This window comes from Crotalus tigris, unplaced genomic scaffold (genome assembly GCF_016545835.1).
Source record: "Crotalus tigris isolate CLP2741 ecotype Arizona unplaced genomic scaffold, ASM1654583v1 scf7180000017628.32516253702:7417878, whole genome shotgun sequence".
NCBI lineage: Eukaryota > Metazoa > Chordata > Lepidosauria > Squamata > Viperidae > Crotalus > Crotalus tigris.
Window position 1 is genome coordinate 2,591,526 of NW_024096523.1, and position 69,139 is coordinate 2,660,664.

The 69,139-nt window shown below is 42.0% G+C and overlaps 1 protein-coding gene and 1 long non-coding RNA gene across 3 annotated transcripts in view; one reads left to right on the forward strand and one right to left on the reverse strand.

Annotated features, from left to right (window-relative positions):
* LOC120304075 overlaps nt 1-725 on the forward strand; it is a 10,297-nt gene extending 9,572 nt beyond the window's left edge. The window contains exon 2 of the long non-coding RNA XR_005555604.1: nt 1-725. This exon is cut by the window's left edge and continues 328 nt beyond it. This is a non-coding gene — a long non-coding RNA (uncharacterized LOC120304075).
* A 6,144-nt stretch (nt 726-6,869) lies between these two features.
* On the reverse strand, nt 6,870-60,025 carry CRYBG2 (crystallin beta-gamma domain containing 2). 2 transcript variants are annotated; one of them, XM_039334204.1, is made up of 20 exons: nt 59,779-60,025; nt 30,842-34,283; nt 28,315-28,359; nt 28,075-28,193; nt 27,682-27,838; nt 27,288-27,427; nt 25,331-25,457; nt 22,661-22,696; nt 20,720-20,856; nt 19,642-19,768; nt 18,216-18,358; nt 17,322-17,448; nt 16,672-16,704; nt 15,407-15,519; nt 14,334-14,463; nt 12,840-12,979; nt 11,318-11,441; nt 10,572-10,730; nt 9,454-9,613; nt 6,870-7,334 (listed from the first exon to the last, which is right to left on the reverse strand). In XM_039334204.1, exons 2-20 carry the CDS (start codon nt 34,178-34,180, stop codon nt 7,246-7,248), a joined length of 5,445 nt encoding a protein of 1,814 aa, XP_039190138.1. In that variant the 5' UTR covers nt 34,181-34,283; nt 59,779-60,025; the 3' UTR covers nt 6,870-7,245. The 2 variants fall into 2 exon arrangements, with proteins under 2 accessions (XP_039190138.1, XP_039190137.1); XM_039334203.1 differs by lacking the exon at nt 59,779-60,025 and adding an exon at nt 39,211-39,312.
* Nucleotides 60,026-69,139: the final 9,114 nt, after the last annotated feature.

The following is a 69,139-nucleotide window of genomic DNA, read 5'->3' on the forward strand; positions in this document are numbered from 1 at the left end:
GTCCTAAAGTGCATGCATTTGTATGCAGTGTTATATATGACTGTCATTGTTCAGAGGAAATCTGTGGAAGAAGAGTTATGAAATATCTCAGATGCATCTTCTGTGGCCTGAGAGATAATCCAGATCCTACTTTCCTACAAAAGACACAAGATTCTTTTGCAGAGGCTGTCTTGGAATGGACATAAGCCACATACGCAGATACGGCAATCATGCCTCACCCATTATGGTGTCCCATCCTACTGATACTCTTTTTATATTTGGTCTCCCAAGCAACTATGATGTTACCTCTGGAGAAATGTTTACATCTTTTTCTGTGAATCTGCCTTGTGAGAATCCTTCTCTTGTCTCAAAGAAAGAAGGAACTCCTCTATCCAGGAGGCTTCATCTTCATCTTCAGCATTTCAAGACCAGAATACCAGTATTTGTGCAGTAAAGCAACATCTAGCGTGGTGGATCCACCAGATCATCCTTTTTTGAACAGGACAGGAGAGGACAATTGTTCATCAGATTGGAAGTAACCAAACTGCCAGAATGTCATTGATTGTAATTGCATCTACGTTTATGTGAAATGTAATCAAAATTTTTGCATTTGCTCCTTTGCAGAAAACAGCCCAAAGTGAAAATACTGATGCAAGATAAAAATTTGGTTTATAAATTGGTTGCTGTTACCTTCTGTAATATATGTGCAGATTGATTCAAATAAAAGCTTCTTGCTAGCTGGCAAAGCTGTCTTTTTTTTATTTGTCTGGGTTATTTAAGAAAACCCTTCAAGGCAAGGCTGCTTAGTAGCACCACAGAAGTGCAAAATAACTGAATTCTTTGAAGAAAGTAAGGCAAAGAGAGGAGAAACCCTGGATGATGGAGTTCATTGCATATATATCAGTCTGATCTCACCTTATAAAACTCAATTTCTAACTTTTTTAGGCAACTCATAGGGACATAAAAAGATTGGGCTAAGTGGAAAGAGATTACTATATCCTATGAGTTGGACTTTATAATCCTCTATAGTATTTGCCTCATTTAGCAGCTGTGTCTCCATTGGCTCATATTAAGCCTGTAGTCTACTTTCTCAACCTTGGCAAGTTTAAGATGGCTGGCTCAGGAATTCTGGGAGTTAAAGTCCACGAGTCATAAAAGAGCCAAGATTGCCTACCCCTGGTATAGGGTCCCCTGCCTTAGCAGCGGGGGTTAACTAGAAGACCTCCAAGGGCCCTTCCAATTCTTGAGTTCTATTAGAACTCAAACAGGGATCAATATTTCTTCTCCTCCAGTCTTCGGAGACCACACCAGTTTCTGGTATGGTATCCTGATACATGTATGTTGTATATATGTCTCTGGAGGCGCCCCAATTAGCTACTTTATATTTTCAATAGACTGACGCCTCCCACTAACAATAAAAATGCAATCCCAAAATTAATGTTATTTCAGATTTAATCCTAAACTTGTGGCCATTGTTAAACACAAATATGCCTCCCCCTTTTTTCCCCCCTTATTTATTGACTGTGTTCCTTCTCAAACTGGCAAAAAACAGCGCTACTGGTTTTTTGTTTTTGTTTTTTGCAAACATTCTGCAGCTTCTGAGAATGTCAAGTTGCCAAAACACCTGCTCATTTTACAGAGCCTCCTCATTTCTGGTGACAGCCACAAAGCCTACAAAGCTGGTAATCTTACACACACTGGAGCCGAACAATGCACCATCCAGGAAGTGGGTAATTTTTCTATCTTCAACTCTTATCACCATCAATTCATGGAGACAGCGTTGGGAGGGGAAGGCAGTGCATTAAACCATTCATTTTGTGACTGTGTGTGTACATGTGTCTCTGGTGCTAATTTCTTAAGTTGGAGCAAAATCCCACAGTTGGAATTTTATATTGAGTTGCATATCAAAATGGGAAAGATTTAAGAAATTTAAGAAAAACCAAGAGGAGGATACATTAAGCCAGGGGTCTTCGAACTTGGCCCTTTTATGACTAGGCATGCTAGCTGAGGAATTCTGGAAGTTGAAGTCTACAAGTCATAAAAGGGCCAAGTTTGAAGACCCCTGCACTAAGCACTAGTATAATACCCTGGAGGTTTGTCTTTGGCATTTATTTTGTTTCAGTGTTCGAAAGAGGATGTGTGTGTCCCTCACCCACTCTGCTTTGATACATACATCATGCTCCATTGCCTATAAAACATGTGAACCTGATGTTTCAGATAAAGAAAGGAAACAGTTTCCTGTTATCTACCAGAGTATTTACTCAGTCTTACCTCTTCTTTCTGCTCAAAGACACAGAGGAAGAGGAAGTGCCACCTTTCAGTTATAGTACTTTGATTATCCCACCCCACCCTGTTGAACACACACACACACACACACACACACACACACACACACACACACAGGGGGGAGGGTATTAGGCAGCCTCATGAAACCCTAGAGCAGGGGTCTTCAAATTTGGCCCTTTTATGATTTGTGGACTTCAACTCCCAGAATTCCTCAGCTAGCATGCCTGGCTGAGGAATTCTGGGAGTTGAAGTCCACAAGCCATAAAGGGCCAAATTTGAAGACCCCTGCCCTGGAGAAAAACTGACAAACTCTACAGCTAGGACAGCTCCATCCATAGAGTCATTTCCCATTTGCACCTAGCCACAATATCAACATGCCCTGACAACATGACATTGCCTCCTTCTACTTCATAGCCTATGACAGGCATGTCAAACTTGCAACGTCACGTGACATCGCGCAATGTATTGGGCCGGTTTTGCCATTGCTGGCAATGGAATGGGCGCGGTTTCCATGTGATGCGTCCGGCCTGTGGGCCTGCAGTTTGACACCCCTAGCCTATGAGAAAGCCTTATGGACCCTTCGCTGCACTCTCACTCAATAAAGTTTGTCTCCTTGTTCCAGTACCATTCAAAATCAATGTCAACATGCTTGTCATTCATTAGCTAATGAGGAACTCATGAATATGCAGGGACCTAAAGCAGAGGCAATTAAAGCAGAGCAGGAACCAGGAACAACCCCTCTATAGCTGTGTTTCTGAAACTTGGCAACTTTAAGATGTCTAGACTTCAAATCCCAGAATTCCCTAGCCAGTATGCTGGCTAGAGAATTCTGGGAGTTGAAATCCACACTTCTTAAATTTGCTGAGAAAGACTGCTCTGCAGGATACTTCTACAGAAATGGAATTTTTCTACAGCAGGGGTCTTCAGACTTGGCCCGTTTATGACTTGTGGACTTCAACTCCCAGAATTCCTCAGCTAGCGTGCCTGGCTGAGGAATTCTGGGAGTTGAAGTCCACAAGTCATAAAAGGGCCAAGTTTGAAGACCCCTGCTCTACAGCACATTCTACAACTTTGTTGACTTCTGTTGGTTTAAGGACAAATGCAAAGGCTTCCATATTCCACCTGTTCAGCTGTTTGGTCCTTAAAGTACTCCAAAGACCTTGTCATAACCAGCTACGCATCAAGGAAAACTTTTCCCTCCCACATCTGATGTAATTTCTTCCCAGTATGTGGCTGGGATGCTGGCCAGAAGTAAACAAGAAAGGAACTAATGTAGCTTGCCGTGAAATGTCTTCTCCACTGCTTCTAAAGTGAAGATACTCTCTTGTTTTGGGACCTCAAGCCACTAAAGCAGGGGTTCTCAACCTTGGCCACTTTAAGACTTGTGGACTTCAACTCCCAAAATTCCATTGCTGGCTGAGGAATTCTGGGAGTTGAAGTCCACAAATCTTAAAGTTGCCATGGTTGAGAACTCCTGCACTAAAGTAATGGGAATTTCTCCTTTTCTTCTAAATGGAGCCCCTGAAAAATTATTCCAAAGAAAGGTGGGAATTTGATGGGTTTATGGGTCATTTTGAAGATATGTGACATCTGATTAGATACATTTTTCTCATTATTCCAGGGGTCCTCCACATAGCATTTATGGACACCAATAAGCCAAGCATTCCTCTGTGTGACTTCAGAATCGTTTCCAATATTGCTTGTAAGCTGCATAAGCATTTTTAGAAAAGAAAAGTGAAAAGACACTACTATCTTGTGCCCTTCTGGCCAGGAAAAGACAAAAGCAAGTTGAAGGGTTGATAGGACTCTGCAATGTTGAAGAGGAGGAAAGAAAATTATTTCATTACTTTGCTTTCTGCTAAATCGGGAATCTCAAAACTTGGCAACTTTAAGACTTGTGGACTTCAGCTCTCAGAATTCCCTAGCCAGCATGGCTGGTTGAGGAATTCTGGGAGTGGAAGTCCATAAGTCTTAAAGTTGTCAAGTTTGGAGAGCCCTGTACTAGATCAGTGTTTTGTGCCAAGCCCTCTATGGCAGCTACTTTACCGAAAGATAAGTTTAATAGTAGGAGAGAGGGGTGGTTTTGTTTTGAGTACCCAGGAAAAAGTATCCATTATTCTAAAAAGAATGGAAATCCCGCAGTTTTCTCCATAGCTTCTGACTTAAGTCGACCATCTGAGCACTGATTTGGTTCTCCTCTGAAAGTAAGGTCACTTATTATGTGCAGGAACATTTTAAAAGACTCATCAGGACAATAAATTTAAAAAAATGGCATAACTAACCTGTAAGGCAGATGCCACGTGCATTTGTTTTTGACATATTCCTTTTTTAAAATATACATATATAATTGTTACTAAAAACTTTTAAACAAGAAGATAAAAGCTAACACAGACTAATAGAAAGTAAAGAATGAAAAAAAGAAAAGGAACAGAGAAAAAGCTAAAATGTACAAGAATGGGGGGGGGAGAATTAAATTGAAAATAAAAGCAAATATAAAGAAATGGTTCCCAATATTCTTTATAGCAGTTCTATAGGATAGATCAGTGGTGGCGAACCTATGGCACGCGTGCCAAAGGCGGCGCTTAAAGACCTCTCTGTTGGCACACGTGCCACTGCCACCAGCACAGGCCCATCAGGCCGCCACCGACCCCCAGGAGCCCCCCCACCACCACAAAGGAGGCAAAGCGGCAGACTAGCAAGCTCGAGTAGAAGTGGTAGAGCAGAGGTCACCAACCATTGTCGATTGGTGGACTGGAAGAAAAGAGAGGGGGAAGCATTTTACATGTGTGCATGCGAGCACACGGCCGCAAACACGCACGTGCTGCAGATGGGGCAGGGCTAGTGCCTGCATGATACTCACCAGGCCTGCCCTGTTCTTGTATGGTGCAGCACTTTGTATCTGCATGCCACGGCACGGCGACGGCCGTTTTTGCCCCTTGCCGCATGGTGGCCCATTTTTGTGCCCCCGGCTTTTGCATGCCAAAGGTGGCACCAAGAGGTGCATTGCTGCCCCTCCCTGAGGGCACCACAATGCTGATGCGGCCCTGGCACTTTGCAATAAATAAGTGGGTTTTGGGTTGCGGCACTCGGTCTCTAAAAGGTTCGCCATCACTGGGATAGATGTCGCTTTAGAGAGGGTGGTCAAAATATATTTGTACCTAGTTTCTCACATATTCCTGTGAAAAAGCCCCCATCAGTTATGGCTCTGCTGAATGTGGCTCTGGGCAATGTCATATGAGAATCTCTCCTCCTTAATAGAAGACGTGAGAACTGATTTGCCATCAAAACTGCAACATACAATTCAAAGCAAACATTGCCCTCCCATGGCTGAAACTATGATGAGATGCAATTATTTTTGTAACTCAACTGTAATCTTCCACCAAGGCTTTGAAAAATCAAAGAGTCTGTCTAATGATTTGATAGAAAGAAATATAGATTATCAGTAGCTCAATGAGCCTTTTATTTATATTTGGATAATGTTTTGGATCCCAGCTAGTTACTAACTGTGTGGACTAGTTCTGTATATTTTATGTCCTTACAGGTGTGTGCCAGCTAACCGTCCTCAAATTTTAACATTACTGATACGCTGTGGGAAGATTTCAGATATACAGTGCATGCAATAAAGCAGGGGTGTCAAACTTGCCATGTCACGTGATGTGTTGCGACATATTGCGACTTTTTCCCCATTGCCAGAGCTGGGGTGGACGCAATTTCGGCATGAAGCATCCGGCCCACAGGCTGGCAGTTTGACACCCTTGCAATAAAGTGAAAGAATATTTCTGAGCAAAAAGAATTCTGCAAGAAAGAGTTGGAAAAAGAATTCTAAATGGAAAAGTACTGTAGAAAGACTTTAACCTTGCTACAGGAAACGTTTGTTACCCTTTATTTCTGCCAAGGCAGACGCTACAAAGTGCCTAACCATTTTCATAATCCTGTGTATTTACATAGCCATCATATCCCTGGAGCCTATTTCAGTGGGAAATAAGAGAATCAAGCAAATCCACCAGAGAAAGGTATGTTTATAAAAGCATCTTATAGTACATAGATACATAAATAGAATTTTTAAAGGTAGGAAAGCCTTTCCCTTAGGAAAAAAAGAGTAAAAGGCACAAGCATGATTGTGCATGCAGATATATGTGTGTGTATGTATGTATGTATGTATGTATGTATGTATGTATATATATGTTTTCTGAGGTTTTCACGGGTATATATATATCAGCTATGCAAGTAAAAATATGACTCTTGGGTACATTTTTAACTTTTGTATAATTTTATTCTCTTGGTGTTCAACTATTTATTGATTTTAATATATATATATATATATATATATATATATATATATATATATATATAGATGTTTTCTATCTTTTTGGTTCTTGTTATGCTTCCTTCTTGCCCTTTGGAAGTTTAGCTGACAAATGACGCATTCCGAAGTCGTTCGTCATCGTGTCATGGTGTTTTCACAGGCTCTTAGCTGGCAAAGCAGTCCTTAGCTACGTTGGAAAAAAACATAACCAAAGACCATAGACAAAATATATATATATATATATATATATATATATATATATATATATATATATATATATATATATATATATATATTAATGTATGTATAGGTTCTTATGCTAATTGAATTTCTTTTTAAATATCCAACCCAGCTGGGATACCTCTTCCTGCCTGAGTCCCAGCCCTGTCAACGGTGAATGACTTGTTCTTCGAATTGTACTTCGGAAAGCATCATTTTGGACAGCTAAAAAAAAAAAGGAGCATAGAAGGAAGCATATGCTCAGTGCAAAAAGACTGAGAAAATCAGTCTCAAATCTGTATCATTAAACAATTGTGCTTTTTTTCAGATTGTGAGCTTTGGGAAAGGACAGGTGGCTTAGGCTGACCAAAAACATGGTTAATTTTTTCCACCCCAAAGATGGATGACTTGCAAGGTGAGCTTCTGCTCTGCTCCTGATCCCCTTCCTGCCTTCTTCACAGCACTTGAATATCCCAAATCTGTGTGGGTCTCTCTTCAGATGACTCCCAGAGGACAGCGTGATCCCGGTCGTAGGTTCTGCCTCCTAGCAAGACAGGAGGAAAGGGTGAGTGTGCACTGGAAAGAAGCCATAGGAAGTTACACCTAAATAGCAGACACAACGCGGGAAATCAATTTCTTCCGATATCAATACCAGCTTCTTCCAATATAGGTAGTCTTCAACTTACGGCCACAATTGAGCCCAAAATTTATGTTGCTAACTGAGACATTTGTTAAGTGAGTGAAGTTGTTCGGAACACGGTCGTTAAGAGAATCTGGCTTCCCCATTGACTTTGCTCCTTAGAACAGGGGTCTTCAACCTTGGCAACTTTAAGACTTGTGGACTTCAACTCCCAGAATTCCTCAGCCAGCAAAGCTGGCTGAGGAATTCTGGGAGTTGAAGTCCACAAGTCTTAAAGTTGCCAAGGTTAAGAACCCCTGCCTTAGAAGGTCACCAAAGGTGATCACGTGACCTCTGGGACATTGCAACTGTCATAAATATGAACCAAGCGTCCAGATTTTAATCACGTGACCCTGGGGATGCTGCAACGGTCGTTAGTGTGAAAAACAGTTATATGTCACTTTTTTCAGTGATGTAACTTTATATGGCCAGGAGGAAAGCAGAAAGACACCAAGAGTAATCCTATTGACAGTATTAAGACATTCCATTTGAATGTTCATGAACCTTAATTTTAAATTAAGTTCGATGTATTTTGGGCCCTGGCTCTGCTCGTTTTTTTCAACGTGGCTGCTGGCACGTTGGTCCAAGAAGGAGAGCAGCTACCAGGAAGATTTGCTGTGAGAAAATGGCCTGAATTTGAAAGATTTTGCAAATTAAAGGACCATATTAAGTTAATATTATAAATTCTTATAATCACTGGGAATTAATGCATATCATGTGCTATGTTACTGCAATTAGCCATGCTATATATTATACTGTGTATGAAATATTACTATGAAAATGCAGATAAGCATTTTAAACATATAAGAGAACAATTATAGCATATTATATAGCGTATCTATATGCATTATCTATATATGCATTTTAAGCACAAAAATTATATTATTATAATGTATTCCATTTCACATAGCGTATCTATGCATTTTAAAGACTTTTACAACATGAAATGTTATATTGCTGTATTAGCTATTTGTGTAACTATACTGTATATGTTATCATGAGAAAATGTTTATAAATATTTTAAAATAGTTACATAATATAAAGTAATATATATTGCATATTTTACCATAATGCATATAAGCAATTTAAACAATGTCAACTATTAAATATTGCTGTAATATGTAAGATATTATCATACATATTTATAAATTACTGACATAATGCCTGTAATAAAAACAAGATCAAGAACTACTTGTTGTATATACTGTTGTAATATATATTAGGAATGTATTTAAACATTACTATAAAATATTCAATACATGCAATATCAAGTATTATATTACTATATTACAATATCTGCATATTTATGTATTACTATATTAATAAGAGATAGCGCATATATAGTAAGCATTTTAAACATGCATTCACCATTATGTAATGCAATAAATAGAAGATATTTCTAGGAACCGGGTCCTGGGAATGGAGGAAATTATAATGAGTGAAGACTGATCCAGCTATGGTTTGATAGCTCCTGCCAGAATAAACTATATGCTAATAAAATTCTAATTTCTATAATCTTCAACTGGGCAAAACGGTGCACCGTTTGAAATGGACTAACTTACAAAATACATCCAAAATCTAGGACCCATGTCTCCTGTGGAACTGGAATTTGGCAGATTTTATAAAATACTTTATGCTTTAAATATAAAATAGTTTATGACATAATACAAAATGCCACAAAATATTTCCTGTGCTGATGTTTGACTGTGCTATGCAGTTCAATGTGTGCTATTTTCAAGGCAGATACATCTCTAATGTATCCCAATTTTTCTAGGGAAGGCAGTATATTAGAAGTTCTGTTATTGTTGAAGACATTGAGGAATGATAAGCAACTATCTTAGAAACAATGGCCCAACACAGGTTGTTTAGTCTCTCCTAAATCCTGTCTTCTGAAACTGTTATTTGGAGCTAAGTCAGGATTATCATACACACACACACACACACACACACACACACACACACACAGAGAGAGCCGTTCTCTTACCTTTCAAATCTAGAACTTTATCTTCAAACATCTGGCTGCATATTCTTCCAAATGAATCAATTCTCCATGTCTGCCGGGGCATTCGACTGTCAGACCATAAAATCACTTTGGTGCCCTTTGCAGCTGCACCAATTACCTGGAGACTCATATTGGGTGCAATCTGAAAACCAAGAACAGGATAAGCATTTTTACGAATTCTGATAAAAAGCACCATTATTAATATTTTTTTTTATTTTCATCATCAAAGTAGCATTAAATTATGGGATCTTTCCTCAATCTGATCTGGTCTAGATATTTTGGAGGACAACCTCCATGATCACCAGATAGAATTGGATTGGTTGGCTGAGACTATAGGGATTATACTCCAACATATATGGAAGTTATTGGCTTGTGCAAGACTTTAATGGTGAAGGTCTTCAATCAGAAGATTTTAAACTCATGGATGATACACCTCCGTCAATGGTTTCTCATCATGATGGCTACTTATTAACTCCAGGATGAGAAGCAAATGAATTTTGGGGGGCAGAAATATCTGATTAACGATTCCAGGAAACAGTGTTGACTTTTGGACACTTTGGGCCTGAAAATCTCTTTTCTGACAGTTCTATGGATGAATGGACAATCTTGCCTGTCTTTGGAGGCAACAGTGTGATCTAAGGGATGGCCCAAGTGCCACTACAAAAAATATTTAAAAAATCTGTAGAGAGTTAGCGTTCTGCTAAAGCTAGTACAGGATCATAATTACTATATATTGATTATCTAGAAAAAACAGAATCTTCAGCTTGGAAAAACTGAAACAGCCAATATAGATGGGCAAGATGAATTGTTTACTTCACTCCAGGGATGGGGAGATTTTGAGCAAGTGGGATGGAAATCTAATGAGGAGATCAAATGGAGAAATGGTTGGAATTCTGAACTGATACACTCCATTCTGCAACTTTATGTTGCAAGTCCCACATCTAGGATATTACTCATCTTGCTTGTTTCTACACTATTTACCCTACTGGGAGACAAGCTCCCTGGACCTGGTATAAATGTTTGGGTATGTCTAGAACCAGATTGATACATTCTTGATTGCCTCCACCTCTATCTCTATCCAAGTGGATGAAGGCCCTTACTTGGTTCTTCATAAGTCCCTCTTCATAGTACCAGATGCAGCTGTTCTGGTCATTGATCTCTGAAACCATAACTCGTCCAGCTTTCATATCTTCAACATCATCAGGCACAGAAAGGAAGGTCTTCAACTCTTGATTTTTTATTCGAAAATAGATCCTTCTCTGCAAAAAGGGGAGGAGAGATGAATGTTAAAAATGATAACACTGTGAATTAGTTTGAATTGTCTGGGCTTGTAAACAAGTCCTGTACCATGGAATGACATTTCTATAGTGTCTACAAGATTGGGAATGGTTGGATGTTATAGGAACACCGAGCAACAAAAACACAGGCAGAAAATTCTGGTTGCAAAGAACTACAGCTGTCATAGAATTGAAAGATACCACAAAAGTCATCTCACCCAACTCCTGGCCCCAAGAAGAAATGCACCGTATAAAGAGAAAAACATCCTGCTTCCTTTTCAGGAGACAAGAGACCACTACTTTACAAACATTGTCTTTCCAAAAGAGCTAGACTCTTGAGATATTGTTCTTAATACAGACTTGCAATCTTTTCTTAGATGTAGAGCCAATATGTACTTATTTCTTAGTTATAACATACATAGAAATCTCATATCTATTTGTTCTGGTTTTTTTTTTCTAACATCCCTGCACAAGTAGCAAAGAGGAGAGTCTAGTAGTCACATGTATTCATTCAATTCCGTCTATGTTTATCCATCCATCCCAGATGATCAGAAAACTATGAGACCCACCTGCTTGATGGGATACAGGGAGCCAATTTGTTGAATCCCACTGTATTTCAGCCAGTTGGTGATCTCCGTGCATTCCAAAACCCACTGATGGCCTCGGAAGTCACTGTGTTCACATAGCACCCAGCTGTGAATTGGAATCAAACCGGTCATAGGAGGAAAAACATTAGCAAAAAGGTCATTGATCAGTATCAGTTGTCAAATGTTTTTTACCCAGATACTTTCATTATACCAAAAGAAGTGAATATTTGTAGCTCATGGTTGAACTATGAAATCCTTGTTGCTTGGTTGTTTTCTTGCAGACATCTCATTATCCAAAAAAGTAATAGTGATTACTATCCAGCTTTTCAACTATGCAGGTAATGGTGATTGCTACTCAACTAAGCACTGATGATGTTACCTAATTGGGTAATGAAATGCCTGCAAGAAAACAACTAAGCTCAGAGAGCACCAAGGACCCCATACACTGATCGCTTACACAATCAGTGTCAAGGATAAATGCATACTGCCTTGAAAAATGATAATTTTACAGCAACTGCCCCCAATTAGTGTTCTCTCAGGATGTGTTGGCTTTCAATCCACCCAATCCTTCAGTCAGTGAGAGTCAGTTTGGTGTAGTAGTCAAAGCATTAGCTAGAAACTGTGAGTTCTAGTCCTGCCTTAGGCACAAATCTGGTTGACCTTAAACCAGTCACTTTCTCTCAGTCCTAAGAAGGAGGTAATGGCAATCCACTTCTAAAAACTTTGCAAGAAAACTACAGGGACCATTCCAGGCAATTGCCAAGAGTCAATGCTGACTTGAAGGCAAAACCCAGAATCCTTCAGCATCACAGCAACAGGTTTGGAAAAGCTTAAGACCAAAGCCAGATCAACCAAATAAGAACAAATGCAAAACATGCACCTAAAGACATATATTACAAGAATACGCATATAAAAACGTTGCTCAGTGGCGGAAATGGCTGATACAACCTACACAAGGAGGAAACAATTTGAATAAGAATGTACAAGTAGTCCTTAACTTATGACCACAATGGAGCCCAAAATTTCTGTTGCTGAGTGAGACATTTGTTAAGTGAGTTTTGCCCCATTTTACCACCTTTCTTGCCACAGTTGTTAAGTGAGTCACTGCAGTTGGTAAATTAGTAACACCTTTGTTAAGTGAATCTGGTTTCCCCATTGACTTTGCTTGTCAGAAGATCGCAAAAGGGAATCACGTGACCCCAAGGACACTATCGTCGTAAACGTGAACCAATTGCCAAGCACCTAAATTTTGATCACATGACGACGTGGATGCTGCAAAAGGTCATAAGTATGAAAAACGGTCATAAGTCACTTTTTTCAGTGCCGTTGTAACTTCAAACGATCACGAAATGAACTGATGTAAGTGAAGGACTACCTGTATACACTACTGAAAGTGCATTCAAAAGTTCAGATAAATGAAGAAGCTGGGCTGAATCTGCGGTTTGGAAGGAGACAAATGCAACGCAAAGCGAACAGTCCATCCCCTTGTTTTTTCTTTACTTACATCCCACCCTTTACCCGGATGGAGAGCACGTGATTATTAAACCCTTCAGCTTTCAGGCTGCGTACTTCACTATTCAACTCAATCTCCTTCCCTTCAAAACACTCCAGTCCATGCAGGAAGATGGAAGGCTCAGAGAAGAACTGTAAAAAACAAACAAACCAGGAAGAGCAGAGAACAAGATGAAAACAGAGTGGGGGTTATTTGGTCAAACTACGTCAGTGGTTCTCAACCTTTTTAATGCCGCGACCCCCAACCGGTTGTAAGTCGGGACTACTCAACCGGTCATAAGTCGAGGACTACTCAACTGGTGCAGCACCGTTTGCAGAATGGGACTTTTGGCGGGCTCAGCAGGGCAGAGACAGCCTGGACAATTCCTATTGGCTTTTGAAAGCCAATAGAATTAGACTCTATTCAAGAGAGTCTATTCTATTGGCTTTCAAAAGCCAATAGAATAAAAGGGAGTAGCACAGCTACGGAAAAGGGGGAAAAAATGGCGGACTGCGTTGTTTGGCGACCCCCGTGAAATGGTCGTTCGACCCCAAATGGGGTCCCGACCCACAGGTTGAGAACCACTGAACTACGTCATGTAGGCAGCCTCAATGTATGATGGGAAAGCTCTTTGGTGAGAGATTGGCATGCAAGTTGGAAATTCCCTGAGCAGCTGCTACTCTAATTACAAGAATTTCAAGTGAATGAGAATTATTTTGGAAAAGATGAGGATGATCATTAACAGGTAACAATAACAATTATTCCAAAGGGTATAGATTTCATTTGATTTGGATTTTATCAAGGCTTCAGTGGGGAAAAACAGACCGATAATGGACAGTATAAGACAGCCCTTCCAAGAGGGGGTCTTCAGAAGTATGTTAGACTACAATTCCCATTATCATTGGTGTGCAGCCTATAATCAAGTTGCCTGAGGACGATGTGAATTGTAGTCCAATAAACAACACAACAAAGTGTAAAAGAAATACAAGATAAAAAAATATTGAATGAACACATAAGAGGAGCCTAAAAAGGAAAGTGCCACCTAGCCTGGCACTTTCCTTTCCACAGTGACCGAATGGCAGTGCCAGAAGCCCATGGACAGGAAGAATGCTCTTCTTGATGCCTCCAGCACTAATAAATTGCCCTGACTTTTCTAAATCAAATTGCTGCAGTTATTTTGACTAGCTGACCAGTAACTTCCATATCTTTTTTTTATTGAAATTTTTATAAACTTTTACAATAAAATCCCTCCCCCCATCCCCCCCTTTAACCCTTCCATATCTTGTACCAAGCAGTTTCTTAAGTTAATTGTTTCTAATGTGAAAAGGTATCCTCTTCCTATCTTGAACTTACACCTCCCAAAACTGGACAATCAAAAAGAGAAAGACTCTTTACTTGAGTCAAACTTGACTCTTGGACATGTCCATGTCCATGTAGTTTTCTCGGCAGCAGCTGAGTAATAAGAACGTCAGATAAAGGCTTAGGAGGATGATCGTCATGACTTACAATAGGGATTTTCTTCAGAGAGCAGATAGCTGTGGTGAAGGCACAACCCATGGAGCTCAGTGTTGGATACTCGCCTTCTGAGAGAACGTGCTGCTCACCATCAAAATGGTGGCCATCATAAAGAATCCAGCTAAGAAGAGACAATTTGAATGTGACTTGTGTGTGACTTTAGAGGCAGTGATCAAAGAAGCAATTATAGTTCATGGAAACTTGATCTCCCTTTGAAATTTACCTGAACACCATCTGAATAGCAATATATATATTATTTATTTTATTTATTTTATGAGACTTATATACCGCTTTAAGTGCAAGCACTCTCTAAGCGGTGTACACCAGTAAGCAATGTATATATATATATTTACATTGCCCCCAACAATCTGGGTCCTCATTTGACCTACCTCGGAAGGATGGAAGGCTGAGTCAACCTTGAGCCGGTGAGATTTGAACTGCTGACCTGCTGAACACAGTCAGCTAAAGTGGCCTGCAGTACTGCACTCTAACTGCTGCGCCACCTCGGCTCTTATATATATAAAATATACTCGTATTTTTACAACCATTAAGGACATATATAATATATATATATATATATAAGCCCAAAGGAGGCATAGGAATTCCTCTTTGCGTCTTATTAAGTTTCCTAGAAGCTCAAAAGGAAAATGTTGGTTTTATTCTCTCCGCCCACTTTTTCTTTCTACGTATGTTATGGTAATTTTTTTTCCTCTGTTATTTTTTCCCCATTGACATCAATGGCTCAGTTGACAGGAGTGTCTGGGGAAGCCCCACAAAATGACTCAGAGTTATATTTTAACTGCTTTGACGTTGCTGCTTTATATGAAAAATTATCAACCCACTGAGTCATTTCACTCTCTGAACTGTACTTTGGATAGACTTCCCTCCCCTTGAGAATTGCTCTAATTCCCTCCTGTAGAAACTTCTGGATCCTACCTCCTTTTCTATAAGCAAAAGGGAACCTGAGCACCATTTCTTTGGGATCTGGAACAGGAAACACTGGCAGAATGGCAAGAACCAAATGAGAATGAATGAGGGAGGTCCTGTTGACAAGAGATCATTACCTGCCTCCATTGACCCTACAGGAATGGGGGACTAAATTCTCTGGAAGAGTTGCTTGGTCCTCCTTAAAAGTCATGGAGTTTCCCGAGAAATTAGGTTCGGAGAAGAGTTGGATCTAGGGAGTCAAAAATATCTTGATGTGAACAAGAGATAGACCAGCGATGGCGAACCTTTTAGAGACCGAGTGCCCAAAAACTGGCCCCGCCCCTGCTTCCCCCCCACCCTGTCCCCCACCCTGCCTGCCCGCAGGGCCACTCACCGCCTACAGGGCCCACCGCAGGTCACCCAGGCAGCTCAGCAGCGCCAATGGTGGCCACGCCCTCTGCCCACACCCTGCAGCATCAACTCTGCATGATGGGGCATGAGGCAGAGTCTTGTCCACGCTGCCTGGCTGCCATGTCCTTGGCTGCTCTGCTCCGCGTGGGCCACACTCGGGGGCGACTCTCCTCCAGGGGGCTGCTGGTGAGGGGGTCATGGGGGGAGGCGAGCTGGGGCAACAGCAAGTGTGCCCACAGAGAGAGCTCTGAGTGCTGCCTCTGGCATGCGTGCCATAGGTTCACCACCACTGAGATAGACTGAAGTAGCTTGGAATAACTGTCCCACAGTTGTAACCATTTTGTTTTTAAAATGATGGTTTTCAGAATTTCTTAAGGAAAGGAAATTGTTTTGCCTTCCCCATACTGGCTGGGGAATTCTGGGGGTTGAAGTCCACCCATCTTAAAGTTGCCAAGGCCTGTGGGGAGGCATTCAAAGGAAGATGACTACCGTATTTTCATTGATGAATCTAACATATTGCTATAACAATATGATTCTTATCCATCCTTCTTCTCTGAAAATACTATATCTATAAAATATAAATAACCTCATCATCCAGTTACTACAGGAGAAAGCAATCTTTTTTTTTTAATCTGGGAGGAGAGGTGTGCGGCACTTTTAATTTTTATTTAGCTAATTGCCTGCAAGGAACACAGGAATTATGGCAATAAGGCTACCAGAATAAGCAGGGTAAAGATTACGAAATTTCAGGAAAGCTATATTAAATACAGCCTTTATTTATTATTGGGATAGGCGAGGGAAGCAAAATAGGATCAGTGGTCAAGTTTAGTAAAGGCTCAACAAGCATCATGTAAAGCCTATAAACAGCTTTGGGTTTGCCCACCTCTGAGCTAATGGACCAAATCAACTCAAATGTGGTAATCTTGCTAGAGTAGCATAATGTGACATAAGAACTACATTCATGCCTTACTTCTCAATACCAGTTGCTCACCTTAGAAATGAAGAACAGGCTGCGTTCCCCAACCTGGTAGAGGAAGAGGTGGGGAAATAAAAATAAATTATGATACTGTATTTGGATCAGGTTAGAGAAATGTACAGTTTATTCAGTGGTGGGATTCAAATAGGTGAACAACCGGTTCTCTGTGTGGATGCCACTTCCGGAAGTCCATTCTGGGCCTGGGCAACAAAAAATTAGCTACTGGTTCTGCCGAACTGGTGCAAAACAGCTGAATCCCACACTGAGTTTATTACTGATTGGATGATCTAGCTAGCACAAAATAAAAAAGAGGTGTAACTATGCTACAGAATTCACTATGTGAGTGAGATCATCTCAAATGGGGAAATGGCCAGTGCACTGCAACTTCTTTTCAGTTTTGGACTAAAAGAATTCTCTGAAAAACATTGTGTTCAGACAGATTGACCACACTGCTCGTTGCTTAGTTGTTAATCTCTGAAGAAGATAGGAGAGCATACAAGGCAAAACTTTAAGGCTTCTCCTTTTTTTAATGGAATGGAGTTCCTACTTCAGATCACCAGGAGGGCTATATGCAAATGCAGAAGGTTGCTTGGAGACTTGGAATGTGGGTTGAGGGACATCATATCTGAACTGGAAGGAAGTGAAGACAGACGTCTGGACCTTACCTGTAGGACAGGTTGCACGGAGGCAATCTGGCAATTGGTTGCTCCCCAGTCTTCACAGTTGCGATATACTCCTTTCTCCAAAATATATTGTTCCCCACTGAAATTCTTGCCTTCATAGGCTACCCACCTAGTCACAGCAAAGGGAATAAAATTATCCACAAGTCCATATTCATGTACTAGTCCAAAATAGTGTTCTGGTGAGGTATCAGTTCTATCCCTTCTGTTATCGTCTGAAAACAGTTAGAGTTACTGATTTAAAACTTTGGTCCCAGGAATGTTGAGGTTACAGCCTGGCCAAAATTGAGACAGGAAGTTTGAAAGCTAACATTGCTGGTTGGGAATTTAGAAAGTTGATATCCCAATATAGTACATGTGTAAGATGCACTGAGTAATGCTGATGGAGCGATATGAGACAACTTACAGCATAACAGAATAACACAATTGGAAGGGACCTTGGAGGTCTTCCAGTCCAACCCCCTGCTCAAAGAGGAGAGCCTATAGCATTTCAGATAAATGCCTGTCCAATCTCTTCTTAAAATCCTCCAGTGATGGAGCACCCTCAACTTCTGAAGGCAAGACGTGATACTGATTAATTGTTCTCACTGTCAAGAAATGTCTCCTTATTACTAAGTTTCTCTCCTTGAGACAGCAGTAAGCAACGATCTTTGCTGCATCTCTCTCTCTCTTTCTCTCTTAGTGACCATTTCACTTAACAACCTGATCGTTGAAAGGGTACTTGATCATTAAATGAGGAATGGGTGAATCAAGAAGGCCTCTGTACCATCCATTTTTGAACATCATCTTCTTGCCCAGAACAGAAAGAAAGTTTCAGGTAACAGATTTTGCCTGTTCCCATCAAGGTGGTCTCTCTACATTTCCTCAGCAAATACTCACACTCCATTCAGGACATGGATGGACTGTGTCATGATGCCATAGCTGGCCAGCTCAACATCTGGCAGAGCCTCACTGAGCTCAACAGAGGGGCCATCTTCAAAATCCATGGCTTCAAAAAGTACAATGGCTGGGTCCAAAAAGTCCTACTCAGAGAGATTTAAAAAAAAAAAGTGAATGTATCATAATGTAGCAATATTATTTACCCATGTTCTTGGTAGAGTGGCCTAGGATTGCCCTATGAAACTCAAATTATCCCGGGGTCATGTGGTCACCTTTTGCAACCTTCTGATAAGCAAAATCAATGGAGAAGCCAGATTCACTTAACAACTGTGTTACTAACTTAACAAGTGCAGTGATTCACTTAACTCTGGCAAGAAAGGTCATGAGAACTATCTTGCTCGACAATGGAAATTTTGGGCTCAGTTGTGGTTGTAAATCAAGGACCATGTGTACATGGTTATAATAAATCCACCTTTCTCAAAATACTACTTTCAAGTATTTGGTGGTAGAGGAGGCATCATGATACTATTTTCAAGTATCATGGTGGTAGAGAAGGCACAAAATTTGCTTTTTTATGTCTTTGTTAAGTCTAAACCACCTTCACTTGTGTGGTTGCCCCCTTGTGTTGGATATCCCACCGTTTCAATATTCCACTTTTTTATGAATATTTCACCTTTTTTTTTACGTCTACCCCACCACTATGACCACCAGTCTCATTGTATTGTTCTCATGGTTTATGTTCGTTTTGATATTTGGATTTTTTTAAGGGAGTTGGGTACATTAAGATTACATGAGAAATGTGATAGTGAAAAGTTTAGAAATCCATCCTCTAAAGCCATGTTCCCCAATCTTAGCAACTTTAAGATCAATGGATGTCCCTCCCAAAATTCTCCCGCCAGCAAGAATTCTGGGAGTTGAAAGTTGAGGTCCACACATTCTAAAGTAGCTGTGGTTGAGAAACATTATTTTAAAGGTTAAATATTTCCTTAGATCAGTGTTTCTCAACCTTTTTAAGGCTGCGACCCCAACCGGTCGTAAGTCGAGGACTATTCAACCGGTCGTAAGTCGAGGACTACTCAACTGGTGCAGCACCATTTGCAGAATGGGACTTTTGGCGGGCTCAGCAGGGCAGATACAGCCTGGACAATTCCTATTGGCTTTTGAAAGCCAATAGAATTAGACTCTATTCAAGAGAGTCTATTCTATTGGCTTTCAAAAGCCAATAGAATAAAAGGGAGTAGCACAGCTAAGGAAAAGGGGGAAAAAATGGCGGACTGCGTTGTTTGGCGACCCCCGTGAAATGGTCGTTCGACCCCAAATGGGGTCCCGACCCACAGGTTGAGAACCACTGCCTTAGATAATGCTGTAGGACCAAAGCACCATAGATCTCCTATTTTCAATTCAGTGAGCAAACAGGCAGACTTACTGTCCGGATCAGCCTCAGCGACAATAGCTCTTCATTATAGCCACCCCAGTCTGTCCAGTCACAGTATTCTCCTTCTTCCAATAGGTACTGATGGCCACGAAAACCTTCTTTCTCATAGCCAACCCAGCTGGAAATGACAATACACCAACAATAAAAGAGGGGAAAAGAAGCAACTACTCTATTCCTGAATATAAAAGTGCTTCTTTCTCTCAAGTCTAAAGAGATTCTCAATCATCCAGGTCTTGGTTGTCCCAAAGGTGCTTTTCCAAAAAGGCAATTGGACTTTCTTGGTTTTTTTCTTTGAAAACATTTTGCTTCTCACCCAAAAAGCTTCCTCAGTTCTGACTGAATGGCGACTGACCAATCAGTCAGAACTGAAGAAGCTTTTTGGATGAGAGACCAAACGTTTTCAAGGAAAAAAACCAAGAAAGTCCAGTTGCCTTTTTGGAAAAGCACCTTTGGGATTTTTCTTTCTCTCCTTTCCCAAATCAGCCTATTTAACAAAGGACAATATGATTCCTGCAGCGAAAATAGTCTTTTTGTATTTTTCTTTTTAAATTAATCTTTCTTTTAAAAAAATGTATGAGACAGAAAACAAGCAAGGGCAAAGGAAGGGAATTTTTTTGGTGGAAAGTGGAAACTTTAGTATTCGTTTCAGAAATTGAAAAAGATCTCTAAAATCCTTTTCCTTGTTATTAAAAATAACAATGTATTATGGTTATTTTTCATCAAGGATATACTGAGTACTAATTATACAGCTTTGTAATTCCTTTGTCCAGTTACTGATACAATATTTTTGCATCTTATTTATTGTATATATATATATATATACAATATATATATTCGGGTTTTCTCCTGCGTAAAATTCGGGTTTTCTCCCGCGTAAAATTGGAAGTGTCTTGGCGACGTTTCGACGAAGTCTCATTCGTCATCTTCAGGCTGGTATTTTCAGCTTCGTGCTTTGTGCTTTTTAAAGCCCAGTGTGGCTTGTCTTTGCCTTGCTTTTGCTTCCCTGAACTGCTATAGGCAAAGCAACATAATACAAACGGGGGAAATCACGTTATCAAAAATTGCTCACCAGCCTCCCATGATTCTGAGAGAACCAGCAGTCGACATCATAGAATCCTGGTTGTTTTCTGACTTCCTTAAGTTGTAAATATCTTGGCTTACTTCCCAGCTACGACCCTGGAAATGTGGCCTTTCAAAAATTAGAATCTGGGAAGAAAATGATGGAGAATGAAATGAACATTTGTTTGGCTTACACATATTACTTAATACTGACTTTAAGAGTAAAAAAAATATTGGGATGGAGGAATGAGTAAATGCTGAGATTCCCAAGGAGCTGAATCACAAATTACAGAGCTTGACTTTCAACCATTCTGTTAGTGACAATTCACAGTTACAACAGCATTGAACAAATTGACTTATGACTGGGTTTCACACTTGTGACCATTGCAGCATCCCCATGGTCATGTGATCAAAATTCAAGCCCTTGACAACTGGCATGTATTTGTGACAATTGCACTGGTTCTGGGATCATGCGATCACAAATTATAACCATCCCAGCCAGCTTCCAACAATCAAAATTAATGCAGGGAGCCAGATTCACTTAACAATCACATGATTCACGTAACAATTGCAGTAATTTGCTTAACAAATGGGGCAAAAAGGTCATAAAATGGAGCACTACTCACTTAACAGTTGCCTTGCTTATAGCAGAAATGTTGGGCTCTATTTCAGTCATAAGTCAAGGACTTACCTATATACAGAATTTAAAAGAATTTGGGAAGTAATCAGCTAGTCAATGAAAGCTGTAAGGTTTACCTTACATAAGGTAAGTTTTTATTTGATTGTTTAATCAATTTTTCTAGCTGCCCAACTCAAATAAGTGACTCTGTCTGACACTTTTTAACTTTCTTTCATCTAAGTTCACATGCTTATCTTTTTATGCCCAATTTTCTATCTATGGATATAGTGTAAGGATAGGTGAAAAAGACCTTGGGGGAATGGGGAAAGAGATGCTGTCAAGGGAGAAGTCAAATAAGAGGCAATATCACTCACAGCTAGATAGTTGGAGCATTAAGAGGCTTAAAAGAGACCCCTCCCCTAGTTTCTTGGGCTGTAAAGGAGACTGGTGTGTGTGTGGGGGGGAATAGTTGTACTTTTATACTTGCAAGATTGTTTCAATATAGTTTTACTAAAGTAGAAATAGCTCATCTGGTTGTGATTCTTATCTGGATCCCCCCCCCCCGAGATTGACACATACGCAAGAGTATTTTCTTCCACTTCTATATGTTAGGTACCTTTGTGGTCTAAAAAACGGAAGTCTGTTTTTCCTGACACCAACCCCTTGTAGAAAGCAGAAATGTCCTGCTTGCCAAGTTGTTCAACTTTCTATTGATTTCAGAAGCCAGTTTAATCAGCAAATTTGATCTTAATCCTTTCTAAGCAGACTCAGTCCCTTCTACTTAATGTCACAATATCTATCACTTAATTTTCTCTGTTTATAGGAAGTGCATGTGCAGCCCCCAAGAACAGATTTCAGTTGACAGTCTGTGAGAAGATGCGAGGGTCTGAAAGAAGGGAAGTGAGATAAAAGAAGGCAGATTTTAACGGCAGCATCAAGGGGGTGCATTATGTGTTATATGTCCCACGAGTCCTACTCAGCATATTAATGGAATTAATCTAACTGCGGCTTAAATTTCAAAACCATTTCTGGAGATTTCTAAAGTAAAATCTTTAGAAATATGTAAATTGCAAGCACCATAAAATAAAGTCTACCGTAAAATAAAGCCCATAGGTTTCTAGAAAATGTACAGACTGGCCTATTTTGTATTCTTATTTTATTGTGCATACAAAGGTAGCATGGTTCTGATGTCCAAACTATAATATATATATCTTTTAATGTGTTCAGCTAAAAAAAAAAAAGCAATTTTGCAGGAAACTCAGATTCTCTATCTCTACTTTTTGCAAGGATGTATTTCTATCCAATGATCAGACTTGTTCATGATCCCATTACCTTTGGCTCTGCAGGGGTTTCAACAACTGGGGAACCCTGAAATGAGAATAAACAAAAAAGAACATTTTATAAATGGATCTATTGATTATGGTTTCCTTTTCAACTCATCATTATCTGGATTCTTAAGACATTTTCTGGTTCCACTTTTGCACAAGAATTCTTCCTGACATTAGATTATCATCCATCAAAACTGTCTTGCTTTCAATATTAAAATAGGAATTGGTTAAACATTTCAAATTTCCTCACATACACTTAACATTTAAAAAGTTCAAAGGCAAGGGGGGGAAACCAATTTGACCAATTCACTAGTGCAAGCAGAATGCTTTGGTTCCTTAGTTCTTTTAAAAATAAAATAACCATATTTATAGCAATGAATTTGGGCTGTGACTTCTTTGTTGTTGTTTTTTAAAAAAAAAGTTATGTTGTGGATGAAAGCATCTGTGCTGGAAACTGTAGAAACTGCTTAATTCACCTAGTGCAGATAGGCAAAAGCAAGGGGGCACGTGGAGGTCAAAAAAGTCAAAATGGCAACTGCAACCACATGATCAAAGCTTGGTCCATTTTAACGTATCACTAAAAAGGCCAGGGCTTCATTTATTTGCTATTGCCATCGTCATTTTTTTAACACTCTCACCCCTGAAAGAGGTGAGAATTGAACAAAATTTATACTTTTCCCCTCAATCAAGACAAAAGGTCTTGTACTCTTTAAAAAAAAATGTGGAAGAAACAATCACATTACTAGTACCAAAATGTTCCCTTTTCTTCCAAAGCCATTTGATAAAAATTGTATATCTTTGAAGAACGTGCAAACAAGCCTTCATTCATTTGCTCCTTTAGCAGGTTGTTGATGTTTTTACTGTGCTGCTATTCTAACAGTTCAATACTGGTTTCATTTTTAAGAAAAGAATTTGGTTGCCTAAGTCACTTCACTGATTTCCAAATCAATCAGAAAGGAAGGAGTTTGCTGTGTTAGCTGAAACTGCAATTTGTGCCACAGCATGGGACTGACAGTGGCTTCAGGGCAACGCAATGTTGGCCAAAGTACAACAACTCCCTAAAAATAAAGAATATAAAGAGAGGTATTCCTAGAACAGCCCAATCAGAACTGAATGTACTTATGGAAGGAGGGTGTGTGGAAAAGATAGAAAATTAAGAAAGGGAGTGGAATGAAAAGCAGTGAACTTGCATTCCACAGTGTAACATCTGGTTACACATCTCACTTGCTTAAATAAACTAAGTAAGCAATGATTAAGTAATGAAGAAATGTACAAACAGACATGCATTCATTTGTATGAGGCACTACACTTTTCTTAAACAAATTAAAGACATGTGTGCTTAAAAAAAACAAACCTGTCATTCAGCTGACTTGCACAAGTAAAATACCAGTTGAATACATTTGGTGAAAATAGCACCTCATTTTTTTTAAATAAATTGCTGCACCTGTAGTATTTAAATCTGCCCTCTCAGGGTGAGAAACAAATAGACATAGGCAATCTGCAAAATAAATTTTGTTGTCTGCATGTTTAACAGGTTCGGGATTTCCATATGTGGAATTTGTGCTGCTCCTACATGAGTTCCTTATTGATGGGATCCTCAAGGGTTATTAGTTTCTCAGCTAATTCACATGGTTTATTTCTGGCTCAAATTGCAGTTGAAGAAATTCCCCCTTTTAAGACTATGAAGCTCTAGAGCAGAACCAGGCTGCGAAAGTGGTGGGCAAGCGCACAAGCATTCATAGCTGCGCAAGCAGGGGACAAGCCCATGCATGCATGCTCCATTAGCACAAACAGGTGGGCATATGTGCCCACTGCTCACATGAAATCATCTCCTCCCCCACATTGGCCAGCAAGCGAGAAAGATTGGAGAATTCTGTTCTAAAGCAATGTTTCCCAACCTTAGCCATGTTAAGATGTGTGGACTTCAACTCCCAGAATACCCTAGTCAGCAAGGCTGGCTGGGGCATTCTGGGAGTTGACATCCATACACCTTTACATGGCTAAGGTTGGGAAACACTGCTCTAAAGCAAGGTTTCTCAACCTTGGCAAATTTAAGGTGTGTGGACTTCAACCTCCCAAATTCTCCAGTAAGCAAAAATGCAAATGTAAATCTAAAGTGCAAACAAATGAACAAATAAAGTCACAGTAGTAGAATTCCCTGGGTTTGAGAACTTCTCCAAGACATGGCAACTGAGGACCAGATGAACTTGCCTCTTGAGATCTTAGTTCATCCATTAAGGAATCAGTATAAAAAGGAATAAACAACTCACGATGACCTTGCCTTAATGAATTAGAACATTAGGGCTAGAATATGTAAATGTATTCGTTTTCCAAGAATCAGTAGTACCTTTTCCTGACTTTAAATCTGACTAATGAGATTCTGTGTGATGTTAACTTGCTTGGTCATGTGCTGTTAATAACGTATATGCATAAAGAGCCCTGATAGTGCAGTGGTTAGAATGTAGTATTGCAGGCAAAATATGGCCACAGCCAGCAGTTCAATCCTGACCAGCTCGAGGTTGATTCAGTCTTCCATCTTTCCGAGGTTGGTAAAATGAAGACCCAGATTGTTGGGGGCAATATGCTGACATTGTAAACCACACAGAAAGTGCTGTAAAGCACCATGGGCAATATATAAGCTAAATGCTATTGCTATTTTTTAGGGGATACTTACTAGTTTAATTGGATGCATGGAGCAAATGGACGGGTCCTTTGCACCCCAGGCTTGCAAATTGGGATACCCACCAGGTTCTAAGACATATGGGTCATCATCAAAGAATGGTTTGGAATAAACGAGCCACCTGTGGAATAGAGAGATCTATAAAAGAACTGACAAAACAAATAATGCTAACATGCCTACTGGATGGAATTGAATGTCCCAAGAGATCTTCTGGAAGGAGACAGTTTGTTTGATTAATGTCTTAAATCAACTAGCCCAATTTGTGTTTTGTAGACTAATATGTAAATTAGAAGACAATGATTGGTTGGTTTTCGTCCATTTTCAAATTTTACAATCTACCCCAACTCACAAAATAAGCAAAATATCTATAAAACACACAGTTCAGAGCAATACATGTACAGAATTCTGTATTGTGTGCAAAGAAAAAAGAAAAATCTGAACAAGAAGAATCATGGATTATTTGTATGAAAATTTCAATAGTATGCTGGGTTTTCCAAGCAAGTTGAGAAATAGTCTGCAGAGCTTGCCCTTAAAAGCTTCAAATAAATAAACATTTGAATTTCCAAATGGATGTGAGAACCAGTTGTGAGAAGCTGCAGACAAAGCATCAAGACCACTTTTCCACCGGTACCTTGACCGAGCCATCTCTCTTGCAATCAGAGAATGCAGGACTCAACCACAGTATAAGCAGCTTATCATAAGCAGCACAAAATATCAGAATCTTGAAATCATTAGGTCAGAGTCGGATTCTACTTCTTTTGAAATGAACAGGGACTATGTGAAAGTACTACTCTCTCGTTGCACATTTTGTTCGTTTCCATAAAATGTGGCAATCATGTCCCGGGAGACTGGGTGGAAATGAGTACCCAGATGAACAGACCATATTCAGCTCTTAAATGTTTTGGCAGGACTGGCATCTTCTCTAGCAGCTGTTGTGGTCCCAGTATCCCAACAGGACCCCTCACTGACATTGGCAGTGGATTCTATTAGCCATCTACCTAGTAAATTAGCCACACATCAATGTTCCTCTGTGTGGAACTGTTGCTAGTAACCAATAAGCCTTCCATTAGAGAAGGAGCTAATGGCCACTCTACAGATCTATCTAAATCAAAGAGATCACAGTCGATTTCAGAAAAGGCAGGCATAGCCACACTTCTCTGTGCATTAATGATTCACCTGTGGAGATGGTTACCAGCATCAAATTCCTGGGTGTGCAGTTAACGAGTAGGCTGGCTTGGTTGCTCAACAGCGAGATACTGGTGAAGCAGGCACAGCAGCGCCTGCATTTTCTGCGTACATGAGAAAAGCACATCTTCTTTCCCCTGTCCTGACCACTTTCTACAGGGGGACGATTGAGAGCATCCAGTCATACAGCATCACAGTCTGGTTTGGAAGCATCCCTGCTTCAGACAGGAAGGTGGTGTAGAGAGTGATGAGGATGGCAGAAAAGATTATTAGCAGTTCCCTCCCTTCCATCCAGGACATAGCATATAAGCGTTGCTTGAGCAGGATCCACATCCTCTTCACGACCTGTTTTCCTTGTTATCTTCTGGGAGGAGGCTCCGTGGTATCCGAAGCAGAGCATCCAGATTCAGCCATAGTTTTGTTCCATACAGTATTAACCTTGTGAACTCTAAAGCTTCCTCTGTTTGTAACGTATTCAAGATGGTCAGTGATTAATATGTGTGTTATTTATATGTAAGGGTATAGATTTACACATATGTTGTATATAGCATATTTAAATATGTGTTATGTATGAGAACACTTTGAGAACAAGCAACTAAATTTCATTTTTAATGTGTGCCAATGTGCCCACAGGTAAAAAAAAAAAGACAATAAAGGGTATCTATCTATCTATTTTCGTCTCTATAAAAAGAAGTCAAGCACTTTAGCTCAAGATCACCTCTTATAAAGTGGGTACCCAAAACAGGAGAAAAAAGAAGTGTCTTACAGGCCAGAGTGTACAATGATAGATGCTGCGTTCAAGGGTTGCCCGCATGTTCGTAAATCTTCTGCAGAATTGGTGAATCTCTGTTTTCTCCCTTCACCATTTTCCTCCGCAAAAAAAGTGATCTCGGGGAATTTGTAATCCTGCAAAGAAGTTTAGCTTGTTAATGGATAAAGAGTTGATTTCCATAATCACTACTTCCTAGCATTCAGTAATGGTTATATATTTCAACAGTCGATAAAACTTTTTGTTTTTCAGAAAATAATTTTCTAGATGATCCTGGTCAAGGCAGACTTAATGCATCAACCAAGTCATTCAAAATACTGTCAAGTGCTTTGCATTGAAAAATTGAAGCTTCAGTCACTTAGGGTTATAATTTGAACTCAGTCCCCTTTACCTGCACAACCCTCTTGAGAGAACCAATACGGAATGGGGCATTCTCTCTTTCTGACTCTTCCTCGCAGTACATTCTCCAAGGGTTAGTGATTTCCACGTTCCCTTCAGCCAACACGCACTTCCTCCCATGGAATCGGGGCTTTTCATACATCAACCAGCTGGAGAGAACCAGAAAGGAACAACATTTGATGAGCCAGGTCTTCCAGTTGAATTCTGATTTTGGATTGGCTGGTGTATGATGCTCATGGAGTTCCTTGGGTATCCACCCACATTCCTCAAGGTTTTTAAAAGGGGACATGCTTTTCCTCTATATTGAACAAGCATACAAATATTTATGAAAAATAGTCCAGTTTTCCCACTATGCTTATTCCAAGCCAGCCAAAGCATTGCTTACCCTCCTCGGATCACCTGAATGGAGATAGTGTTTGCGAGTTCCCAAGAAGTGGCATCTGGGACATCATTCCAGATTTCTCTTTTCTGCCCTCCAAAGCCTGCCTCAGAGTATAAAATGATCTATAGTAAGCAAGAAACAGGAGGGAGGGGAGGAAAAGGAGGCCAGCTTAACTTTGTGTCTACCAATGTATAATCTCTTTGCCTGATCCTGGGAAGTCACCCTTCCTTTTCACCATCCTACCTTGCTGGGGCGCTTATTGATCTTCACGGGATTATGTTCCTCTTCCTGAAATTGAAAAATAAATGGGAAATTAATGAAGATCACAGGGCAGCAATGGCACAAGTAAAAATGGCCATCATGGACATTTTCAAAAAGTCTCTGTGTCTAAAATGTACATCAAAGGAACATTCTTTGCAGTTGTGAGAATAAGGAAGGGGTATGTATTTGGGAAGCTCAGTCATGTATTATTCAGCCTGTTAGTTTTATTACCCAACGTTCCTTTAGAAGCTCCAAGTGACCCACTCTGTGTCTCTCCCCACAGTCACTACCTTATAAAGTAGGTTGGGCTGGGAGAGATGGATAAACCTTGGGGTATTTCCATGTTTGAAAAGGGACCAAGACTGAATCTCAACACCTTAACTACAGGTAGTTCTCGACTTACGACTGCAATTGAGCCCAAAATTTCTCTTGTTAAGTGAGACATTTGTTAAGTGAATTTTGCCCCATTTTACAACTTTTCTTGGCACAGTTGTTGGGTGAATCACTGCAGGTGATAAGTTGGTAACAGTTGTTAAGTGAATCTGGCTTCCCCATTGGTCGCAAAAGGAGATCACATGAACTTGGAACACAGCAACGGGTCATAAATATGAACCAGTTGCCAAGCATCTTAATTTTGATCACATGATCATGGGGATGCGGCAAAGGTCATAACTGTGAAAATCAATCATATGTCACATTTTTTCAGTGTAACTTTGAACGGTCACTAAACGAACTGTTGTAAGTTGAGGACTACCTGTAGTATACCACATGTGTCTCTTGCACTGCATCCAAATATTACTTTCCCCAACATATACAAGTCTGGAGCATTGTTGGGTCATTTCTGTACATCTGATATAATATTGTGGCTTCAAAAGCCAAGGGAGAAGACAGTCCATTCTCCCCATCTTCTCCTCGGCCCCTGAATCATGTTCTGCAGTAATCAATTTTGCAAGCCAATCTTATCAAAGAACTCATCTCGTCAGTGTCATAATCTAGTGAAGTCAGTTTCACAACGCCAATAGAAAGTTCTCTGACTTAATGCATTCTTGCTTGCATAAGGAGCATTCCTCTTTCTCTGAAAGTACCACCACAGCTCTGAAACATTGTGCACCCAGCCCTGCATGGAAATCCAGATTGCTCAAGGGACCCGACATAAAAGAAATTGGGAGTGGGGGATGGGAAAACGAGTCGGAACCTGTGCCTTGTGCTCCATAAAGGAGGCTGTTGTGAAACTGTCAGGTTGCAATGGCCCAAGATAAAGCTTTACATTTCATAAACATCTGAGTCTCTTGTTCTTTTCACCATTGAAAATTCTTATTTAATCATAAAGGAAAAAACGGGGTGGGTGGGAATCGGGCATGTACATCAATGAATGAAAGGGGACTTCTCGTTACAATTGTAGTTCGAGGTGAGAATTCAGGTCTCCAAAATTGAATATTGCGATGTTTTCATCATGCACACTTATCGTATCTCTGCTCCTGTCTAAGATGACCACTTTTCAATTTCTTTAATGAGCATCACTGACTCTGTAGCCATCCCACTTAAAGATTGTACATAATGACCTTCGTTCAGGCACAGCATTCAAGTGGTTTCTATAAGTGCTGTGCAACTGAGCAAGTGATGGGTTTGGTCCTGTAACCATCTTTTTGAACTTAAGCTTTGCCACCAGTTCTACAACTGGCTGAAGCTGGAGACTATAACTCATCTGGGTGCAAAATGGTACAATGCTCTTTTTCACATTACAGACTCAGAAAGAGTCCAAACAGCCCGGCTCTTGAACACACAAGAGCAAGAGACCATAACTAGTGGCAATTTGGAAGACCATTGTTATTCCAAGGAATTTAGTGACATTATTTTGATTTCTCCTTCCTATTAAGAAAAGTCTGGAGGTTTAGAACTCATTCTGAGCTAACTTGCTTTTTACTCTTGTTTTTGAATAAAGGAGAAGGTGGGGGGGGATCTTCATGTAGCTGCAAACTTTTCTTACTGTTAAAAGTCTCAGACTTTCCATTCTCATCCTAAAGTCATATGCCATCCAGTCCTTCTGCATAGAACCTAGCACTAGGGATACTGTGGAAACTGTCCACTCTTTACTGTAGCTATTAATGAGCTCCTGGCAGCTTGTAAACAATTTGGGTGTCATCTTGCTTGGGTATGTATGCTTTTTATGTTAGGCTTTTAAATATCTTTTCATGAGCTAATAATAAAGCTTGAAGTCCTTTTATTTAGTGTTGCGCTTATTGTCTCTAGACCCAAAAGAACCAATTGTCTGGGCATCTGATCACTGCACTGGCACTTGGCAAAACACCGTATCACAGTTGTCATCATTCAGGTTTCCTTAACCCAGGGCTCTCCAGATGCCTTAGACTTCAACTCCCATAATCCCCAAAGAACACATAATAATAATGCAAGTGAAAGCCTAAGACATTACGCGGGCACAAGCTTGAGAACAGTTACATTAAAGTCCACTTGACCTGGACTTCATGGTACCCAGCAACAGTTCACTCACCTGAATTTCTGACTGCGTCAAGGTTTCTGCTTCCTTGGAGAGAAGGATAACCTGCTTGGAATAACCACTGGTATCTGGTGCTTTGAGGTGGTGCCCAGGATGGAGAGCAGTTCGTGGTAACCCCCTATGAGCCCCATCTTCCTGATGTGCATTCGGAGGTCTCTGGCACTCCCTGCTGATTTTCTGGATAACTGGGCTCATTTCCTTCCTTTTTGTTAGGCCCTTGTGTTCAGCCTTTTCTGGGGAGATGAACTTGCTGTAAAGAAAGCTGTTGTCCAAGCGAGAATAAGGCTTGTCTTCCACAACCTTTCTGTCTACAAAGTTGGACAAGAGAGACATCCCTGAGAGAACATTGGTTCTAGTCAAGGTGGGCGGATTCACAATAGCTCTGGGGGCAATAACACTCGCCTTGCTATCTCCTAGGCTTTGCTGGAACTTTCCAAGAAAAGGCCCAAGGTTTTCCTCAGTCTTGGACTGCTGGCTTTCCCAAGAGGAAGATCTCCTGCCTACCTTGCTCTCCCATGATTTCTCTTCTTTAGTGAGATAAGGGTTCTCAATCTCCTCGGTGTCTTCTTCTGCCAATCCTGGCTCCTCCCCCTTGGATCCCGTTCCTTCCTCTGAGTTCTCCTCGGTGAGAGGAAACAATTCACCCAATGCTGTTGGGAAATGAACCTTTGCCTTGGGAGTGATGTGGTTCTCATCGATGGGTGGAAGGACGGTGTGCTTGGCAAGAGTGGAAGGGCGTGGAGCCCTCGAGAGGGCTTTTGAGGGCTTCCGGCGTTCAGCAGGGTCCATGTTGCGGAGGGTGTCTACAAAATGCTCCATTTCCCCCGCTTCCTCGGGTTCCTGTTCTCCTGTCTGGCTGGTGCTTCTTAATAAGTCACTTGGGGGTTCGGGCCATGAAAGGGAAGGGGAACTCTCTTGTTCCAGTGCAAATATCAGGGGACCCTTGCTTGAAATCTGGTTTTCTTTCTTTAGTCCATCATCCTGTGTTCTGGCTTTAAGATTCCCTGGAGACGTTTGCTGCAATGCAGCAGAGATTCCAATTTCCTCTGCGGGGTCCAAGGGGCACTTATTCCTTCTGTTGGCAGATAAGATGGCTTTTCCCACGCCTAACCAGCTGCTGTCTTGATCTGACCCGCTTGTTATTAGGCCTTCTGCGGTGGGCATGCCTTGCTTCTGTTCAGACTTGCTTCTTGCCAACAGGTTGCTGTGCTTCTGGGAGGCAGAATTGCTGGGCAGGCTGCCGTCTCTCTGGGCTGTGCTGCATGGAACTACTCCCTCCCTGGCTATAGCAGCCTCTCTGTTTGAAGTGCGATCAGGGCTCGGCACAGGTGCACACCTTGGCCTCTGGGCATCCCTCACCTTGGTATTTTGAGAGTGAGTCAGGCCATTCTCAGGCTGTGACTCTGGTGTGGAGAAGATGCAAGATTTGGGGAAGGAGGAGTGAACTCTTTGAGGGGACTTGGCATTAGGGAGATTGGCCCAAGATGGCCAGGTTTCTTCCAGTGGAATGCAATTGATGGAGGAAGAAGCAAGGGGTTTCTCTTGCTGGCCCTGGCTGGTCTTTCCTGACCCAGGGGCAGACATAACAAGCTCTCGCCCGACTTGGTAAACAGTGGAGCATCCGGGCTGAGGCACAATAACTTGCTGTTGGGCTCTAAAAACAACTGTGCTGCTCCCCTTGGGCCTGTGCCATTGGGCATGGGATTTGGCTACAGTGCTGGAACACGTAACCTGAGGGACTGGCTTGAACACATAGGGTTCCTCAGAAAATGCAGGGTTCGGGGCAGAGGATGTGTAATTTCTCCCCGGGGATGCAGAGAATGAAATAGAGTGGAAGGTGCTGGGAGAACTTTCCCTTGAGGATTGAAGTGCAAAAGCACCAGGCAAGTTGCTTTCCTTCAGGGATCCAGCGTCCAACTTGGAGCCATTCCCATTTAGCATATGTCCTTCCTTCTGGGAGACGGTTTCATTCAAGCTGTCACGAGAAAGGCCTAGATTCTGCTCCTGCAGCCTATTAGTGTTTGTGGCATGGTTCTCTTTCTGGGATCCAGCCTTGCCAGGATTGTGAACAGCAGCAGGAGAGTGTGTGGCTCCCGGTGATTCAGTAACTCTGGTACCGGTGTCATCTTTGTTCACTGGGCTCTTCGGCTTGGGAAGTCGGGAATATACTTGAGCAAAGATGGGCCCATGAGCAGTAAAATTTCTCTGTGGGCTGGGAGAACAGTGTCCCTCCATTGCTGTGGGAGAGAGGTTTCTGGAGTGCACGGGGGAAGGGGAGGCCCCAGCATCTGCTGGGGATAAGGACACGAGTAGGGCATCTGGTGGAGGAGGCAGGGAGTGGATCTCTGCCAGGGAAGGGCACCTGGCATCCGAAGGGGAGGAAAACCATTCATTGTCAGGTGGAGGGAGTGGATTCTTGATGTCCGAGGAAGGTGAGGAACATTTTGGAACTTTGGGGGAAGGTGAACTCCTGTCATTGGATGAGGGAGACTTGCTCCTGCTCTCTGCTTGGGCGAATGCCCGTCTGGTGTCCACTGCTGAAGAAGCTGAAGAAGACGGCTGTGTGGTGCTTCCTCCAGAATACAAACGCCTCATATCTGCCACAGAATAGGAGATTCTGTTTCCTGCCAAGGAGGATGAATGCTGGGTATCATCCAGGGATGAGGAGGAATGGTTCTCTCTTCTGGGAGGTATATCTTTCCTCCCAACTGGAGAATGTGAGCGGGTACCTGTCGGCAAGGGGGGCACTTGTGTTGGCTTGGCCCTGAGTGGGGGAGGAAACTGTGGTTTTGCTGCTGGGGTGGGAGGCTGCTTCTTCTCTGCTGGAGACCGGGACCTCCGGTTTTCTGTTGCTGGCCCAGAAGGACGCCAAGGATCAGGAGAATGGGCATGCCTGGCCTCCTCCAAAAAAGGAGATTTCCTTTTCCCTGTTGGAGAAAGGCATCGCTTGGCATGAGCGGAAGCCACGTTGGATGGTGGAAAAGAATCCCTGGAATTGGTGGAGTGAGAAGAGTGGGCCCCCTCTGGGGGTGGAAGTAAGCGCCTGGTAGATGCGGGAGAATGGGAGGGCCTGGTTTCAGAGGAAGGAGCTGGGCCAGTGGTGTCCATCCCCACAAGTCCTTTCTCCCAGGCCTCAAGCAGCTTGGACACTTTAGAGGGGCTGCTGGCCCTGGTGCCTCCTCCCTCGACCCTCTGGGAGGCTGCCGACACTTTGCCGAAGGGCATTTTCTTGAGACAGTCTGGAGGGTTTTTCTTGCGTCGCACAGAAGGGCTTGAGGCATGACCTTCCGGCTTGCCTTGATGGGAACGTGAATTGCCGGCAACCTTCTCCATGCTGGGATGAGGGCAAAGCAGGTCTCTGTCAGTGTCAGCCCCACTTCGAGGCTGGAGCTGCTCGTGGTTGCCTTCCCCAGAGGCTCCTCTGGTTTTATAAGAGCTGGAGTTGGGGTGGGGTGGGGTAGGGTGGGAGAAAAGGAAAGCAAAAGGTTAGGCCCGGGTCCCCACCCAGCATGCCACCACCCAGATATTCTATGTCATTTTCCTTGGAGCCTGACAGATTCTTTCCTCTCTCCGATTTCCTTGAACCTTACTTAAACATAACAGCAACAGCAGCAACAAAACAGGCATAATGAGGGGGCAGCTTTAAAGATAATCTTCATGTTCAAAGATGCTTCTGGGTCTCTTCTAAAAACAAATCTAATGGCTTGTGTGGAAGGATCAGGAAAAAAAACCCAAAATAGGCTGAATTAACAGAGAACATTCAACATTCATTCACTGAAGAGACAGTGAGCAATCTCGCTAATTTGCTTTCAATAAACGGGTTGTTTGTGATTGGACATCCTTTCCATGGCACCCTATTGTGAGAGCACCCTAACAATGAAATCCAAATTCTCAATGGGCTCAACGGGCTAATTAACACCCTCTCCATGGGAGCGTAAAGGCATCAAAGACGTCCCAAAAGAAATGTGTATCTCCATGGTTGAAATCCCTTCCAGATGCTACGTTCCAACGTTCAGGATGGCTACTTGGCCCTAAGAGTGAAATGCAGGGGTGGAAAAATGGGCAGCTTGAAAAAAATTGCAGGCTGATGAGCTTCCTTCTTACCACCCCCCCTTAAGCATTTCCCTCAGCATCAGCAGGGCAGGGCTGCCAATCAAACTGCAATCCTGAGACAGAGGCTGGAGGAGAATGGAGGAGACCCATCTTCTGGAGCTCTGCAACCACCAGCAAACTGAGTACTTATTAGACAACAATTTGTCTAATAATCATAAAGTCCTTGACTTACAGCCATTTAAAGGCACCGAAAAAAGTGACTTATGACCGTTTTTCACACTTAGGACCATTGCAGCATCCCCACGGTCACGTGATCAAAATTCAGATGCTCGGCAAGTGGCATTTATTTATGATGGTTGCAGAGAGCCAGGTTCATGTGTTTCCCACCTTTGGTGACCTTCTGACAAGCCGGGTTAATAAGGGAAGCCAGATTTACTTAACAACCATGCTACTAACTTAACACCTGCAGTGATTCACTTAGCAACTGTGGCAATAAAGCAGTGAGGGTGACTTTGGGCCAGTTGCCAGGAGGCCACAAGTTCAAGTCCTGCCATGAAAGCCAGCTGAGTGACTTTGGGCCAGTCCCTCTCTCTCAGCCCAATCCACCTCACAAAGTTTTTGTTGTAGGCAAATAAGTGGAGAAAGGTGTTTTGGATATGTTTGCCGCCTTGAGTTATTTGTAAAAATAATGGAGTGGTATGCAAATTAAATAAACAGATGGAATATAGAAGCATTCTCTTATCACTTTTATATGTACAGTAAACAAAATAGCTCCCCTACCCTTACAGGATTTTTATCCCATAAAATGGTCCTATATAGGGAAATATAAAGAAAATATCTGCCCGGGTCTGAAGCTTTTCTATCTCTCTTGAATCTGGGTCAATGCAACGGGATATGTTTTTTTTTTTAAAGAAGAACCAGCGACAACAAAGTTAGAACCAATTTATGGGATAAAATAGTTCAGCTTTTAAATTTTTTTTATTTTATTTGTATGTTGCATAGAATCACTCGGGGGGCAAAATGGGCATTTCTAAATTTGGGATATAAATAAATAAGTCCCCCCCCTCACCCAGAATAATGTCCATCATTAATGTGCCAACACTGGAAGTTTTTAAGAAGAAACTGGACAGCCATTTGTCTGAAATGGTATAGGGTTTTCTGCCTGAGCAGGCGGTTGGACTAGATGACCTCCAAGGTCCCTTCCAACTTTATCATCATCATCATCATCATCATCATCATCATCATCATTATTATTATTATTTAGAAGGTGCCAGACTGAAGGGCCATGAAATCTCTGGATAGCTTGCTAAATTAGTCCGAAGTTGAGATGTCCATGTTTTAAGCACAGAGGAACTGACTAAATCCTAGATAGGCGCTTTGATAATGGGAATGCTCATTAATGCTTTGCTAATGTTTGATTGTAAATAACCTAGTAGCCAAACACATTCTTCTTTTGCCCACTTTGCTCATTGTGGCATGGCATGGGCCATCTGAAATGTCACCACTGGAATTTCATTTCGTCTTTAGAAAAAAAGAAACCCTGATGAGTCATTTTCCCATTCTAAGCCATGCTCAGCTGCAAAAAATCACGATGTACTGGTTACAAAGACATACTGGTTAAAACAAAAAGATCGTAATAGAGGAAACAAGTTATAAAACAGAAACCAAATAAGGGGTCCTTGATTGTTTTCTTGCAGACGTTTCATTATCCAAATTAGGTAACATCATCAGTGCTACAATAGCAACAAATATTCTCCTCTATCAGAAACCAATAAAGAAGTAGGCACGGAAGATACTGCAATTTGGGGTACAACACAGCAAAAGAGAGAGAATGGTGCCCGCTCTGTCAACCTACTCAACATATTTATTTGTTTGTTTGTTTGTTTTATAGTCCACTTTTCATTCAGGAGCTCAGAGCTTAGAAACCAGACCGCTTTTCCAAATTCAGTTGCTTAAACAGAAGGTAAGTATCGAAGTCATCTCTTATATTTTTCACATATAGTGGAAGAATATATAGAAAGCAAGAAGGGGGGGGAGAATGCATTTGAACACATGCAGAGTGCATTTTCCTCACTAAATAGTCACTCCATAAAACACAAAAAGTGACTGAGAGTTACGTCAGTAATTTCAAAATGCTTCTCATAGCTTCAGACTGTGAAGAGATTTCTATCCAACCCAACTTGCAGGGATACTGTTGTGGAGAAAATAGGAGAAGGGGGCATAATGCATGCCACCTTGCAATATAAAGAATAAAGACAGGGTATAAATCTAATGGGGGGGGTGATGGCTCAGCTGGAAAGCTGACAGCCCAGGTTTGAGACCCAAACGCTGTGCAGTGGGGTGAGCTCCCGTTCCTTGCCTCAGCTCCTGCCCACCTGGCATTGTGAAAGCATGCCAATGTGAATAGGTAAATAGGTACCACTCCAGTGGGAAGATAACAGTGTTCCGTGAGCCTCAGCATATAGTCATGCTGGCCACATGACCATGGAAAATGTCTTTGGATAACCCTGTTCTTTGGCCAAGAAACAAGAGATGAGCACTGCACCCTAGAGTCGGAGACAACTGGACAGGAAACCTTTACCTTTGCCTTTTATACATCTAATAACAACATAACGAACTGCTTTCTATTTAATGTACAAAAACCCTGTCCATGACCTAAGCATGACAATATAAAAACAAATGAGAAAGAAGCTGATAAATCTACTCATTAAAAAAAGACATTTAAAAAGTTCAACACAATAAAACCAGATCAGAGTAAAATAAAAGAACAGGAAATGTCATAAATAACTCTGTGAAGTAGGTTGTAGGTTGTTCCCTGGCTAAATTATAACAAAGAAGGGATCAGTCTAATCTCTTTCTTCATAGCTCAAGGAGCTCCTCCTAAAAAGTCCAAATTGCCAACGTATTTTTGTTGTTCAAATAAACTGGGCCTGTCATACAGATTGGAAATTATTTAGAAGCAGGTGCTTCTAGGCAGGGGCAGGTTCAAAAAAAAGCCAAGGTAGTGACTGCAGCCATGTCACTCAAGCCCCACCCTTCTTGTCAAAAGGGGCGGGGCATCTATTGTCATAGGTGCCATCTTGACTTTTTTTTATCCTCCCAGAAATACCCTTGTTTACAGCTGCTTCCAGCTTTATTTCTGATCGTATAGAGTTAGATGTATACATCAATGACCTCCAAGGTCCCTTCCAACATCATCATCATCATCATTATTATTATTATTATTATATTTCATAACTCCTTAATAAACAATAAAAAGAACTGAAAAAGCTTCTTGGATGAGAAGTGAAACATCTTCAAGGAAAAACAAAGTCCAGTTGCCTTTTGAAAAAGCACCTTTGAGACAAACAATAAAAAAAGAACCATGTTTGTGAGTTTACCCACCGAGGTTTTTACAAGGTGCAGATATAACAAATCCTTTCATGGAATTTAAAGTATCATCCAAATGCACAGCATATCCCATGCTGAAAAAGACTGCCATCAAGTACCGTACCTGAGTTTTACATTTGCTTTCCATAGACAATCTAATATTTCAATGAAGGGGTGGGCAACCGTAGCCCCTTTATGACCTGTGGACTTCAGCTCCCAGAATTCCTGAGCTACCATCAGCCTTATAAAAATGGAATCTTTGCTGCAAAGCAGGGTAAAAACATGCTAAATAGTGCTTATCCAACCTGATGTATCCCATATATATTCAATAGATGTATTATGTTGCCCAAACCTAGTCCTGAAGTGACCAGCCTGAAAATCAAGATTACCGTCAAACAGAAGACTATCATCAAAAACATTCAGGCATCTTATTGATACTGTAGTAAAAAAAATGGAAAAGCTGTGCTCCTCAAAAAGGTTGCTGTTATAACCTCCAGTATCTCTGTCTCTCTCCCTCTCCCTGCTTCTCCCTCTCCCACAAGAAATGGAATTGGTGAGAGATTTAGTTTAGCAAGGTCTGGAGGACTTCTATTTCTCCACCCCTGCAATAGTACAGCTCTGAGCTGATCAGGTCCTGGATTGTTCTATTTCACACAAAGAGGAAGGTTTGAATTCCAACACAATTCCTCTTTTGACCAGAGCATGCTGGTAGCACACAAGCAGGTTTTCTTAGGAAAATCTCTAATTCAGGGTTTTTCAACCTTGGCAACTTTTAAGATGTGCAAACTTCAACTCCCAAAATTCTGGGAGTTGAAGTCCATACATCTTAAAGTTGCCAAGAATGAGAAACACTGTCCTACTGCCCAAATTTCCATCTGCAAGAGGGCCTAGTCGCACGCTGAATTCTGATAAACACACCTTTCTCCTAGCAGGAAATTTACCTGTTTGTGAACATGCCAAGTAAAACAATAAAATAAAGACAACAAAGACAAGAACCAAAGCCACAGAATGCTTGCCGTAGTTTCATCCAGAATGGTCGAATGACTCTCTTGAAATCCAGCTGAGCCAGATTGACACAGCCCTTCATTTCTAGCGTCCAAAAGCAGGTTGCACCATCCAGTTTAAGACGTCTTGACCTATTTAGCAGGAAGCATTGTTAATTTCCAGGATGAGTCAAGCTTATAGTTGTGTATGAGATGCTGGGTGGCAGCATTCCACATCTCGCTCCACTTCCTTTCTACTTCTAAAAAAGAGGTGATCTTTTTTCTTACACCTGTACAACAAGACTCAGGGTTTCAAGGTCACAACCTACTTCATCCATGTTGAATTCCCAGTGCTTCCCTATGGAAACAATTTATTCCAAGCCTCCTTGTGGTGATGTGAGTAGAGCGCATGCAGCCCGCCCTGTACTTCCCACTCACACCAAGGTACGTCTGCAAAACAAAGGGAAGCAGAAGCAAACACATACAAACATACACACAACATTTTGCTTTGTGGTATAGAAGAAAAATGCAAATACTTCCTGCAACCCCTGCTGATCAAAAGGTTGGAAAGAACTCCACAAACAATAACTTTGCATGTTTTCCCTAACTTGATTATTAAATGTGATAACTCTATTTAAGGGTTTTTAAAGGCTTTGTGACGTTTTCCACTTAAAAACAGCAGAGTTGGAAGGTTAAATTGCAGCATCAAGTTTTGAATTTCATTCAGAAAGGGGTCTGGGGTCTTTATGAAGTTTAACACCACATATGGCCTTATAGCAGCCAGTTGCCCACCTCTGCTTAAACTACCCTATGATTTACTACAGTGAATAAATCTGGCCATTGAATCCTGCAAACTATTCAGGTTTCATGATTCCCTATTCCAGGGATGGCAACAATGGCAACTTTACCATCTCTTGACCATTTAAGGACTAGCAAGGGCTGATTTTCCTTAGTGGCTTTCCTGTCAATCAAGGGCACCTTACTACTGCCATCTGCTGTTTGGCATAAACACCTGGAAATGTACATTAGCAAAATCAGACAGAACTAAGACTAATTCATTTTCAGGGAACTTTAGCCTAGACCTTGAATAAGCTGTAAATGATTTATTTTTTTAAAAAAAAGTTATTCAAATTCTGGTCGCTTGACATAGTTTTCTAGGGCTAATGGTGGCTAAAAAATTTGTTCAGTCCCCTCCCCAAACATGGTGAACTGTAATTAATATCAGAGAAATAGGAAACTGAGAGAACCAGATTTTGAGAGATGTATTCATGTAGTAAATACTAGATTTTACAAATCTTTTTTTTAATCTCTGAATTTATTTTATTTTCCAACCATAAACCGACTAAGAATGCTATTATATGTGAATTATATTCTATCGGTTTGATGGATACATGCTTCATGGAACATGTTCATGGCACATGCTATAACAGTGTTTCTTAATCATGGCTACTTGAAGATGTGTAGACTTCAACTCCCAGAATTCCCCACACGTCCAGCAACTCCTAATTCTGGGAGTTGAAGTACATACATCTTTAAGAGGTCAAGGTTGGGGAATACTGTTCTTACATTCTCTCTTTCTCCCTATTGTCCTTATTTCTGCTCACTCTTTTAAGGATGAGTGCTTCAGCTAATCACAGGCTCTGCATATGGTTCACTTCAATGCGTTCTGCATTACTGTCAACTTACTTGTGATATGCTGCTAGAAAAATGTATACACCCCTTATGTAATCAGGAGGGGAAAAAAACACAGAAGTTATCTCAGCACAGGAATATTTCCTAAGGGACCACAACTTTAGCATTAGGGAAATACAATTGAGACACTACTAGTAATACCTCTGCAGCCCCCAGTCTCTCTTTCTCTTGAAGGACTGATGGATAGAGGAGGATTATTATTTTTGCTGTAAAATATGTCATTAAATTCCCCTGGAATGAAGGTATTTCAAACCTGCTTGCCTCAGATGAGAATAACAAATAAGAAGACAAAAGTCACTGGAATGCTATTTATTGGTAGTCCTTGACTTATGACCACAACTGAGCTCAAGATTTATGTTGCTAAGCGTCATAGTTATTGAGTTTTGCCGCACTTTATGACCTTTCTTGCCAAAGTTGCTAAGTGAATCATTGCAGTTGTTAAGTTAGTAACGTTTGTTAAGTGAATCTGGCTTCCCCATTGACTTTGCTTGTCAGAAGGTCGCAAAAGGGGATCACATGACCCCGGGACACTGCATCCATCATAAATCTGAGTCAGTTGTCTGAATTTTGATCATGTGGCCATAGGGATCCTGCAACAGTTGTGTGAAAAATGGTTATAAGTTCTTTTTCCAGTGCCGTTGTAACTTTGAATGGTCACTAAAAGAAAGGTTGTAAGTCAAGGACTACCTGTATCCTGAAAACACACTGTCTTGCTGCTAAAGATGTGTAAGCCAGGTACCCCTCACTCCAGTAAGTATTAAGACAATACAGCTGATTCAGGGAAGTTACTTTAGCATAAATGGCCCTGGGACTGTTGTAGACTAAGATTAACCACATGTGAGTTAATTGTTTGGAGCCATTGTCTGGATTAGTATTTACACAGCACACTTACAATCCACCCTCCAATAGCCGAGTCAAATATGTCATTTAAACAGGGCTGCTGAATTTTATCCGGTATGTAAGAATCACACACCTTTTTACAGCAGCCGCAGCAAGAATTCTCAATCAAGTCATCTTGGAAAATTACAAGATGTTTTAAAAATAACAATACCATCCAGTATCCATATTTTCACTCTTATGTTTAAAATATGTGGGAGTATTTCCGATAAGTATCTTGTTCCCAGCATGAAGGTGAGAAATAAAATAAACACAACTGATATTAAAATTGTGGCTTAGCAGAAGCTGTCATGAGACTATGAGATTCAGCATAGCAGCAGTCTCTGTGTACGGACCCACTGAAAGCTGGAGGAAGCGTCTATTTGTTTGTTTGTTTGTTTTGTTTGTATCCCACCTGTGCTATTTTTAATTCAAGGTGGTGAACATATCCAATACAGTTCCTCTTCCTATTATCCCCACAGCAACAGTCCTGTGAGGTGGGTTGGGCTGAGAGCGAGTGACTGGCCCAAAGTCACCCAGCTGGCTTTCATGGCTAAGACAGGACTTGAACTCATGGTCTCCTCTTTCTAGCCTGGTGCCTTAACCACTAGACCAGGGGTAGGCAACCTCGGCATAGCTGACTCAGGAATTCTGGGAGTTGAAGTCCATGAGTCATAAAAGAGCCAAGGTTGCCTACCCCTGCACTAGACCAAACTGACTCTCTCTGTGAGAAGATGCTTGTTGCAGTTCTGAAAAGACACAGGTTTGCCACCGTTTTTCCACTGATCCTGCTCTCATGCCCTATGGAGGAAGCTTAAGTGCAAGAGTTATAGCAGCAATAGTACTTAGACTTATATACCACTTCACAGTGCTTTGCAGCCCTCTCTAAGCAATTTACAGAGTCAGCCTATTGCCCCCAACAATCTGGGTTCTCATTTTACTGACCTCGGAAGGATGGAAGGCTGAGTCAACCTTGAGCCCTATCAGGATCGAACTCCTAACTGTGGGCACTCTGTCTGCAATACTGCAGTCTAACCACTGCACCACCACAATTGCAATAAAGTAGACCATGAATATTTGTGTTATCAATTATTTGTACTGTAGAAGACAGAAGGAGACGATGGATTGATTGTGCTTTCAGACTAATCCATTATTGAAATTATGTGGAGGGAGTGCAGATAAATAAAAATATATCATGTGCAAAATAAAACTGATTAAAAACACCATAAATTTTAAACAAGAGATAATCCTAGTGGAACATGATGGAAACAGTGCAATAAATAAGTAAAACCGAGAGCCAAATAAAAAGATATATAGATACTGAAAATTTATCTGTAACACTAATGCCAAATGAATGCCTCTGGAAAGGGAATTCCACTAATTTGGGGAGCAACATTTGTATGTAAAGACTGATTTACACAATTCTTACCCATCCCTGTGTTCTTCAATTCAAATTTAATTCCCATAATTATTAGCCAACAGACTTAGCATTAAGTAGGAATTATGGGAGTTGACCTCCTTAACATCTAGAAGGTAGCAGATCAGAGAAGACTGGCTTAAAATGATGGGAAGATGGTATCTAAATTTCCCATTAATTTTCAGGAACAGTTTCTGTAGCTGCTGCAAAAAAAAAAAGTATAAATCACCAGATTGGCCTAGTATTTCTAAAATTATCATTCAGTGTATTAAACAGTTTTGTTTGTATTTTATCCTGGTGTTTGATCGTTTCTTTTAAATATATATAACAACTGTTTGATAAACTTAGCTTTCGTCGGCTAACTGCCAATGTCGTCAGAGTGGACGAAAGCTAAGTTTATCAAACAATTGTTAGTTTATTAAACAGTTGTTTTTATATTTATCCCGGTGTTCGACTATTTTTCTCAACATGAAAATACCCGGGATTTTTAGTATAATTAGAGATAAGATAGATAGATAGATAGATAGATAGATAGATAGATAGATAGATAGATAGATAGATAGATAGATAGATAGATGGGTGGGTGGGTGGGTGGGTGGGTGGGTGGGTGGGTGGGTGGATGGGTGGGTGGATGGATGGGTGGACGGATGGACGGACGGACGGACAGACGGACGGACGGACAGACAGATAGACAGATAGATAGATAGATCGCTTAAACTACTTAAAATGTTGTTCATCTATTATTAAGCTCCTGTCATTCTGTAGTGACTCCAATGGTGATGATGATGATTTGTGCCATTGAATCAATCTTGACTCTTGGCTGCCTAGACAAGTCCATGCAGTTTTCTTGACACTTTTTCAAAGTGGTGAGTTGTCTTTTTTCTAGGACTTTCTAGGAGAGAGAGTGACTAGTCCTAAATCGCCAAGGGGCTTCAAGCCTAAGGCAGAGCTAAAACTCACCATCTTCTGCTTTCTAGCCCAGAGCCTTTAACTAGTAAATCAAACTGATTTTCCCTTGAATAGTAGTGCTACATAAATAAACACAAGATATTAGGGCAATCCTTTAGGAGTTTCAATAATCCAATGCTAAATCTAAGTTAATGAAAGAATGATGGGCGTATAGTATGCATTCCTTATTCATTTCCTTTATTCTGCTTAATTCACCCATTTATAATTTCAAATTCATGGCCTCATCCATATTGCATAAGACATTAGCTCAAAGATGACACATGTTTGTGTATCCTGCCAACCTAAAGCCCAAGGGGTCCAGATATTTTGAGCTGCCTAGCTCAAATAAAGAAGGAATGATCACCAAACATCATCAGGATTTGGACAAGTCTAAGGAGACAAGAAGTACATGAATTTCAGGAAAGTCTCTTTAATGCTAATCTGGGATAAATACCGAATTTTGGAAACTGTAAGAGGCATCTCCTTAGACTTATCTATAGGGAGTTAATTAAGGCGGAGTCTCTGAGTGAATTGAAAAGTGTCTTCCTTCAACCTTGGCAGAGTTACTATTGATGAGATAAGCTGACCCACCCATGGCAGCCTTTTCCATTCCTTTCCCAGACACCCCATAATCTCTCCCAGGTTCCTCTTGAATGCAGTTCCATAAATCCCAGGAGTTATCAACTAAAAAAAACCAACAGGTTGGAGAAGGTTACCGCACAGTAGCTAGATTAACCCAAAACACTAAATCCAGATTACTAAAATAATTGCTATGTTCACATAACATTCTTCTCTATCAGAACAAAACAGCAGCTGGAGACTTTGGATTCCACCCTTGCAATTAAGTCCAATACTGCCTAGTACCATAAAAAATGCATGCATTAATCTTTTGGCTACAACAACAACAACAAACGAAGCTAATTATTAGTGGTAACAGTATTGAAACCGGAAAAGGTGTCATAACAACTGATCTTAAAATAAGGTGTTTCTTCCTAAGAGGCTGAAAAAGGTAAAAGGATGCACAGGTAGAGACCTCGACTTATAGCCACAGTTGGGATCAGAATTTTGGTTGCTAAGTGGTGTGATCATTAAGCCAGTTATCACACGACTGGACTTTATTTTATGACCCTCCTGGTTGTTAAGTGAATCAAGAGTTGTTAAGCCAATCCAGTTTGCATACCAACTGACTTTGCTTGTCAGAAGCTGGCTGGGAAGGTTGCAAATAGAAATCACGTGACTGCAAGATGCTGCAACCATCATAAAGCAAGCCAGTTGCCCAGCATCCAAATTGTGATCACACGATTGTGGGATGGTACGTTGGTCGTAACTTCAAGGATGGGTCGTAATTCACTTTTTCCACGGTTGTTGTAACTTCAAACCATGGTTAAACAAACAACTGAAAGTTTAGGACTACCTACAGGCGTATGATAATGGACCTCTTGGCATGCAGAGAGCCTCCAGTTTGGTTTCTGGGATTCCCTCAAACTCAACTTTGGACTCTCAACTGGACAGTGTGGAAGAAGCATTTGTGGCATTACCTGCCAGAAAGAATTGGCATGTGATAGGATAGGTGGGAAACTGCCAAGACAGAAAGGCAACTGAGAGCTTGCCTGCTTTTAAAAAAAGAAGACCATCACTCCACTGCACTATAGACACCAGGAAGTCACCAGGTAGCAGCTGCTCTAATGCTTCCTGTCCTCCAATCTCCCTTTTCCCCTTTCATCTTGTACTGTGATCATTAGACTGCATGTTCTTTACTCTTCCATTATTTTAGAAAATTGTAGGTCTTCAGAAGTGTTCCAGCTGGACAGGATGGCAACGTGCGGAAAGAGGAAAGAAAAACATGTTTTTATTCTATAGCCAACCCATTTTGGATTAAATTCATCTGACTGAGAAAAAAAAGAGGATCAGCTTAATCAAAATTCAGAGCATAAAGACATTATTTGCACAGGCTTTTCTTTTTTCTTTTGTTTGTTCTGTCAGGGCTAAATTATTACAATTACTCCAGTTAGAAGGATGAGGCACCCATTCATTTAACGTCCAGTCTAACTTTTCTTCCAGAAACTTGAGCAGTATATTCAGGTCTCCCCACCTCTCGTTTTATCTCCTGTAAAGAAGGTGAAACTGAAAAACAGGGACTGGTCCAAGATTGAGTTTTAGGATTCAAAGAGTAACCACTACACCTCGCTGCCTTTTTCTTTTCATTTTTTTGTTAAGATGTACAATACAACCAGGTGTGCTACTTACCCTGAGGCCTACTGAGTGCATTTGTTCTTTTAATTACAACCACAATTCTCATGAAATCTTGGGCATGTAAAGTTTGTGCTTGCTGTCTCCCTCCAATATCCAACTGGCCGTTTTCAATTCACAATAAGGTAAAGCCCTGCTCAGATCAAGATTGATTCTCAGTCCAGGATGGCTTTTTAACAATGACAGGGAAAGGACATACCTCTGTCTTGAACATAGCCCTATTAGTGGATGCCAAGACTCTCAGTCAAGAGAGTGAGACAATAAATTTCCTAATCAATGTCATAGCTTTCTTCCTGTAAATGTTTAGTATTTTTCCTTCTAGCTATGCTAACCTTGCTGATATGTAGATCCAAGTGTGAGTATTTACATCTGCGCACAATTTAAACTGTACAGTAGTCCCTTTTGCTTCTGGAACTCCTTTAATGATGCACAGCAGCATCCAATGTATTTATGACACTTTCGATATCAAGCAACTAAACATAACAGTGGAATGATGAAAGAAGTAGGAAGAAGACAAAAGAATATATCCTTCGTGTTTACAGAACAGGGAGTATACTTTCACAACCTGTAGTGTTTGAGGACTGTTACTCACAGAGTTCCCATTCAAGGTTGCTGCTGGTTAAGGATTCTGGGAGTTGTAGTCTTAATAGATTTGGGAAACACCAGAATGAGAAAGGCTGTTCTTGAATCTATAAAGACAGATATCATATTCTGATGCCCTCCCTGAGATATAAGTGGTTTGGTTGTGCATCATACCAGTTTGATGAGTTTGAAGGGTTTTTTTTTTTTTGTCTTTTAGCTGTAAGTAAGAAATGCTAAATTACTGTCAGTTCACCATTTTGTTACCAGATCAAAGCAATGTCCAGTAAATCATAAAATATAGGACTGTTCTGTCCTGATTATTTTTTTTAATCTGACTTTCTTTCTGGCTTAGTTATTGAATGGAAATATCACCTGAATTATTGTCTAAAGCAGCAGTTCTCAACCTGTGGGTCGCGACCCTTTTGGGGGTCAAACGACGCTTTCACAGGGGTCGCCTAAGACCATCGGAAAACACATATTTTCGATGGTCTTAGAAACCGAGACACCGCTCCTCTATCCAGCCGCCGCTGCCGCCCTCCTCTTCCGCCGGCTCCTCCGCCTCCAGGGCCCCCTTCTCCTCCGACAGCGCCTGCTCCTGCCACCGCAGCAGCATCGCACGCACCCTCAACACCGCCCTGTGCTGCCTCAGCGGCCAGTCCGAGCCGAGCTGGGTCTGGGCCGTTGCTAACGCTGCCGCTGGGCTGCTCCACCGCTGCCTCTGCTGCCGACTAAGCTGAGCTGCAGTGCTGAGCCAGTCTCCATGCCTCCTGGTTGCCCAGCCTCCCCCACGCCACCCAACCAGCCACCCTCGCTGTCGGAGGCCGCCTCGGCTGTCTGGCACCCGGCGTGGCCATGGGGCTGCCGGGCAGGAATGGCTCCTGCCTGGCTCGCGGGCTCCGGGCCTTGGAAGCGGCCAGGGGGCGGGGAAGAGGGCAAGGCAGCGGCGATGCCCGCATGTGCGTCGGAGGCCAGCCGGCCGGCCCAGGAGGGGAGAAGTGGTGCCTTCCAAGCAGGAGCTGGCGCTCCAGCTGCGCCCCTCTTGCATGCAATGGGTTGCGTGGCGTGGAAAGGGGCTCCCGCGACCCCACCGCTGCGATGGCACTCAGGAGGCTGGAGGGGCAGGCAGGTCCCAGGGGGGTGGCTGGGAGAGGGCAAGAGGTGCCGGGATGAGGATGGGGGGCTCCAGGTTGGCGGGTGTAAAAGGGCAGCCGGCAGCTCAGAAGCACACGGATCCTCTGCGCAGCTTCCAAGGCCCCGGATGTGCCACCGCTTGGCTCTCCACCAGAGCCTCCCCGGGCAATTGTGCGGAGGTGCTTGTGCATCCTTGGCAGCACCTCCCCCCCTTCAATCTCCTTCCTTCTCCATCTCCTTCCTTTCCCCTCCAATCTTCCTTCCTTCCTTCCATCTCCAACTCCATCCCTTCCCCTTCAATCTCCCTCTCCTTCCTTCCTTCCTTCCTTCTTCCTTCCTTCCTTTCTTTCTTCCTTCCCCCTTCAATCTCCTTCCTTCTCCTTCTCCATCTCCTTCCTTTCCTCTTCAATCTTCCTTCCTTCTCCATCTCCTTCCTTTCCCCTTCAATCTTCCTTCCTTCCTTCCTTCCTTCCTTCCTTCCTTCCTTCCATCCATCTCCATCTCCATCCCTTGGCAGGTGTGAGAGGGCAGCCGGCAGCTCCGAGGCACGCAGATCCTCCGCACAGCTTCCAAGGCCCCGGATATGCCACCGCTTGGCTCTCCACCAGGCTCTCTGCCAGAGCCTCCCCCCCTCCCCGGGCAATTGTGCGGAGATGCTTGTGCATCCTTGGCAGCGCCCCCCCCCTTCAATCTCTCTCTCCTTCCTTCCTTCCTTCCTTCCTTCCTTCCTTCCTTCCTTCCTTCCTTCCTTCCTTCCCCCTTCAATCTCCTTCCTTGTCCATCTCCTTCCTTTCCCCTTCAATCTTCCTTTCCCCTTCAATCTTCCTTCCTTCCTTCCTTCCTTCCTTCCTTCCTTCCTTCCTTCCTTCCTTCCATCCATCTCCATCCCTTCCCCTTCAATCTCTCTCTCCTTCCTTCTCCATCTCCTTCCTTTCCCCTTCAATCTTCCTTCCTTCCTTCCATCTCCATCTCCATCCCTTCCCCTTCAATCTCTCTCTCCTTCCTTCCTTCCCCCTTCAATCTCCTTCCTTCTCCATCTCCTTCCTTTCCCCTTCAATCTTCCTTCCTTCCATCTCCATCTCCATCTCCATCCCTTCCCCTTCAATCTCTTTCTCCTTCGTTCCTTCCTTTCCCCTTCAATCTCCTTCCTTCTCCATCTCCTTCCTTTCCCCTTCAATCATCCTTCCTTCCTTCCTTTCCCCTTCAATCTCCTTCCTTTCACCTCCAATCTTCCTTCCTTCCATCTCCATCTCCATCCCTTCCCCTTCAATCTCTTTCTCCTTCCTTCCTTCCTTCCTTCCTTCCTTCCTTCCTTCCTTCCTTCCTTCCTTCCTTCCTTCCTTCCCCTTCCCTCCCTCCCAACATTTTTGAGCAAGGAAGAGTAAGCTTCTCCAGCAAGCATTGCTATATTGTTTTTGTGATTAATCACTATGCTTTAATTATGTTCAATTTGTAACAATGAAAATACACCCTACATAGCAGATATTTACATTATGATTCATAACAGTAGCAAAATTACAGTTATGAAGTAGCAACAAAAATAATTTTATGGTTGGGTGTCACCACAACATGAGGAACTGTATTAAAGGGTCGCAGCATTAGGAAGGTTGAAAGCCACTAGTCTGAAGCCTGAGGGAAAGGAAGGCAGAGTTGTCACAAAATGTTGTTTATTACAGATATAACCAAAGGCCTTTAGCACATCAGCTGCCGAGGAGGTTAATTTCTGGAAAAAAATAAGCATGTTAAAATCAGAAGTGTCAAATCTAGACTGTTTGGGCTTTAAATGGTTATACCCATTTAAACCCATTATGGAGATGGACGGAAAAGTGCTGTTATGAAACCCGTTTTTTCTTGGAAGTCCAACCTGCACAGTCAAATCTTACAAAGACGTTTCTTATCTAAGTCCGCAGTCACTGATTCCAACTAATTTTGAGTTAGAGAGATATTAGAAAAATAAACCGTCACTAGTAAAGTTTAGCATCCACTGAGTCAGTGGTTCTCAACCTTTTTAATGCCGCGACCCCCCAACCAGTCGTAAGTTGAGGACTACCCAACCAGTTGTAAATCAAGAACTACCCAACCAGTCGTAAGTCGAGGACTTTCCCTGCCCGGGAGCACCGCACATGCGTGGTGCCGCCCCCTGCGCCGGCCTGGACAATTCCTATTGGCTTTTGAAAGCCAATAGAATTAGACTCTATTCAAGAGAGTCTATTCTATTGGCTTTCAAAAGCCAATAGAATAAAAGGGAGTAGCACAGCTAAGGAAAAGGGGGGGAAAATGGCGGACTGCGTTGTTTGGTGACCCCCGTGAAACGGTCGTTCGACCCCAAATGGGGTCGCGACCCACAGGTTGAGAACCGCTGCACTGAGTGAATGCCAATCATGGACAAAGAAACTGTAATTGACCAAGACTTCTGCTCTATGCCAAAAATTCAGTAGGATTTTTGGCAACTAACCAACTGCCTTGCTACATCTTAAGACTGCACTGGTGGTGGAATTGTGGGGGAACTGTGGAACAGACCGGTGCCTTCTGAGGAAAGGTGGTGACCATTTCCCTCCATCAGAACATGGCTGCTAATATAAAATGGGGGAGGGAAAGAAAAAGACAAATACCAAAAAAGAAGGATATTTGTAGCTCAGGGTTGAAATGAGGGGTCCTTGGTGCTCTCTGAGCCTGGTGGTTTTCTTGCAAATGTTTCATTAGCGAAACTGATGGTGTTACCTAGTTTGGATAATGAAATGTCTGTAAGAAAACAACCAAGCTCAGAGAGCACAAGAAGCACCCCTCAAAATGATAAATGTAAACAATGTGGGTTAAATGTAATACTCTATCAGAGTCTTTTAGGCTGTGTCTACTAGTAACATAGGGTGTTTTCTAGAGCCATCCAGACTTTGTTGTGTGTAAATAACAGTAATAAGTACAAGCTTTGTCTCACTTTAATGACGGATGATGCTGTGAAGATGCTGTATATCTCTAGTGAGGAAATGGCCTTTGAGAAATTTTATCTTTAGGGATCAGTGGAATGTCACCACAGGAATAGAATCATTATAATGTGTGGCCACCAACTGGCAATGGATTTAGCTGTGTCTTGGGGAAGTCAAGAATTTCTCTGGCCTGTTGTTTTTTTCTGGAAGAAAGACAAAAACAATCTTGCAGGATCCAATCTCAGTCAGTCACTGGGACTAGATGTTTAATCTTCCAAACTTTTGGACTCGTGCTGAAGCCCATCCATTAGAGAGATTTCTCTCTCCCATATTTGGGTCAACAGGGTGTAACATACAGCATTCTAGATAACTCCTCTCCTGTTTCTTCCCTCCCTAACACAGCTGGCAAAAGTGAGACAGAGCCTGTGGCCTAGAGATTAATACTGCTGCCTAACATGCAGACAGCCCAGGTTCGAATCTCAGAAGGGTATGTCTGGTTGAAAAGAACTAAAGAGTTCGAAATAGCTATTCCAGTTCTCCCTTAATTCTTTGCTAGCAATCCAAATTTTAGAAATACACATATATATATATGAAGCCCCGCCTCCATGGTAGGATACACAATGACATCAAACTAAATCCCCCCACTGCAACGAGAGCCAATACTGCCGGGAGAGGGCGGAACATAACTTTAACAATACCCCCTGAGGTCGACGGAAATGTGAACAAAAGTGCTCGAGAGAACGACAGAAGAAATCTTTACTCCGATTCCCCCTCCCACCTATCAGCTGTTCAGCAGGGAATGCTAGCACAGTCTAGGAACCACGTGCAGACGTCTATGGAACCCGTTTGAATCACCTTGTTAGAAACGGTCTCTCAGCCCTGAAGATGTTGGGGAGTTTTCCCAACGAAAGCTTGGCAACCTTTTAATATAGTAAAATACTTTAATTAAAGTATTTTAACTTTAAACTCTCCTGGTGAACGCGCTTTATTCATTCCATTTATATATATCCCATATATATATATATATAATATATATATATATATATATATATATATATATATATATATATATATATGTATGTAGGTCTTTGGTTGTTCGGGTTTTCTCCCGCGTAAAATTGGAAGTGTCTTGGCGACGTTTCGACGAAGTCCAATTTGTCATCTTCAGGCTGGTGTTTCAGCTTCGTGCTGAGCAGGTGCTTTTGAAAACACCAGCCTGAAGATGACGAATGGGACTTCGTCGAAACGTCGCCAAGACACTTCCAATTTTACGCGGGAGAAAACCCGAACAACCAAAGACCTACATATATATATATTTGCCTTCATTCATGAAAAACAGTCTTGCCTAACTTCCCAACCAAAGAATCCTCTAAGATTTTCATGACAACATACTTAGGAGATTCTGGTAGATGTTTCAGCAGACATACTTGGTACATGATAAGCTCTGAATATGTTAAATGATCTCATCCATCATTCCACCCACTGGGAGCGTCTGATTCAGACTGTGCATCATCACAGTCCTACATAAAATGGGAGGGGGAATTAGAATATGCTGAATCAACATCCTCTTGTGGATGCCTGAAACAGGAAAAGAGCCACAGAAACAGGCAATTCATCCTTCAGGATGCCGGTGGGCTGTTATTCCTTTTCTCAACAGGGAGCATCTTGGACAAACTCGTGGACTCTATACAACATCCCTTGAAGGTCACTGCTTGAGCAAAAGCTCTTAGAGAGGAATGTGCTTCACAAACCAGCTACCTTTTAATGAAGTCCTGTAATACCCTCTAGCATTTATTTTTCTCATTGCTGGACAGCAATATTAAAACGCCCTTACTCTGCTATGCAGCAAAGCCCATGATAATGTTCTGATTTTACATAAACAAAGGCTACAATACAAGTGCCAGAGCTAACATGCATATTTAACAGGGCTGGGTGTGAGCAGTAACTAGAATTGTCTTGAGAAAAGGAAATACATCTCTGTGACTGGGTGTTTAAGAAGGAAAAAGCCTATTAAAGGATCCTACAGGAAACAAGACAATGAATATTTCAGCTGATTTCTTTTCCTTATGGATAAAAATCTGACAATTGTAGTGCAATGTATTTCAAGACTACCACATTCAGAAAAGTTACATTACTTTAGAATAGGAACAACTTATTATTTATTTAAATCAGGAGTCTCCAAACTTGGCAGCTTTAAGACTTGTAGACTTAAACTCCCATGCCTGGCTGGGGAATTCTGGGAATTGAAGTTCACAAGTCTTAAAGTGCCAAATTTGGAGACCTTGATTTAAATTTATTGGTCGTTCATCTCCAATGGACTCTTATTGAATTTTTGTAAGCTGTCGGGGGGCTGTCTGGCTGAAAGCTGACTAATAAATATTCATATAAACTAGTAAGTGAACTATAATGCAGGATGGAATTCTACTCAGAAAAATGGGACAGAGCATGTTGATTTGCTCTGCCACCTGAAACGATTGAAGTGGGTGGTGAGGAGGGTCATCAGCTTTTAGATATTATCTGGGTTCTTTATGATATACACAAAAATATGTGAACCATGGGAATATGTGAAAATGAATTTCCATTTTGCACTAGAAATACTAAAACCGGATCTATTATTTAGAGATGTTACTGTAATGAAATATTTGGGAAGTTGTATGCAGTAAATAATAGAGTATGTGTTAAACTGTCTAGTAACATTTTTCTCTAGACAGATTATATAAGACAACAGAGTGTCAAAATAATCTTGCACCATGCAGGTTTATTATCTTGAAATATTATATTCAATTGGGCTACCACAAACTAAATCAGTGTTTCTCAACCTTGACAATTTTAAGGCATGTGGACTTCAACTCCCAGAATTCCACAACCAACATTGCTGGCTGTTGAATTCTGGGAGTTGAAGTCCACATGCCTTAAAATTGTCAAGGTTGAGAAACACTGAACTAAATGGTTATTTCTCTGGAATCAATAGGCAATAAAATAAAATAAAATAAAATACATAATATGGGCACTTAAAAATTCAAAATATTAATAGTGTGGCATAGCAATCACAACTGAAACACTAAAAGTTCTTCACCCTTTGCAAAATAGCATGGCCGTTATTTTAGCATGATGAAAATCATGTTAAAATAATAAAAAGTTGAAGTTTTTAATCCAGGCATCCATCCTAACTGCTTCAAGACCCAAAAATATATAGATCTTAAGTTTCCTTATTCCAGAAGACAGCAACCTTGAGACTTGCAGTGTCTGTGCGGGTTTTCTTGCTAGTAATGTACCCCAAGAGATCTATTAAATTGAACTTGATGTAAAAGAAAAGCATGTAATTGGATGTATACATAATATCTTCTTCAAGTGAAGAGCTTCAGATAAAGGACTGTCTACAATTGCCCTGCAAGGGAAATTAGGCTTTTAACAGTTTTTTTTAAATATACAGCAGACATGTCAAACACAAGGCCCGGGGGCCAGATGCGGCCTGCGAAGTGGTTTCATGTGGCCCACGAAGCCATCCTGGAAACAGTGAGGGAACGGCCCCCACTGCCTTGGCCCTGGCCGGCCAGGAGCCAATGTACAATTTTGTGATGCCCATCTATGCTGAAACGCATTCAGTCTTAGCTCCACAAGGCTGTCTAGAAACAGCGAGGAACCAGCCCCTGTTGCGTCGGCCCCACCCCCTGGGTGCATGCTGGGGAGGTGTCACCCTTTGTGAGGAATGAAGAGAAGGACCATTGCCTGGAAGTGGCCAGCAAATGGCCCTCGCCTACTTCACATATTCGGCTTGATGGGCTCTGCCCTGGTCCCACCCCTTTCTGCCAGAGACCCTCAGATCTGTTCCACTCCTGCCCAGACCCCCACAGGCATCCTTGACGCGAATGATGTAGAGCTGGCCATGCCCACCCAGTAGGCTACACCCATTCCATCCATGCCCACCCAGTAGGCCGCACCCACCCAGCCCCCAGAGGGCAACCACAATGCTGATGCGGCCCTCAATGAAATTGAGTGTGACATCCCTGATATACAGGGATGCTTTTAAAATCTTGCTAAAACAGGAATGGTGCTCTATAAATAGGACCAAAGTCTTTCTGATAGCGAAGATGAATCTAGGATTTCTCTAAAAAGTGAGTCTTAATCTTCAAAGAACAAACTTCCTGTCAGTTCTAGGATTAGGGCAAGGTTAGGCAACCTTGGCTCTTTTATGACTTGTGGACTTCAACTCCCAGAATTCCTGAGCCAGCTGTGCTGGCTCAGGAATACTGGGAGTTGAAGTCCATGAGTCATAAAAGAGCCAAGGTTGCCTAACCCTGGATTAGAGGTTCCTTGAAGATATTCCTACTCAGTCCAGCTGCTGAACTGCACCAATCTTTATTCTGCCCAAATAAAGTAAATAAATACAACACGGCAAACACTTAAGAGAGCAGCGAGGTTATCAAAACACTTTGGTTGAGGTCCCCAATAAATGACAAATATAAGAAACTCATTTGGCACGACTGAAGACTCATGCTCAGTTTTCAGACCATTTTGATTCATTTCGGTTTGGGATATTTGCAGTTAATACCCAAGGAAAGGAATGTCAAATTATATTGGAACTGGGTGAGAAGAACAGCCCTTTGGTTTTTAAAAATGCGTACGTGTCCCTTTGTTTTCTGTGGTGGTTTGCCTAGAAGTTCCCTTCTGCAGACACTAAAGTAGAATTATCATAGCTTCATCTTTCTAAATGTGTGGGCTGTTTAATTAGCTTTATGATTAACAGCAACATCTTGATAACCAATTAACGAGACAAACATTTGGAATTTCAGCTAGTTTTCCCAAAGTTGACAACAGATTGCAACCTAGCACTATTTTATAGGCCAGTATTGTGTTGGTGAGAGACATGAAGCTGCTGCCATTTTTATTTAGTCCAGTGCCTTTAATACCTGTCTCTGATACGGATCAACTAGGGTTGGGCATAGAGGTTTTAGGCAACTTCCAAGGAGAAAGGGCTTCTGGTGTTCTAAAGAAGCACACTTTCACTGCTTTCAGCATCACTGGCCAATCCTTCACTGCAGGATATTGATGGAGCGATACCAAAAGGCCCTGGGAGACAACGTGGGAAAACTAGGACAGCAATGGAAGGAGGAGCATTAGACATAAACAACCAAGAGACAAGAGGGCCCATTGAAAGCATATCTCATAAGTAGCCACACCGCACAGGTCACAACAAAACTGGGTAGAAAGTATTCAAAACATTCCAAGAGATTCCACCTAAATGAACATGCCAATACATTCTTCTTGCATTTTCCAAGATCTGCATTTACCCCTAATAGTAGCATTAAAGCCACCTTACTGGACTCTAGGTCAGTGGTGGTGAACCTATGGCACGGGTGCCAGAGATGGCACTCGGAGCCCTCTTTGTGGGCACACATACCATTGCCCCAGCTTTGCCTCCCCCTCTCCAGCAGCACCCCTGAAGGAGAGTCACCCCTGAGCGTGGCCCACGGGGAGCAGCGCAGCCAAGGATATGGCAGCTAGGCAGTGTAGACAAGACTCTGCCCTCACACCCCATTGTGCACAGTTGATGGTGCAGGGCACAGGCAGAGAGCGTGACCACCATAGCTCTGCTGGGCTGCCTGGGTGATCTGCGGCGGGCCCTGGAGGCAGTGAGTGGTCCTGTGGGCAGGCGGTGCAGGAGATGGTGAGGCAGAGTGGGGCAGGGGGATAGAGCAGGGGTGGGGTGGGGCCAGTTTTTGGGCACTTGGTCTCTAAAAGTTTCACTGCTCTAGCTTGTTCTCACCTCCTTGATCTTGACCAGCTGTTTGGACTTGTCAGGCATTCTCACGTTGCTTTTCAAAGCAGACACTAATTTGATGGCTGGTTTTTGAAAGAAAAAATTCTAGAAGCGGCCAATATAATACACACCCATGTCCCCTATTTACACCATAATTCTAACATGAAAGCGTACAACACAAGGATAAATATAGCTCTTCGGAGAGCATTCCATCTGGCCTCGGGGGCTCAAGCAAGGTCCTTCCTGCTCCCCGATGCTCCTCCACCCCAACTTTGCCTCCTCTTTCTCATTAAGAGCCGGCTTGCCCCTACTGGTGCTTGCAAGCTCCAGATTCACATCCCAAACCTTGAATCTTTCCCAAGGATGAAACACATGACAGCAAACATAGTTGCGGGTATCTGCTACTTGTCTGCCATCACTGACTCTCATGACCTTCACTCAGAATTAAGCTTCAGATCTCCATTCCAGCAAAGGAAGAAATGACCAGAAGGCAGAAGAAACAGACCACAGGAACGACAGAGGCTTCCTTTTCTCAAATCCTCTTTCTTTGATGCTATCTGGCCAATAGCAGGCAGTGAGAGGACGTGACTCTAGTTCCAATTGTCCCATGAGCAGATCTCCTTCCATTAACTAACTGCCATAGTTGAGAATGAGTAGACAAATGAATCTTCAGTTCACGCAGATGCTCTGGCTCTGAAACAGTAAAGCTCTATTCAAAGCTACATTCATATTTAGGTTTGTTTTTTGTTTGTTCTCTTTCTCCCAAGACAACATTCCAAGGCAGTGTTTCTCAACCTTGACAATTTTAAGGCATGTGGACTTCAACTCCCAGAATTCCACAGCCAGCATTGCTGGCTGTGGAATTCTGGGAGTTGAAGTCCACATGCCTTAAAATGGTCAAGGTTGAGAAACACTGTTCCAAGGAAACTTTTAATCCTACGGCTCCATTGTTGATCACCATAGCAGCCAATATTTTTGAACTTTTGAACTAGAATTCACCTAAGGATGTATTCCCATCAAATACATCCTTATGCAAAATGCAAAATGCAAAAGCTGTGGAATTCTCCTGTAGGGGTTGCTGAGAAAGAAGCATGCAACTTCCTTTGGCAGGGTTCCTAGTTGCTGCAAGGTCTTCTAAAATAAGCCTGCACCATACATCCCTCTTTCCTCCATGCTTTATAGCCCTAGTAATGTGTGAACAAGAGAGATCAAGAGTGCATATTGCAATCAGACTATAGAGCTGGATGCCTGTGCTGGATCTATTTGGAGACACATCAGCTGATAAAGCACTCACCTTCAATCTGATTATAATGTAATTCTATCTATATTCACTCAGAAGCAAATTCTACTCAGTCCAATAGAAGTGATTAAATATTCATTAAGTGGATATTTATTGGAACCCAGTCTTCAAGTATGTATTTTTGCCCACTGACTACTGCTATTTACTGATATCTTTTGAAGTTCTTAAAGGAAATAAGGTGGTCATACGTCTTGCTCCACAAAACACCTATTTGAAGGGGTTCCTCATTTATGGGAGTCTACTAATTATTTACACGCTACCCACTTCCAAGCTCAAGATGGCTTACAAAAGGAGATCTCTCACACACAGAGGTTTCAGACACAGCACACACAGAGACAATTAGAAATCCACCTAAGCAAGAGACCAACATTGTTCAATGGTCAGTTCTGTTTTAAAAGGCAGCTTAGCATCACTCACAAAATGGCTTTCACAGCTTCCCCCAAAGCTAATAAATTTTTAAAAACTGCCCATCCTAAATCCATCTTAAAGAGGGGGGGGGGAGAAGATGGATGCAGACAAGCTTTGAAATTACCCATCCACAACTGCATGGAAGAATTGCATTGCCACCTGCCCACAGTCTTTCCCCAGTAGGCTGAAAAACCTTTAATTCCTATATAAATTATACTCATTATTTCCAAATGTATATCTCTACCTATAAATTATCTTGTGCGACTCTCTTGCAAACTGTCATTCTCTTTTCTCCGTATTTTGAGCAATGCGTAAGTGGGTCCTAACTCAGGAAATCTGGGCAATGGTTGAATAAAAAAAAAAAAAATACCAGTCCTCATCAACAGCCAAGTCACTGAGTTCTTTCCCAGCCCTTTGCAATTTCCAAACGCTCTGAAAAACGAGCAAATGCATCGGTCATTTGTAGACGCTCTAATTATACTCCTGTGCATTCTTGCAAAGGAATAATCTTCTCCAGACTCGATGGGATTTCCTTTGCCACTCAGCTTTACAGGAGGAAGCTGGGTTCAAACTTTTTATAGAGGAAAAAGCACAAGTTCAATGGCACTCCTTCCTCTTTCTTCAGCTATTCAGTCACTGAAATATCTGGCAATAATGCTAGCCAACCATCTACCACCGAGCACCTCCAGTGAGGCTGAAGTACAGTTTCCATAATCCCTTTCCAATCGAACCCAAGCTTTCCTTTCAAAAAGCATATTACAAGAACTACAGCAGATAGGATGGAGAGGATCCTGAGTCCTTACTTTTGCATCTCTCCCTCTTTGTCTGCCTGCCTCCCTCTCCCTCCCTCTCTCTCTCTCTCTCTCTCTCTCTCTCTCTCTCTCTCTCTCTGCATTCTACATAAATCCTGAACCCTCGACCAGCCAGAACCTTGCCCCCAAAGCTGTTAATACCTCCCTTCTCCATCTTTTCTCTGATAACTGCTTCATTCAGCGCCCAACCAAAGATTGCTGGCAGGTGAAGAGTTAAAAGGCCTCACCTGTTGTGGGACAAACTATCCTAACAGGCATCCAGGACCTCCCAAGGTTTAATGGACTGAAAATGGGAGAAATGACCCTCCAGCTTTCTCTTTTTCTTTGCTGAGGCACGTCTCCTGAGTCCTTCTCAGCAGTTCAGGGCTGGTTCAGAGAAAACACCTGCTGCGATGCCTGGATCCCCAACCCTCTTCCCCACATACCTCTTGGCCGAGGTCTCCAATGCTATATCGCCTTTCTCCTCCAGCAAGGTGCCATTCTGCGAATGCCCTGGATCGGCTCCGTTGTGCTGCGTTCCTTCTCTTGGGCTGCTCTCCAGTCCCCGCGGAACTGCCGGGCTTTTCGTGGCAGGAGTTGCTATCAAGCTGCACACCTGACAGGTTTCCACCCCATGCAGCCTGTTGCAGTCTTGGAATTCCTTGCACGCTGACAACAGAGAAGCCGGTCTGGCTGGTTTCTGGTAACGTCCCTCTGTTTTCTCTAATTCAGCAACCCCCAGAGAAAGTGCTGCCTTCCCAAATGAATGGCATGGTGAGCTTTGCTTACCATAGCCGGCTGTGGGCTTGGCTTCCACAATTTCTTCTTCTGACTTAGTCATTGTGATCATAATCTCGTAGCGAATTATTGAAGCATTCTTGGTTGAGGTGGTTTTTGCATCCTCTGCTACTCCTGGAGGCCACTGGACATGTGGGCCTGCCATAACACTCCTAAGTCTTGTTCCTTTGCCAAAATGACTAGATTTTCTGGGCCCAGCGTGGTGACTTAGGTTTTCCGAATGCCCCACAATAGAAATCAGGGAAGTTTCTGAAGTTAAATGATCTTCTAATATATTTTCAATCAAATCAGAGAGAGACTTGGGAGCTGCACTGATTTCCCCCAGGTCTTCTGCTTCTGTTTTGGACAATGTTGGATACTCCAGAGAAGAACCGTTAATGGAGAAGGACCTATCTATCCAGCAATGCAGAGCATCTAAGGATGTGGATGGGACCAAGTCTGACCACACAGAATCCATTTCACCTGGTTGAGATGAGAGTTTCTCCTTCTCAGGCTCTTGGGGTTGAGGGCAGAGGTCAGGTCTAGTCTTCGTATCCACACAGCTGCCAACAGCAGGTCTCTGAAGCTGTCCCAAAGACCAGGGATCACATGCTCCATTATCAACACAACTGGAGAGCTCAAGACGGCTACTGCGGCCCTTGTGCCAAGTAAAATTTCTGAACTTGTTGAAGAGGCTGTTCTTCCAGAGATTGGGCTCCAAGGAACTAAGGGAATGGGCCTGTAGAATAGAAGGGAGAATGTTGAGAAGGGAAGTGCAATTCGAACACTTCCAAGGCCTGTTTCTGGGTCAGATGAGTAGGATCATATAGGCAAGATGGAGATTTAATGAGCAGAAGGAATAACCTTGAGGCACAGAAGGAAAAGCCACAGCCAATACAGATAAACCTGAGTCTGGGACAGAAGTGTAACCCAACTAGCATCTCAGACAAAACCCTCCCTAGTTCTCATAAAGATAAGTTGGGGGAGGGGAGAGAAGCTTTTTGAGACTTGCAAGATTCTGCCACTATAACTTTACATTAATAATAGTATTGGCTAGCATGGCTTTGGTTTCCTAATTTGATCTGCTTGAAGGGCTGACAGGTGGTCACAGCCATGTACTCGAAGGCCTATCCTTTTTTATATGTGTCACGTTCTTCTGGGAAATTGTGGCAGGTGTGAATAGAGGAGCTGAGTAACAAGAAAATCATTTGAGTGGACCTGGACCACATCCTACCCATCCAGTGGTGTGCTAGAGCTGGTTCATACCACCACCTTGTGAGAAATTTTCAGGAATTTTGCAAGTTGGTTGAGAGCAGAGCTGAGCCATGACACAAAGCACACTGATTAGCTGTTTGGTGGCTCATGCCGCAATGGAGCCAGATGTTATACAGGTAGGCCTCCTTTACAATGGCCTTGTTTAGTGACTATTTGCAGTTATAACAATGATTTAAAAAAATAACTTTGTGACCAACCCTCATATTTATGACCTTCGCAGATCTGTTAAGCAAAGGAGATCTGAATTAAGATTATAAGCACAGTCACAATTTCATTTAGTGGCTGCTTCACTTAATGATCGGGTTGCCAGTCCCAATTGTCATCACTAAGTGAGGACTACCTATACATTTATCAGCACATCACTGCACCCAGCAATTGAATGGATTGGGACAACTCGCCACAGCCAACTCACCAGGGCCAATTCACCAGGGCCAATTCATCACAGTCAATTCACCAAGGACAACTCACCACAGGACAACTTAGCATGGCCAACGTGCCCCAAGACAACTTGCTGCAGGACAATTTAACAATTCAATTCAATTATTTAAAATAATTTAAAAATTATTTTAATTTTTGTCATTTACATTTCATTTTGTCCTTCCTTTGGCATCCTTTGTTTAATGATTCTCTTCCGCCATTTCTTTGATATTAGTGTAACTCTTGTCCCGTGACGAGTTGGCTACAGCAAGCTGGCGGTGGCACGTTGGCTGTGGTGTGTTGTCATAAACCCACAATGAAATTCGCAGGTCACTAACATCCCTCAGCCTAACCGTCCTCATAAGGTTACTAGGAAGTTAACACATTTAATAAATATGATATAATAAATACAATAAAATAATTCCAGTGAGCCTCTGAGATAGGTATGTATAAACAAACAAACTATTAAGATGGATGAAGTGAGTTACCCATGCTCTTCGAGGCTACACAACCCACACTAAGTCAGGGTTGGTTGAATCAAAATTTCTTTCACAAACTATAATTTTCTAGGCTTACCCAATGAGGTAACCTAAACTTGGCAGTTCTCAAACTACTTCTCCTCACTGAAAGATACGCACCCCTACAAGCACCCATTCACTTTTCATTCTCTTCCTCCCTAAAGTTTAGAAATAAAAGTGTGGCTTAGCTGGACTTGGCAAACCTAAAAATGATTTTATAAGATTTTATAGATTGTTGTATTTTTTTACATTAGTTTGTAAACTGCCCCAGTTTTTATTTCATTTCTATGTTTGTTTGTTGAATTTATTTGCTACCCATCTTGTAATGAAACAACTCTGAGCGGATGTCAATTAAACCATAAACAAATTATAAAATAGGTCGAGTGGGCATAGAAAATTAGGGAACACAGAAAAAGAGGTCAAGCCCCCATTCTGTGCCCAGGAACCCCACCTGCCTTCCTATTTAAGTTACATTCCAGTCATAAGGACTAACAGCTTAGCTTCTGGGCCTTAACGCTAAAGTCAAAATTGTCGGGAATTAAAGTTCTATGGCCCTGAAAACTCCAATTATATAAAAATGTTCCTGGGGCAGGCCGGCTATTGTGCAGCTGAATTTATCTTATGTATAGCAGCCCCAATTTGATTCTGCTTCCTTTTATATAATCTTCCTTGACCCCTTTGCCAGGCCAGGAAGTGGGTGATTCCTTCTGCAGGAGATGAAGCATGTCTGGATAGCAGTCATGCCTACCCTGAGGGCCAACTCCAGTGACTGAAAAACAGCTCAGGGACACCCTACCCAGAGAAGCTGCTGAGGTAGCAGGAAACTATTAGATAATAAGTATCCTCTTGTTCCAATTCCATACACACCTTTGGAGAGAGCAGCTGCCACACATACCTGTATTTGCCCCAGGTGAGCCAACTGCCTCCCAAACACAGCAGGGACTGGAATAGGAGCCCTTGGCCATACCATCGTGCTGGGGGGGTCTCTCTTACCCACTGCAGAAAGAGCAGGTGGGATTTTGCTCATGGCGCATGTCAATGCATTGTAGTATCACTTTGGGTGCCAGTCAGACAGCTGGCAGGGGCAGAGGGGAGAAAATCCAGCAGCAAATCTGTCTATTAAGAAGCAAGCAGATGCGGTCCCAAAGCCTCTCTCACTAGCTCGCTCCTTCATTTCTCCGCTTCTGTTTTTCTCTGGGTTGGGGAAGAGAAAGCAATGGCAGGACTGGAGGGTCCAGAATGGATGCTGAGTCCTCCCAGGTAACATGCTTGGTCAATTTTTTTACTTCTTTTTATTTTCAATACTTCAAATTTTTTAAATGATAGGACGATAATATTTTTTTTAATATTATATAAACTTGACTGCATTGATAGTGCATTGAAAATACTACATTTACAACCAGTTGCTGAGTCCCATCGTCATGTAACCACAATTTAAGGCGTCTTTTTGCCAGTTTCTGGATTCAGTGGATTCAGATTTATGACCCTAAGATTTGTTTAACGATCACTATAAAAAATGGTTGAAAAATCAGGCCTGGTTACAAGGTGCTTCGACTTACGACCATCATGATTTTCAGTGGTTTTTGCCAGTTTCCTACATTTGTATCCATTCAACACACTTAACCAGAATGCTTACAATCCTAACAGCTATATTCACACCTGCTACTTTTAACCTGATTTAACTTTTTTGTGTATGACTGTGTTGGGTGAATCCAGGTTTATCGCTCAAAGTATTGCGCAATCTCAGAAACACAAGTGGAAGAGATTTGCAGGGAAAAAAAGGAAATTGGAAAAGGGAATCTGGACAAGGATGATGTTGGGAGCAAGGAACTACCCTCTTGGTTTGAACAGCCAATAATATGTTTGGCAACAAATCTCATTGGATATAGCATATGGTGTAAAATAACCGTGGGAAATTGCCTGGAGCCAACCTTCTGTAGCCTACATCCTTTCAAAAATATGTTGGACTTCACTTTCCATAATCATGAAGGCCTTGCTGGCATAGAGCCCAGTTCTTCTGGAGGCACTGTAGCCAAACAGATATGGAGTACAATATAATGATCTATCACAGTGGTTCTTAACCTGGGCGATATTGACCCCCAGGGGGCAATTTCATTTTTCAGGGGGGCGAAGGAACAAAAAGGGGGTGATATGGGGGCGATGGAGCGAGAAGTTTTGGGGACACTTTTGAGACTTTTTCATATAGTGAATCGCTGCATATCTGTCGCACAAAAACATCAGATCACTCGCTATTAGTGGATTGAATTGTGTTTTCAAATGTTCCTCCAGCTAGCTTCAATACAGAACGCCGTACATATGTGAATACGCATGGCTTATCTTCATGCGCGTTGCGCAGCAGCCTCTACCCTTTTTATATTTCTTTTTGCGTCTTAAATTTCACTTGTAATTCGATCATTAAATGTTACTGTTTTTCTTTTCGGGCATTTCACTTTTTTGCAACTGAATTTTGTTTTCAGTGGTCATTACATTTAAGTGTCTTGAATCAATAAGATAATAATGAAATACATGTATCACGAAGTTTGGGAACAAAGTGATGGGTGGCACCAAAATTTTTCACACAGTTGAGATATGGGGAAAAGGCTGGAAATAAATTATTTGCATCGATATGTCCTGATGACAATTTTAAAGAAAAGAAAACAAGTGTTTGCATAAATTGAAGAATTATTTCCTATGTTGTGATTGAGAGGTTATGTTGGGGGAGGGGGGCGATGACAACTTCCTCATTGGCTCAAGGGGGCGATTCCTTCAAAAAGGTTAAGAACCACTGATCTATCAGAGGGCTCCCTGTTAGGATCTAACCAAGTTCCTCCCATGTTGCTAGAACCCAGCACTGATTATCTCAGATCTAAAAAGACTAATCCATAAAGTTCTTTCTAGAGGATGCAGAAAACTGAATATGCAACAGGTTGTATGTAAAGCAGGAGGACTGGATCACTATATAAAAATCCTTGCCAAGTCTTCTTTCAGAAGAACTCACCTTATTCAGAGAGTGTTGAGTCAGATATGACACATATTTATAGATCTAGCTCATACTGTCTGCCTTGAGTATCACTGCCTCTCCCAGCTTTTATCTGCCAGCTATCTAGAGCCAATTTCCTTCTACATATGCTCCTTCCTTGAGCTATAAGGTAGACTTCACTTAGCTCAGGTGATTCTCCCCTCAACTGGCAACCGTGTCTCCAAGCCAAGAATTACAAGAACTTGAGATTTTTTAGACCTATGCACTTCCTTCTAATAAAAGCAGAGTGATGAGGGTAGGAGAGGGAGATTTATTAACCATTTTGAGAGCTTCATTAAAATTACTTTAAACTGAATTAGTTAGTGACACACCCTTCTACAGCTTTGGGAGGAAGGAAGAGAACTCAGAGGCTCTGTAACCATCCCAACAGGTTCCGCTGCCACCTGACACTGGCAGTGCCATCAAAAGTGCCACAAATAGACCAAGGCAACCCCATTCCACCCTTTTAATGGTTCTTTAGGGTACTGAAAACCTCCAAGGATATTTTTAGGCAATATCTTCTTTCCTCCTTAAAGATTTTGCAACAACACTCCTGCAAATCTCTTGATTTTCAGTTGCTGTTGTAATTTCTCTGTTTTTGCTCCTGGTTGGAAGAATATCTCAAAAGCCCCCGTTTTGCTTTGGAGGCGTTGCATAAAGTTTTCTCAGTTATGCTGCTAAAGAATCTACGCAGAAGCCAAATTTCTGCAAACTTCGCAAGAGCTAATTGAGTACATCAAAGAGGCTTGAGCACCACTCCTTGTATAACCACAGACTGTTTTCACGATAAGCAGGACAGGCTTTGCAAGACTTCTGAATCATTAAAATTAAAGCTTTCAGTCCGAACCTTACAGTGAAAATACACATTGTCAGAGTGTCTTCCCTTCTTACTCTCTACGATTGCAAAGTTACTGGCTCACAATCTGAAGCCCAGTGATGCATCTGAGAAGCCAGTTTCTGCGTTCATGTGCATCTGCTCACTTCGGTCCCATGGTCTTAAAAGTATTGTAGCAAATATTCAGTTTAATGATGCTTCAGTTAAGTTTTCAGATGGCTAAATGGCCAGAGAAGCAGAGCAAAACTTGTATAACAAATGAATGAAATGTGCATCGAAAGAAGAGAGATCCGTCATTCTGACTATAAGCATCGCTATAAACAACTGCTAACAATGTGTTAAGATACTATTCAAGAACATACTAAAAGGAAAGTACTGTACTGTGTGCACATTGTCAAACACCCAGCTCTGTACAGTTACACTCTGCTCTCAGTAGAGGACACTCTTGTTCAGGGAAAGAAACACATCTCTGAATTTTTCTAAACCTACAGAACAACTGAACATGTGTCTAGAGGGGCCTAAAACCGAAGCCTAAAACATTAAAATTAAAAAATGTAAAAATTGCTACATAAGCCTAAGATTGAAAATCAGGCTTGTCAGATGCTATATTTTTTCTATCCTGCTCTATGGAGTAGAGAGTCGGTCTCTGACAGAAAGCCACCTGAAGAGACTAGAAGCATTTGAAATGTGGATCTACAGGCGGCTGTTACGTATAAGCTGGGTTGACAAGATCAGAAATGAGGAGGTGATACGCCGCCTGGGAAAGCCAAGGGAAATCATCAAAACAATTAAAAAATGAAAGTTAGAATATTTTGGACATGTGATGCGACACCCAGAAAAATACAATATACTCCATTTAATGCTCCAGGGAAAGATTGAAGGCAAATGAGGTCCAGGCAGAAGAAGAACATCATGGCTTCAAAATTTAAGGGACTGGTTTGGACAAAACTCAGCAGCACTTTTTCGTGCAGCTGCTGATAAAAACAGGATCGCCAACATGATCTCCAATGTCCGATAACGGATATGGCAGAAGAAGAAGAAGAAGAAGAAGAAGAAGAAGAAGAAGAAGAAGAAGAAGAAGAAGAAGAAGAAGAAGAAGAAGAAGAAGAAGAAGAAGAAGAAGAAGAAGAAGAAGAAGAAGAAGAAGAAGAAGAAGAAGAAGAAGAATTGTTAAAAAGTAAAATTTAAAAATTGCACCCTGGCAGATGTAGTGGACACTAGTTAGGGGGAAGAACTGAAGCAAACCAGTGTCTTCTGCAGCTGCTGGAGCAGGGTTTCTTGACTTCAGCATCTTTAAGATTTGTTGGACATCAATTCCCAGAATCTCCCAACCAGCATGCTGGCTGGGGAATTTTGGGACGTGAAGTTCTCATCTCTTAAAGTTGCTGAGGTTGACAAATACTGTACTGGAACAATAGATCATCACCCTCCACCACCTCTCCCCACCAAGAAAACAATATTTCCAGTGGCGTCTGCCTTGGAAAGCAGTAAGGCTGACCTTTAATGATGACTTCCGCCGCTTTTTGGAGGCTGAGGATTCTGTCGCAGCATGCTTCTCACGGGCAGAGCGCACATCCTTCTCCCTTGCTCTGGAGGAAAAATGTGAAAACAAGCCTTGAATTCAAAGGGAAAGTAGAGATCACAACGGTGTTAGCGCAGTGATTCATGTCTGCTTTATACCTCTTTGAGTTAGAGACAGTCAACCTGGCGCTTTCTGGGTATTTGAGGTTTCCACTCTTAGCAGACATAGCTCCAGCAACGATACAGCACAAGGATTGTAGGTTGTGTTGCTCTGGGCAGCATCAGCTGGATTAATTCTTGCTTCAGACTGGCAAGGGCAAGGGGTTTTCTCTCTCTCTCTCTCTCTCTCTCTCTCTCTCTCTCCTAGACCAGTAGAGTAGACTAAGAATGAATGTGGCTGGTTTGGCTTGCTGAAGCCAGCCACACAGGTTCAGGGCATATGTAATGAGCCCAGCCAATTGTGACTTTCTCTCGTCCATGTGTGTTCATGTATACGTTGCAGTACATCAACAGCGAAGAGCTCCTACTTCGAACGCTACTACTTTCTCCCCTCTGTGATTACAGTATGACAAAGCCACTCAGCCTGTGAAATAGTCCAGACAAAAAGGACAGCAAAGGGAGACTAGCTTTACCTTTATTTTAGTTACGTTAACTGAATCTTGCAAGTCTGAACGTATTTCTCCCCCCTCTTTACATTTTGTTGTTGTTAGTTGCGAAGTTGTGTCTGACCCATCGCGACCCCATGGACAACGTTCCTCCAGGCCTTCCTGTCCTCTACCATCTTCTGGAGTCCACTTAAGCTCACGCCTGCTGCTTCAGTGACTCCATCCAGCCATCTCATTCTCTGTCGTCCCCTTCTTCTGTTGCCTTCAATCTTTCCCAGCATTAGGCCCTTCTCCAGTGAGTCCTTCCTTCTCATTAGGTGGCCAAAGTACTTGAGTTTCAACTTCAGGATCTGGCCTTCTAAAGAGCAGACTTCTAAAGAGCAGTCTTTACATTTACTCTCCGGAAGACTATGGAGGGTCTCTGTGAGATGCTTCCCACACCTTCCCCCCTTCTGTTAATTGAGATATCTTTTACATACTGGTTGTCCAATCTGTGACTCTCCCTCCTGTCTCCCAAGATCATTTCCATAAACCATGACCTTGACTTATGACCACCACTTAGCCCAACATCTCCCCATTTTACAACCTTTAGTGCCAAAGTTGTTAAGTGAATTACTGCAGTGGTTAAGTTAGTAACACAGTTGTGAAGTGAATCTGGCTTCTCCATTGACTTTGCTTCTGAGAAGATCGCAAAAGGTGATCACATGACACCCAGGACACTGTCACCGTCATAAATACATGCCACTTGCCAAGTGTCCAAATTTTGATCACGTGACCACAGGGATGCTACAATGGTCCTAAGTGTGAAAAGCTGTCATAAATCACTTTTTTTCCAGTGCC

What these genes read in the sequence shown, in the direction of transcription:
- CRYBG2 (XM_039334203.1), bottom strand. Translation starts at nt 39,296, where the DNA reads ATGAAACTACGGCAAGCATTCTGTGGCTTTGGTTCTTGTCTTTGTTGT. An exon ending in ATTCAGGTGATCCGAGGAGG is followed by an intron (nt 27,839 to 28,074) that starts GTAAGCAATGCT and finishes GGTTCTCTCCAG; the next exon opens with CTGGTTGATGTATGAAAAGC. An exon ending in ATCCGGGTAAAGGGTGGGAT is followed by an intron (nt 11,442 to 12,839) that starts GTAAGTAAAGAA and finishes TCCAATTCACAG; the next exon opens with CTGGGTGCTATGTGAACACA.